Source organism: Ailuropoda melanoleuca, chromosome 10 (genome assembly GCF_002007445.2).
Source record: "Ailuropoda melanoleuca isolate Jingjing chromosome 10, ASM200744v2, whole genome shotgun sequence".
Lineage (NCBI taxonomy): Eukaryota > Metazoa > Chordata > Mammalia > Carnivora > Ursidae > Ailuropoda > Ailuropoda melanoleuca.
The window spans coordinates 60,025,467-60,094,800 of record NC_048227.1 but is presented as its reverse complement, the minus strand read 5'-3'; the positions used below and the strand labels follow the sequence as shown (position 1 = coordinate 60,094,800).

At 43.8% G+C, this 69,334-nt stretch overlaps 2 protein-coding genes across 6 annotated transcripts in view; both read left to right on the top strand.

The window, feature by feature from the left end:
* Nucleotides 1–9,631: 9,631 nt before the first annotated feature.
* On the top strand, nt 9,632–51,548 carry SLC22A16 (solute carrier family 22 member 16). Of its 2 annotated transcripts, XM_034668986.1 has the most exons (9): nt 10,379–10,626; nt 26,259–26,738; nt 33,734–33,851; nt 38,181–38,712; nt 38,801–38,860; nt 41,730–41,857; nt 44,315–44,424; nt 45,466–45,565; nt 51,172–51,548. In XM_034668986.1, exons 2-9 carry the CDS (start codon nt 26,335–26,337, stop codon nt 51,379–51,381), a joined length of 1,662 nt encoding a protein of 553 aa, XP_034524877.1. In that variant the 5' UTR covers nt 10,379–10,626; nt 26,259–26,334; the 3' UTR covers nt 51,382–51,548. The 2 variants fall into 2 exon arrangements, with proteins under 2 accessions (XP_034524876.1, XP_034524877.1); XM_034668985.1 differs by lacking the exons at nt 10,379–10,626; nt 38,801–38,860 and adding an exon at nt 9,632–9,735.
* Nucleotides 51,549–58,629: 7,081 nt separating this feature from the next.
* The window catches only part of DDO (D-aspartate oxidase), a 20,720-nt gene continuing 10,015 nt past the window's right edge, over nt 58,630–69,334 (top strand). Inside the window, exons 1-5 of one of the 4 annotated variants that reach the window (XM_034668976.1) lie at nt 58,655–58,709; nt 59,465–59,592; nt 60,566–60,741; nt 63,638–63,746; nt 67,713–67,889. In XM_034668976.1, the coding sequence (XP_034524867.1) occupies nt 60,570–60,741; nt 63,638–63,746; nt 67,713–67,889 (458 nt within the window). In that variant the 5' untranslated portion in view covers nt 58,655–58,709; nt 59,465–59,592; nt 60,566–60,569. Of the gene's footprint in view, nt 58,710–59,464; nt 59,593–60,565; nt 60,742–63,637; nt 63,747–67,712; nt 67,890–69,334 lie in introns of those variants that run through there. The other 3 variants (XM_034668975.1, XM_034668977.1, XM_034668978.1) reach the window with 3 other exon arrangements.

The following is a 69,334-nucleotide window of genomic DNA, read 5'->3' as shown; positions in this document are numbered from 1 at the left end:
ATACTCAGCGCTGGAGATGTTCATTTGTAGAGATCCAGATGTATCTTCCTGCGTCTCAGGCTGATTCCGTGGATACCTGCTGGTCTGGTACCTATCCAGCTCAACTCAGGGGACCGGCTGAAAAAGGGGTCCCCTACTCCTCCGCCATCCTGAACCTCTGCCTTTTATCATAAGGTCCTACTTCTGGGTTTTTACTCGGGCTATTTTCTACACCTGAGCATGCCTTCTACCTCGCCTCTGCCTGGCAATATTTACTTATCCTTTAAATCTTGAATCAAATATCAAATTCTTCTTCTTCTCAAGGTTACCTCACCCAGGAGCAATTACTTCTTTCTCCGAGTTTTAGGACTTTGACTTGAACACCCGGCCAGATGGGTGTCTTTGAGGGCTAATGGCATACTAACTTGTAGGCTTTCTTGGGGAGGTTGGGGAAACTGGTGGTTTTAAGTCACCAGATTTCCACTCCAACCGTTTTAAGGATAGCTCTGCACAATTCTGCACTTTTTGTAACAAGCAGTGCCAGCGTCATGGTTATGAGCAATAGTTTTGGAGTAAGACAGAGCTGGGTTGGAATCTGGCTAAGCAACTCAAGTGTGGGCAACCTTAAACAGATTGCTTATTTTCTTGGAGTCTCGTTTTTCCTATCTGAAGATGAAAATGAGAATAGCATTGATCTCAGAGAGTTGTGAGAAGTAAGTGAGGTAATGAATGTTAAGGGCTTAGCACAGTGCCTGGCTCATAATTGTGTGTGTGTATAGGTTTTAGGGTAAGGGATCACAACTTAAACTTGTGTTTGCCCCCTCACACAGAGCAGACACAAATAAAACAAATAACAACTAAGCGAAGGACTAAATCTTATAAATATCCACTCCCTTAAACTTTCCCCCATCTGCTGTAGCAACTGACCAGCGGCAGTTGCCCCAGGAAGCTACAGAGAATGGGGAGTAGCAGGTGGGAAGGGAGGCAGAGGGAATATGGGGGTCAGGAAAGAAAAGCCCCTTTTAAGAAAGGTTATCATAAGGGCAGTAGAGATATTCGGCGCTGACAAAAACCAGGGTTATTTTTGTTTCTTAGACGCTGCCACATGTCTCTCCTCCCCCACTTCATCCTTCACTTTGTCTCCTCTCGGTGGATATCAGGTGAGCTGGGCAACGACATAGGCTATGTTGTCTTTTTGGGCTTGTGCAACATTCCCAGTTCAGTCCTCCTGTAAGTGGGCATGACGCAGTTGTGCTGCGGCTGCAGCAGCTTTCTGACCTCTAGGATAAAACTCTAGTGGTGTGACCTTGAGTCCGATACTCAGGTTGTGGCCCCTGACTTCTCCAGCCCTTCCCACAATACTGAAAGCATACTATCCCTTTTATTGTATCCCTTTCTATTTGAAATACCTAGAGAGGTTTCAGTTTCCAGTACTAATCTCTGATTAATACACACAGTACAGTTAAAACAAACATTTAAAAAACTAGTTTAAAAAATGTGAGTCAAGGGGCAGCTGGGTGGCTCAGTTGGTTAGGCATCTGACACTTGGTTTCCACTTGGTTCATGACCTCAGGGTCAGGGAATCAAGCACCACATCAGGCTCTGCGCTCAGCGTGGAGTCTGCTTGTCCCTCTCCCTCTGCTCCTCCCCGCCTCTGCTCATGCTCACATGCTCTCTCTCTCTCAAATAAATAAATAAATAAATAAATAAATAAAATCTTTTTAAAAAATGTGAGTTGATTTGAAGTTCATGTAAAAATGCATTTATAAATTTATATAGATACAGCAGTTTTCATGAAGGTGGTCACCAATGGTTAGATGCTAAAGTTGGGGAAACACTGATCTCATTTAATACTCATGACCAGGTAGGCATTATTATTACCTTCAAGAGAACACTTAAAGTGCTTAAAAGAAAACTTAGATTAAATAACTTGCCCCCGATCACCCAGGGGGTAAGTGGTGGTTCTGACTCCACGTTTTTAAACTGGAGAAAGGAGTTGGAACTCCATTCGGTTGTCAGCAAGGATGAGGCATCAAGAAGGACCTGAGCTGCGTCCTGAAGGATTAGTAGATTTAGCCAGTAGGTGAGGTGGGGAGAGTTTTCCAGTCTAAAGTAGCAGCATGGGAAAAGGTGTGGTGTCTGAGTGAGCACCCTGCGTTGTGGGATACAATGGAGGCCTGCAATTCTGGAGCAAAGGGGTTGAGTAGGACTATGACTGGAAGTGATGCCTGAGAGGTAAGAGTATTCCAGTCCTGGGGGGCCTTGGAGGCCATGCTGAGAATATAAAACTTCATTTGGAAAGCCAGGGAGTCATAAAAGGATTTTACTGATGGTGTGACCTGTTCACCTGGGAATTTTAGAGCTTATTCTGGTAATCTGAGGCATGACCAGATGAAGTTGTCCAGTAGAGAGGTGGGATAAGGTCTACAGCTCATTAAAAGAGGAGTAGGTTGGAGGAGACTGTAGGTGGGTGATGAGAACTGAAACCATCTACCTTTATATGGTTGACTGTCCGCATAATTTTACTAGTTGACTCTCTTCACTAACATGCCTTAACTATTCCAGAAAACTCTTGCCAAGGAAGAGAAAAGTTACAAGTACCTTAGTGTTCATTTCAGGAATTTCCCAAACGCATTTAAACGAATATCAAACTCTTCAACTTTTCAATGCTTTCATTGCCCATATAGGCTGAATAGCCGCCATTATAGTATATAATCCTTAATAATTATAATATATTATATAAAACATTTATAATATATAATATAAAATAGATATATAATATAATATACAATATAATACATACTATATAAATATAAAAAATATAATATATATTAATACAATCATATATCAACATATATTATATTAATAATATATATTAATAAAATAAATACTCATATAAATATATTTATTATATAAATAATACTTATGTAAACCATTAATAATAACCATTAATAATTATATTAATTAAATTATAATATAGACCTTAATAATTCTATATAACAATTATATATAATATTATATATACTATATAATATATATAATACTATATAATGTATATAATACTATATATAATATATAATACTATATACTATAATACTATATATAATTTATATTATATGATATATAATATGTAATATAATATAATTATAATATAAACCTTAATAATTCTTTTTTTTTTTTAAAGATTTTATTTATTTATTCGACAGAGATAGAGACAGCCAGCTATAGAGGGAACACAAGCAGGGAGAGTGGGAGAGGAAGAAGCAGGCTCATAGCAGAGGAGCCTGATGTGGGGCTCGATCCCATAACGCCGGGATNTCACGCCCTGAGCCAAAGGCAGACGCTTAACCGCTGTGCCACCCAGGCGCCCCTAAACCTTAATAATTCTTAACCTAACAATCTACATTGTAATAACCCTCGTAACATTTATACTATTCATACATAACTCATCTACAACAACATTATCACTATCCCACACGTGAAATAAATTACCACTTATTACTTCATTACTCCTAGCACTTATATTATCACTCGGGGGCCTCCCTCCCCTCTCAGGCTTCATCCCCAAATGCATAATTATTCAAGAACTAACAAAAAATGGTATAATTATTATACCAACATTTATAGCTATCACAGCTCTACTAAACCTATACTTCTACATATGCCTAACATATGCCACAGCACTAACAATATTCCCCTCAAGAGGACTGGTTACTTCCCAGAGCTCTTAACACCTTGCCTCAAAATCCTTACCTTTCTGTGTTCTCCAATCCTAAACTCATATTTTTCCAACCCTGGTCAATCCCATGGAAAGACCTGCCTGAAACCAGACTCCAAGACTTCACCTGTTCTTGCCCTTTCCCTTCTGAGCGCTACTGGGACTCTGGCAAGTCAGTGCTCCCTCTTGTTGCGGCTCTGCTTGACTTTATCAAGTAGTTTTGGTGGTATTTTCTGAGTTCCAATACTGATGAATCTGCTCAATCAAGGGAGAATATAGAGCAGGAAGAGAAGTCCAAGGATAAGAAATGCCAGGGACATCATCATTCAAAGGCAGTGGAGGAGCCAAGGTATTTTTTCTGACAGGGACCCAATGTTAGCATAAATTCTATCTAGAGTCATGATTTCTCAAATCCACAAACAGCCATCTGCTACAGCTGTAACCCCTCTGTCCCAACCATGGAAGAGAAAGGAAGGAGCGGAGGCCCGATAAAATAGACAAACTTGACAATGAGCAACTCAATCATCTTTTTCTAAAAATTACTAACTGCTGGTTGCAGCTGAAATGGAAATACATGTTTGCTTTCTGATTTATTTTATTTAATTTATTTTTAAAAAAGATTTTGTTTATTTGAGAGGGAGAACATGAGAGCACAAGCAGAAGGAGGGGTAGAGGGAGAAGCAGAAGTAGACTCCCCAATGAGCAGGGAGCCTGACGCAGGGCTTGATCCCAGAACCCTGTGATCATGACCTGAACCAAAGGCAGACACTTAACCAACTGAGCCACCCAGGTGCCCATGGTTTTTTTTTTTAATATCTATTTAACAAATGCATCTTCGGGAGCTGAGTGAAAGGCGAGATTTCTAAAGGCGAGAGCACTCTTTGGCCAGTGCCTGTAGTCTCCTTCCTGACCATGTTTTAAAGAAAGAGATTTGAGCTGCCGGCCTGCCTCCTGTTCTCATTCTCACCAAGCTGCCCTGATTATGGCCTTCCAGCTACAAGTGCCACGCCGCAGGCCTTCTGTGGGCTGCTGGCCATCAGGACAGAGCCTGCCTCAGTCTGCCACAGATGTGCATGGACTGAGCCTCCCTTGGAGGGGTCACAGCTCTTTGGGACTCAACTTGGGCTTTCAAAGAGCAGAGAAACCCTCTGGCTGCCTGGGGAGCTGCAGTTCTCCTTCCTTCCTGCCCCGTTTCAGCCATCATGGAGCCCTGTCTGATTTGGGGGGTAGATTTCTGTAAAGAATGTGGAAAGTCATTTTTCTATAATCTATGAAGTTGTGAAAAAGCCACTATCATGGTTTTTACATTGAGTATTGGAACATTTCAAAAATAATAAAGGTTATTTTCCTAATTAAAAAAAAAAAAAAAGCCCTGGGCAGTAGGGTTTTGACAGAGGAAGAGGAGGTAGTTTTCGCTGGGAGGCTTCATGTAGGTGGGACACAAAGTGAGGTGGGGGTGGGAGTGGAAGTGGCACTTGGAGACGAGTTCCAGCCTGGAGTTCCTGGGGACAGAGGTGTTGGGGTCCCTGGAGTTGGAGGGAAGTGTGGTCAGGGAAATGAGATGGTGCCAAGACAAGCTTTATTCCACAATTTCCCCTCAGGGGGGCTCTGCTGAGGAAGGACTTCAGTTGGGTAGCATGTGACAGAGCATGGGGAGGACAAGGTGGGACAGAGCCTGTGAGAATTGGCTTGTGAACCTCCTCTGGCAAGAACTGTGTGGGCTGCTACCTGTCCGCCACCACACCAAATCTCCTTCCTGCTGCGTTGGTGATTTCTTAGCCATGGGCAGAAAATCCATTTCCATACATTTGTTACTAGCCTTACAATCTGATGCATACTTAGCATTTTATAATTAGGTTCTTGGTCTTTCTTTCTTTCTTTCTTTCTTTCTTTCTTTCTTTCTTTCTTTCTTCCTTTCGGGAGACAGAGAGCAAGAGAGAAAGAGAGTGTGTGCGCATGCGTGTATGAGTTTGGGGGGTGAGGGGCAGAGGGAGAGGGAGAGAGAGAATCTTAAACAGGCTCCATGCCCAGCGAGGTGCTGACACGGGGCTTGAAATCATGACCTGAGTCAAAATCAAGAGTCAGACACTTAACCAACTGAGCCACCCAGGCGCCACTGTGGGTCACTCTTTGCCCATCAATTAACTTAATCACCATTTGCTCTTTGATTTCCCTCCAATTTGTGGATACCACTTAGGGACCTAGATGTAGCTTTAAGGGAACTTTGAACAGGAAGTCCAGGCTGAGATGAGGGTTGGGACCTGGAAGCCATGAATCCACGGGACATCAGAATATTTACTCCCATGCCAAGGATTCCAAGTCACCCAATTAAGCGAGTAATCCATCTAAATTTAGAAGGATGCACAAACATTGTTTTTTCTTGGGCCCCTGCTTTTCTCCCCTCCCTATTCCTCTGTCCCCTTTCCACTTACTCGAAGAAATACATCTTCCTGGTATTTGTGTTAAAACGATCTCACTGGATTTCTAAGAGGGCAAGTGTATTGTTAGCGGGCTCCTCTTAAGGAAATCTGAAGACTTGCCTAAGCTGTGGGTACAGTTTGAGCTAGGCCCTTAGTCTTCTTCCATTCATGTGTGGAGAAACTGGTGCTCTTAGGAAATCACTTAAATTTTGTTTCATTATTCCTGCGTTTGGATTATGCTCATTCATTCATTCAACACATATTTACTGAGCACCTACTATGTGCCAAAGTCCGGGCCCACATGGAGTTTATATTTTATAGCAGTAATATCAAATTATAAATATACATCTCAGTTGAAGAAAAATACAGCAGGGTAGCATAGTAAGGGGCTAGAGAGTGATGAGGACTGATGTAGGAGGAGCAGAGAAATATTCCAGAAGAAGCAACACTTGAAGAGTGACCTGACTGAAGTAAGGAAATGAGCCCTGTGGCTCCTTGGGGACAAAAGTCTTAAGTGGAGGAAACTGAACTCATAGAAACAGAGAGTAGAGGTTTCCAGGGGTGAGGGTGGGGTTGGGAGAATTGGGTGAAGGTGGTCAAAGGGTATAGACTTCCAGTGATAAGACAAATTGTACACCTTAAACTGACACAATGTTATATGTCAATTATATCTCCCTAAAGTTCTAGAAAAATTTCCAGACTATTGGTGGGGATGATTTGTTTGTTTTTATTGTTATGGCTATTTTATTGGGGGGGCATATTTTTAAGTTGAAAAATAAATAGAAAGTCAAAGTGGAAAAAAAAGTTTCAAGTAGAGGGGATAGCAAGTGTAAAAGTGTGGGGACCGTGGTGTGGTTTAGGATGAGTAGGAGCGGGGTAGTGGTTGAGAAGAAGGTGAGAGATGAGTCAGAGGAGCGGACAGGGCCATGTCAGGATTTGGGGTTTTATTCTAACATGACAGAAAACTGTTAAGGGAGGGAGTGTCTTACTCTGAATTATATTTTAAGGACGTGTGTGGGGCAAGGGAGGAAGCATGGAGACCAGTTAGGAGGATGTGGCACAATCCAGGCTGGAGATGATGGTTTGGACAAGAAGGTTAGCAGTGGGGGTAGAGAGAAGTGTTCAGAATCAGGCTCTATCATTAAGGCAGAGCAACCAGAATTTTCTCATGGAAAAGGGTGTGGCGTGTGAAAACAAGAGAGGGATAAAAGAAGACATCAGGGGTTTTGGCCCAAGCAGCTGGTGCAAGAGGTGCATTTACTAAGATGGGAAATGCTGGAGAGGAGTGAGAATGAAAGTGGTCACGGTAAGTTTGAGGTGCCTTTTAGATCTGTGGACGAGGTGTGGAGAAGGCGGTGGTATTTTCAAGTCTGGAGTCCTGGGCTGAGGTCAGCTTGGACATGTAGATCTGGGAGTCATTAATGTACGTTTTGAAAGCCATAGGAGTAGATCATGGGTTGGCAAGCTTTTTCTGTAAGGGGCCAGATAGTAAATATTTGAGGCTTTGTGGACCACAGAGTCTGCCACAACTACTCAAGTCTGGCATTGCCGTGTGAAGGCAGCCATAGACAATACGTGAAGGAATGAGCATGACTGTGTTCCAATAAAACCTCATTTGCTAGAGCAGGTAGCAGACCAGATTTGGCCTGTGGACTGTATGGCCAACTCTTGGACTACGTTATGCTAAGGAGGGAGAATGTAAAAAGAGAAGAGCTCAGAGCCCTGGGGCACTCAACATTTAGAGAAAATGGGAAAAGGAGGAGGATCTAAGTGACTGAGATAACAGCAAGCAGGAAAGTAAGAGGAAAATCACAAGACTGAAGAAGCACAGGTGCCAAGGAAGATGTTTTAAGAAAGACAAACTGATACTGTGGTAGCAGGAAACATTGTGAAACACTTTGAGATGGGAAAAAAATTTTTTTTTGGAATACTCGTTGGTGTTATCTTCATCTTTCATTATTTTTGAACAATTTTATGATTCTGTAAGTTGTAGAAAACTGATAATAATGCAAATGATTCTTATCCATAGAAATGAATTGTGTTTAGTGGAATGCAATTGATGCATTGGTGGAATCGGTGAAATGCAGTTGCCTGCTGGATAGACCATTTCTGCATCTATTTGTAAATTTGTACTAGCATTCCTTATTGCTTTTATATGTGGGGGTCATTGAATTCTTCTTTGAACAGATTGTAACATCTTTTTTTTTTTTTTAAGATTTTATCTATTTATTTGACAGAGATAGAGACAGCCAGCGAGAGAAGGAACACAAGCAAGGGGAGTGGGAGAGGAAGAAGCAGGCTCATAGCGGAGGAGCCTGATGCAGGGCTCGATCCCATGACTCTGGGATCACGCCCTGAGCTGAAGGCAGACGCCTAACCGCTGTGCCACCCAGGCGCCCCAGATTGTAACATCTTATTGGTTCCCTTATTAATTAATGAGTGAAATAAAGTTACTGACTTGTTCGTTTTATATTTCTATGCGAGTCATGATTATATCTTTTAAAATAATTTTTCTTTAACAGTGGGCATTAAATAAAATAAAGATTGAGAATTGACCATTGGATCTGGCAACAAGGAGATCACAGTGACTTTGATAAGAGCTATTTTGGAGTTGTAGGAAAAGATTGGTTGGAGCAGATTGTATAAAACTATAATAATAAAGACACACGGCCACAGGGAAAAAGAAACAGATCAATGGAACAGATCTAGAGAGCCCAGAACAAACCCACACATTAATAGAAACTATAGATGACAAGGTGGCAATGCCGAGAAAAGGCTAGAGTACAATAAATGGGGATAGGACAATGTTTTATCTGTATGGAAAAAAACCAAAATTGGATCTCCATCTTAAACCAAACAATCTCTTCCAGTGAATTTAAGACCTAAATGGGAAAAGCCAAAAGCTAAAACTTTTAGAAGAAAATGTAAGAGAATATTTTTTTGTGACCTCATGGTAAAGCAGAATTTTTTAAACAAATTACAAAATCACAAATTCTAAAGGAAAATATTTATGAATTTGACTTCATTAAAATAAAAAATACCACTTCTGATCATTGAAAAACACCATAAATGGACTGAAAATACAATTTCTCTTAACCCTTAACTGACAGGGGAGAGGTCTCGAGAATATACCAGTAGGTGAGGGGAGTACTTTGGGAGTGGGCTTTCCTCTGTTTTTCAAATCCTGTTGGAGTACACGTTTCTTGTTGCTACTGTTCTGCTTGAGCCTCTACCCAGGGAGTTCCTTTGTCCTTTGGGAAACGTAGATGCTGGAACACAGTCCTGCACTGTGAGATCCTGTCACTTCTCAGGGTCATCAAAATCTGTTCTTTATGCTCTGCTCTTGGAGAGCCTGTCCTGGCCGTCAAACTGCTGGCCTTCTCCAGGAAAGCGGTATTTGTCCTGGCCAAGAGTGGAGTCCAGAAATGTACGTGGAAAACCAAGTTCTGCGGTACACCCGTCAGCACTCAAGTTTGAGAGCCATGCTTGTAAGGCACGTCCTTTCAAAGTTGCTATGTTCTTGCAGCCTCCAAACCCAACCCGGGCCTCTGCATTCCTGCCTTGGGCTGTCTCGAGGCACTGGGACGACCTCGAGACAGAGGCGACCACGCGGACGCGGTGCGTGTTGAGGGTCGGAAGGGGCGGCGGGGAGGGAGCCGGCTCGACGGCGGGCTCCCGGAACCGCAGCGTACCGGGGACCGGGCCACAGCTGCGGCGGGGAGAAGCAGGAGACTGCGCTGGCGGGGAGGAGAGACAGTGCCTGGGACGGAGGAAGCCAGCCCGGCCCCGTGCGTGGCCCGCGCCCAGTGGCGCGCGGGGGGACAAGGACTGCCGGGCTGGCCCCCCGGGGCGCGGCTGGGGGGCGGGGTGGGGCGGAGCGGGGCGCGGTGCCCGCGGCCCCGGGCGCTCGGGGAGCTCAGGGTGTCCAGCTTGGGAGCGCAGTGCACGGCGGCACCATGCGGTCCCATAATTTGGAGCTGATTTTTGACCACGTGGGGCACTTCGGCAGGTAGGGAGTTGTGGGTGGGGAGGAGGAAGGAGGTCTGGCGGAGGGGAGCGGGAGCCACGTGGAGGACGCGCCGGTGGGGTCTGTTTCTTTCCGTTGCAGTGGGGTTCTCGCGCGGCGCTAGTGATCGGAAAACCTCTGCCTCTACTTTCGTGGGGAAGTCGGAAGACCCTCATCCAGACTCCTGGCTCTGACCTGGCCTCGTCCTTTCGGACTCTGACGCCAGGATTTCCCCTCCAGCGAGCAGAGGTGCCCCGGGGCCGGCCTAGGGAGTGGTGGGTGCGGGCCCCGGCCGGCCTGCCTGCTGCGACAGGTGGGACCCGGGTGCGTCCTCTGCGGGAGCCGGAGTCCCCAGGCACGGCCAGAGACGCTGGGTCACCCTAGTAGAGGAGTGCCTGTCCCTGGCGGCCCGTTTCTCTGGTGCGCCAAACCGGCTCCTCTTTCACTTTCCCGGAGGACTGCTGTCCAGCTCGCCCCGCAGGGTCTCCCTGTGTGCCTGGCAGGTATTGCCCCAGGAACAACCGTTGGTCAGATTTTGTTGCCATTTATAGAAACCTAGTAAGTGCCAGGTACATTGTGTAGGTGGTTACACACAGTGCTTCATTTGATGCCCTTGCAGGGGAAGTGTTTGCATCCTTATTTTAATGATTGGGAAACTGAGGCAGGTGGGGCCACGCGGCACTGACTCTGTGCAGCCCAGGGCTGTGAGCAGCTCGAACGGGGCCAAAACATTCCGACCCTTCAGCCCCTGCCAGCTGCCTTCTGGGGCCTTTGAAGAAGCCACAGCCGCCAGCAAATGGCCACCCCACAGACACCATATACTGGAACCCAGACTGAGCCACTGACACCCTCCTTTCATTTGTTAAATTATTTACGACATTAAAATATTTCATTTATTCATTCATGGAGAAATGCTCCTCTGACCCAGAACGTTTTCAGAGGAGAGGCAGCTGGGTGAAGGGCAATACAGCATGACAATCGGAGGAGAATAGAACCAAGTCTGAATCCTGGCTTGCCTCTTACTTCTAATATGATTCTGGGAATATTGTGCCTCAGTTTCCTATCCACAGAATGGGAATCACAATCATTCCTGCCTTACCTCCCTCCCAGGCTTGTAGTGAAGAGATGATGTGGTGCTGCTCTCCAAGTTGGAAAGTTGCACAAGTGTTGGTTATTATTCCTTGCCCCCCCCCCAAAAAAAGCAGTTGAGCAGTGGGAGGAGGGGCAAGAGGCTCTCTCCTGCTTCCTCCTGAGACCTGTATTATTGAACATGGATCTGTGCCTGGCTGTGTCAGAAGCTCTTTCTACACGTTCACTAGAGCTCCATGAGATCGGTGGTATCACTCATTTTACACATGAGAAAAGCGGGGCTTGTGCCTCCATCACAGATCCAGTAATAGCAGGGCAGGATTGGATTTCTCTGGATGCCCATCGGCTTCCACAGCCCACGTTCTCAACTGTGATGCTCTCCTGAGCACAGTTAGGTACCAACCCCAGGGTTCCACCAGGGTCTTTATATATTATCTCGTTTATCCTTCTTGATGGAGAATAGCACGGGGATTACCAGTCAGCTCTGGGGCTGGATGTCTGAATTCCAGTCCTGGCTCTACCACATATTAACTGTATGGTCTTGAGCATTTTACTTACTACGTCCTCATCTGTAAAATGGGGGTAATAATAGTACTCCAAATATTTATTGTAAGGACTCCACATGCAGCCTCTCCTTACATCCTTATAGTAGCCCTATGAGATAAGAGGCACTAATACCATTCTTCCCCTCTGTATTTTAGGGATTAACTCAGGTCATTATATTAGTTTTTGGCTAAGAAAGAGATCCCTCAGTTGGAAGTTTGTCCCACTCCGGTAACTATTCAGGATAGGTTCTGTCCCATGGGATCATCCAGGGACCCAAGTGGGTGAGGCAGCTCCACCATCCACAGCATGGGGCCCTCTCTCTGTGCTTGAGGCATCTGTTCCCACTGTCCTCACACACATTGGTCAAATGAAGCTCTCCATGGTGGGAGAAGAGGAGAATGGATTGGGGGAGACAACTCTTAGCCGGCCACAATAATGTACACAAAAGTCTTAACATTCAGGAAGTTCTCAACAAAGCATGGCTATTATTGTTACCTGGGTCCTGATCCTGGTGGGAACAGTTGCCTTGTGAAAGCAGCATGTAGCAAGGTAAGGGTAACAAGCTAATGCTTACAGGAGAAGGTGAAAACAGTGTGACCAGAGCACAAGACCCCCAGTTTTCTCTGATTTTTGCTTTAATTGTGCTCTTTATTGTTTATAAGTAAAAAGGGAGGTCATTGTGTTTTGTTACTTAGCCTTCTTTTAAGGAAAACTAGTGAAAGTGTTAAGTAGGGAAACGTAATTATCTTTCATTTCTCATTAGTCATTCCTAGGGTGAGAAAGCACTATCCTAATCACCTTTAAGAGAGGAAAGCAGGACTGAAGAATTAAAAAGCCATTCCAGGTCTTGTTCTGCAGCCATACTAAGTTCCATAAATGTCGGCTTATGGTCCAGGTGACAGGGAATTTAGGAAACACACTCAGGCATCTATGCTGGGATAATCTAAGAACCTGGGTCCCCAAGTTGTCTTAGTTTAAGGAGAGAAATGATTTAAAATATCAGAGTTGGAATGTGGAGTTTGTAGCTGATTCACACCTATGGACGTAGGTAGTTTTGTTTTGCCTGTTTTGTTTTGCTTTGTTTTCAATATATGAAGCTGTTTAGGCTCTTCCTTTTTGACTTCCCCTTAAGAGCATCATAATAACTCGCACTTCTATGCACTTACAGTGTGCCATAGTGTTGTACATGTATTCACTCTTTTCATTCCCAGAACAACCCGCTTTTCAGATAAGGAAACTGAGGCACAGAAAGGTTAAGAAGTAAGTTTAAGGATCTATAAGTAACAGACACAAGATTCAAACCTTGGCAGTCTGGGTCTGGAGTCCATGCTCTTAACCATGGTGGGATGCCACCAGTTGTGCTTCTTTGTACAGAATGATATAAATCGAGGACTGAAAGTAATTTCTTTACCTGTCACCCAAATTACATGGGTCCATTTTCTGGGGGTTCTGGTCATCTTTGTTTTTCTTTGCTTCTGGGTTTTCTGCCTATTGTGTCTGTGTGATTCTTTTTCCATTAGCGTGTCTCTCTAGCTGTGAACACAGTGGTGTGTTGTATCTATAAGTATTATCCTGGAGGGGCCTTATGTTGGGCCTGTGGATAACACCTGATGGACAACAATCTTTGTACGGGACAGAGTGATATGTCACAATGCTAGATGCCTAGGGAAGTAGGGTCTTGTCTTCTCAAGAAGTTATCCTTGCAACAGGGAAAGGGAAGTTTCAATTGAAAGATATTTCAGACCTTTCTGGCACATGGAAAGCATAGTTATGTGAACTAGCATGGATTGTTTGGAGACTGATAGGTGGTTTATTATTTCTGGAGTATGAAGTATGTAGGTGAGAGAAGAACATCCCCAAGAATGTGTTTGTATGGTATGCTAAGGAGTTCAGGTTATTAGGAAGGTCACTTTGCAGAATAGAAAGTATGTTGGAAGGGCAGGAGTTTGGGCAGAGCCCAAAGAAGACCTAGGTAAGAGCCCAGGTGGGAGATAAGGAGGGTCTGGACTGAGGCAAGGGGTGTGTGAGCAGGGAGGGCTGGACAGTTTTAACAGGTGGAATTAATGGGACCTCCTGGTTATGAAGGAGAAGTGGGAAGGACCTGTTGGCCTTCCACCCCATGCCCCGTATTTCTGGTTTATGTAGAGGATGGTGTCCAAAACTCAAAAAAGTTACACTCCAGGTGGGGCAGGCTAGGGGCTTGGATCAATTTGAGAGTGTACTGAGTTCCTCGTGGGAATTCCAGGTTGAGACATTTAATAGACATTTGGATAAATAATGTATTGCTCAGCAAGATGCCTCCTTGTCAATCTGGATTGGGTTGCCATTCGGGGCTGAAATCCAGCTGGTAGGCACCATATGGACAGACTGGGTGTGACTTGGTACCCATTCCAATCATGCCTCAGCAGGGCATTGGTGAATACTTTTCCCGCTCTCTGGGGCTTGCAGATATAAAATGTTTAAATTGATATGTTACATATACACAGAAATTATGTGCTGTAATTTACAAACTGACGAATCATCATAAAGTGAACACAGTCATGTTACCACTGTGGACCACCCATTCTCATGCTGTCTCCTAAGCACTACTCCCTCCCCCTCCCCCACTTACTACTGTCCTCATATCTACCGCCATAGGTGAGTTTTGCCTGATTCTAAAGATTTTATTTATTTACTTGAGAGAGAGAGAGAGGAGAGAGAGAGAGAGAGAGAGAGAGAGAGAACCCACAAGCACAGACAGAGAGGGAGAGGCAGGGACATGATGTGGGGCTCGATCCCAGGACCCTAGGATCATGACTTGAGCCAAAGGCAGACGCTTACCTAACTTAGCCACCCGACTTAGTTTTCCCTGTTTCTAAACTTTATATAAACAGAGTAAAAAATCATATACTTTTGGTCTGGCTTCTTTTGTTCAACATCATATGTGGGGGGTTCACCCATATTGTATGTCACAGTACTTTGTTGATTTTCACAGGCGTACAGTATGTCATGGCACAGATATTCCACAACTTTTCATTTGCTGTTAATAGACATTTAGATTGTCTCCAGGTTGGGCTTATCATGCGGAGTCTTTCTCGTCTACATCTTTTAAGGTGTAGTATGAGAGTGAGAGAAGGAAGGTGAGAGATAAGCTCACAATCATCCCCAAGAATGTTTTTGTATGGCATGCTAAGGAGTTCAGGTGTTAGGAAGGTTACTTTGCAGAATAGAAGGGCAGGAGTTTTGTACCCACATTCTGTTGGGTACACACCAGGGAGAGGAAACACTTTGTTGCTGAGTGTGCCTGTGGTCAGCTGCCAGACAGATTTGCAAAGTGGTTATAACACATTATACCCTCACGAGCTGTTTATTAAAGTTCCAGTTGCTTCACAACAATTGTTAAATATTTTGAATGTCAAATCTTGTATCAACAGATTGTTCAGGGTAGTGTCTCTCAACCATATCAGAATCTCTTAGGAAACATTTTGAGCTTGTATAGAGTTCTGGATCCTACCTCAGATGTCCTGAGCCATATCACTAGGGGTGGGACAGAGAAGACAAATCCTAGCTTCAGAGGCCTGCCAGGGTGGGTGCTCTGTTGTTGTGTGTGTGTGTGCGTGTGTTTGTGTGTGTGTGTGTGTGTGTGTGTGTAGGTAGCTATAGCGTTGACTATGGGGTTCAGGCTGGCTGGGGAAGGAATTGAAGCCAGGAAGGCGGCAATGAACTAGAGAAGCTGGTGGGGTCCAAAGACCGGGCACCTGGTTGGTGCAGGGGATGTGGGGTCAGTGGGAAGGACTGGGGGAGCTGGGAGGATGGGAAGTTATGGTCAGCAGAATGTGAACTTTTCAATGGTGGAGCCATTCCAGGGGATGAATCTATTTAGTTACCAACCCAGACACTAAAGTGCATGATCCAACACACAGTGACCAGGACAACGCCGAATAAGGTGTTATGTACAGCACAAGCAACAGGTGTAAACTCTGTGAGGGAAATGGGGGAACCTCTGCTGTGCAAGAACACGCCCATCTAGAATCCTCCTGACAGCAGCAGAACTGCTCAGATGGGGGGGCTAGTGCCTGCAGGGCTGAGGGTTCCAGCACCGCCCTTCCAAGCTGTGATCTTAGCCTCTCCGGATCTTCTGAGTCACAGTAAATCGGGCTTGTCTTCCCAGCCTGCTGTTCCTGTCCAGCCTCTCTGTGTGGACTAGGCTGAGGCAGATTTCTGATGGGCAGGGGCAACTTTTCTGGAAAAACAGAGTTGGCTCACCTTTAGCCCCAAGGACTCAAGCTTCAGGGCTCTAGGCTCTTCTCTTGGTTGCCCATCCCCCAAAGACCCTGAGAATAGTATTTGTGTGTTCTCCCTCCCTCTCTGTTGCTAGAAAAAAGTCACTTGATTCTTGCTTACCTTAAGCTTTGTGTTTTTCTTTTCTGAACTAGCTGTCGGGGCCAGTGCTAGATACAGAATTGAATTCTGAAACTGTGGCCAGCTCTGGCATGTGGTGTCCTGATAGCCACAACCCATTAAACTGATCCCATCTTACTTCTTTATCTACATGGGGTTCTATGAGAAGTGAGGAATGGGGGCCATGTACCATCTTGGCAGTCATCCCTGAGGACTTGGAGGGCTTGCCAGCTTGGTAACTTCATATCACCACTCCTCCGACTTTGCTTAGCTTTGCCAACTTGTGATAGTTTTCAAAGTGGGGTGTGTTCACCCCTGTGGTGGGCAAAGATGATCTTTTGGAGTACCATAAGAAACACCTATTTTACATATGAATGTATGTTTATAAATAAATATATATGCAAATTTTTATTTCAATCTGCACAAGATGTTAATTAAACATAAATATCGTGGATCCATATATGCTCATTTTATACATCTTGTGCACGCACACACACACATACACACATTCTTTTTTTTTTTTTTTTTTTTTTTTTTTTGCTGTTGGAGAACCCAGTCAAAAAAATACTTTTTCACAATGTTTTACACACTGGCCTCTTGAGCACCTCTCTTTACCAGAAGCACTGAGTATGCATTAACCTCAGCGCTGTTCGTTTTAACCCCGAGGGATTCTGTGACATTCTGTAGAGCCCGCCCTACACTGTGCTGGGTGCCACTGGAGATTCTAAAGTGACTGCATTACAGCTTCTGCCTTCGTGGGACTTTCATTCACCCTTTCACGGGAGTCTTTTTGTTGTGGTTGATGTGGTAGGGAGATAGAAAACATTCACCTGGTGTTCTTTAAAAACTCAAACATAAATAACAGAACGGTACTTTAGCTGTCTATCGCAGCCAGGAAAGAGAAAGAAAGCGGTGGGAGAGAAAATGAGTAAATGAATGACGGCGGAGCAGGGGAAGCAAATAGCAAAGCTGGCCCAGGAGGAGCGGGCAGTGAAGGGGAAAGAGGGGCTGAACGGGGAGGTGTTTCCTGTGGAGGGATGAGAGGCATGGAGAGGAAACACTGAGGCCAGCAGTTCTCACAGTGTGCCCTGAGCCATCTCTGGGTCTGCAAGGCCCAAACCGCTGTCATAGTAACACACAGAGACAATTAGTTGCCATCTTTACTCTCGTTTCTCCTGAAGATACGATAGAGTTTCCCAGAGGCTAGCTGAGAGGTAATAATGTATCAGATCGAATACAGACACTGACTGCAGAAACTAGCTGTCTTCTATTAATCTAAATTGTGTGTGTGTGTTTTAAGATTTTAATTTGAAGCAATCTCCACACCCGATGTGGGGCTCGAACTCACTATCCCAAGGTCCAGAGTCACAGACTCCACCCACTAAGCCAACCAGGCGCCCCTATGAATCTATTTAAATGTGAAACACCACCATTCTTCTTACTAAGTTTGTTTCCTTTTGTTTTGAAAACTATAGCTAGATGTTCTTTAATGTGAACACGCAGTGGGCTTATTAATATGTTTAAGTGGATGAATAGATATTTAAAGTGTTCTTCATTTTAGTTTCTAATACATACTGACAACTCACCTAAAGACAAGGCCCTCGTAAAAATCCTCAAGATTTTTAAGAATGTAAAGGCTCTTAAGAACAAGTGAGCTAGAGGATGGTCAGAAGCGCCTTCCAGTGAGGGGGAGCGCCAGGACCAGGTGGGGGGGCTGCTCCGAGAAGTAGTCAGGGAGATGAAGGTCACATGTGTCAACAGTGCAATTGGTATCAGTGTGCTCGGACAGGACCTGTTTTCTACTTCCTGTTATGACGGTCTTATAGTAACGTTCTTCATTGTCTGCACTGATCGTTTTAAAACTGAATATTGAAACCATCTGCCCAAAGAGGGCTGTTCTCACTCTTTATTCCAGGGGTTTGAAATGAGTGGGGCAGTCCAAATGTTATGTCTTCCACCCTGCCGTCCTGTGGGCACCGTTGTCCTTGTGAGACAATTTTTATTTCAGACAATATGTGTTGGTTTGAGTCTGTAAATTTGGAGACTCTACATTTGTTTTTAAATTTAGAATACAATTATATTTTTTTGGATACTTTTAGATTTACAGAAAAGTTACAAAGATAGTATAGAGCTCCTGTATGTCCTTCAGGCAGTTTTCACCATTGGGAGCACCTTACGTTACCACGGCACATTTGCCAAACGAAGAAGCTGGCATCAGTGTATTACTATGATGTAAGCTCCAGACTCTATACAGGCTTCACCAGGTTTTCCATTAACGCTCTCTTCATGTTGCAGGATCTAACTCAGGGTCCTGCGCTGCATTTAGCTTGTATGTTATCCTACTCCCCTCTAGTCTGTGGTAGTTTCTCAGTCTTTCCTATGTTTTTTGTTTTTTGTTTCTGTTTGTTTGTTTGTTTTTATGTTTTTTTTTTTGTGACCTTGGCCATCCTTAGGCATTTTGGCCTGGCAATCTGTAGAATGTCTTACAATCGGGGATTATCTGTTGTTTTTCTCATGGTTAGATTGGGGTTATGGCTTTTAGAAGGTACCGCAGAGGTGAAGTGCTTGTTTATCACATTGTATGAGGCGGTACATGACATCCACGCCAACATCACTGGGGATGTTAACCTTCAACATTTGGTTAAGATAGCATTTGTCTGATTTCTCCCACTGTAAAGTTACTGTTTTTTCCTTTTTCGTACTGTATTCTTTGGGAAGGAGTCACTGTGTCTTAGCCTGCCCTCCAGAAGTAAAGAGTGGGAATTAAGCTCCATCTCCTGTAGAGGGGGAATGTCTATCGATAGTAATTGGAATTCTACTGGAAAAAAGATTTGTCTCTTCTCCCTTTTTGTTTGTTCAACCAGGTAGTGCATTTGTCAGGATTCTCCAGAGAAACAGAATGGATAGGATATATAAATAGATAGACATAGATGTAGATAAGAGATTTATTACAGGAATTGGTTCACACAATTATAGAAGCAAGAAGTGCCACAATGTGCCCTGTGCAAGCAGGAGACCTGGGAAAGCCAGTGGTGTAATTCAGTCCTAATCCAAAGGCCTGAGAACCACAGGCCTGATGGTTTAAGTCCCAGGCAGAGTCTGAACCAAGAGCACCAATGTCTAAGGGCAGGAGAACATGGATGTTTCAACCCAAGCAAAGAGAGCAATTAGTCCTTCCTTGGCCTTTTTGTTCTATTCAGGCCCTCAACGGATTAGATGATGCCCACCACACTGACAAGGATGATGTTTACTCAGTCTACTGATTTAAATGCCAGTCTCTTCTGGAGATCCCTCACAGACACATCCAGATGCAATGTTTTACCAGCTGTCTGGGCATCCCATGGCCCAGTCAAGTTTATTCATAAAATTAACCATCACAGGTTAATCACCCTTTGTCAACTTGTAACCCATATGGATCTCCTTAAACCAAACTTAATCTCTAAGTAAAGACAATAACAAGGTCTTAATTGACATGATTGAACTATCCTGAATACAACCTGCAATACACTAATCCTGTCCCCAGAATGGGAGGTAAAGGCCTTTGATGATGTTTACTCTTCTGCTATTCTGTAACTGAAATATTATGATGTAAAGCTATTTAAAAACTGATATAAAGTCAATACATCTTATGTTATATGAAAAGAGAATAAGGAAGAAAACAAAGATATTTGTTTAATATATGTCTATACACACACAAACATTCATAACAAAATAAGGAAGACATACTCATGACAATTACAGTCTTTGTTTCTGTAACTAGTCACATGGTTGTAGGTGGTATTTATTATAACTACCTTCTTTCATGACCCATTTTATATTCTCTTTGCCTTAAGCAAACATCTCAGTTGGCTGTGGACATTTACCTGATAGAGTGACCCACCCTTTATTCCTGAAGGGTCTGGACTATTAGTAGCCCTGCCTGGATTGTGTTGTAATTTTCCACTGACCTTCATCACAGGGCATGGTAATACTCAGAGACACCCTAAGGGATCACCTGTATTGCAGACATATTCTTCCTTACCTCCATTGTGGAGCCAATTTCCCCTTGGTTGTCAGGATCGATCACCCCAGCCAACATTGTAACTCTCTTCTTTGCCTTTTAATTCAGAGGCTTGAGGAATCCAGAATGGCCTTATTTCCAGTTCAGTGGAATCATTATTGTGTCTCCTGGTGGAAACATTCTTCCCCCTGGAATTAAGATCTTTAGGCTAGCAGAGTGTAAGGGTGTGGGAACAGGAAGCAAAAATTTTGTTAATGGTTCCCTAGGTGTAACGGTGTGTGGTGCAATTGCCATTTCCACCCCTTAATTCCTGGACTCGTGAGTGCTCACTAGGAGAGAAATAGGACCATAGGACCATGTATTGGACCTTGGTTCAGAGCATACACAGCTTTCTAGAGAATCTCATCCTAGCCCTGCATAATATTGCCACCAAGCTAGCTTTGTAATTGAGTCTTCAAAAGACTCTTCCACCATTTTATCAAACCAACTGCTTCAGGATAGTGGGGAACATGGTAAGATCAGTAAGTTTGATGAGCAGGGGCTCATTGCCACATTTCTTTTGCTGTGAAGTGAGTTTCTTCATCATAAGCAGTGCTACGTGGAATACCCCAAGGGTGGATAAAGCATTCTGTAAGTGTGGTAGTTTTGGCAGAAGCATTGTGCAGAGAAGGTAAATGTATATCCAGAGTATCTATTTTAGTAAGGACAAAATGCTGCCCAAATGGTTCTGTAGAATAAGCAGACACTTGCCCCAGGAGTGGTGCCATATTGGGGCTCAGTGCTGGTCTCAGCTGCTGGCAGATTGGGTACTCAGTGGTGTCTGTAGCTAGATTAGCTCACCGAGATGCTGAACCCATGCATAACCTCTGTCTCTGCCACCATAACCACTTTGTTCATTTGCCCAATGGGCAATGACAAGATGGCTTGGAAAAGAAGCCACCTAGTATCCATAAAATGGATCATCCTATCCACTTGATTATTAAAATCCTCCCTTGCTGAGGTCACCCTTTAGTGAGCACTCACACGAAACACAAATATCTTCAAATTTTTTTCCTATTCCTAGAGGTCTGTCCACATACCTCTTCTTCAAATTTCTTTGACACCAGTTTTCTGATCATGTGCCTTCCAAGTCCTTGACTATCCCGCTAAACCATCGGCTACAGCTTATGTGTTGATATATGATCACATGTCTGGCCATTTCTCCTTCCAAGCGAAGTGTACAACTAGGTGCATTTTTCGAAGTTCTGTTCACTGGGAGGATTTCCCTTCACGACTGTCCTTCAGGCCTGCCCCAGAGAGGGGCTGTAAGGGCTTCAGCTGTCCACTTTCAGGTGGTGCCTGCACATTGTGTGGAACCATCGGTAAAATCAGGCCCAAGTCTTTCACTCTGTCAGCTGACTGTAGGGAAGTCCCATGAGGCCCTTGGTGCAAGGTAGGAGAGAGAAGGCAGTGTTTAAAGACTTAAACATGGGACTGGAAACTGTAAAACTTCTAGTAGAAAACAGGGGAAAGCTTCCTGACACTGATCTTGGCACTGATTTCATAGATACGACATCAAAAGTACAGGCAACAGAAAACAAAAATAAACCAGTGGGGCTACATCAAACCAAAAAGCTTTTTCACAACAAAGAAAACAATCAACAGAGTAAAAAGGCAACCTACAAAATGGGAGAAAATATTTGCCAACCATATATCTGATAGGGAGCTAATTTCCAAAAAAAAAAAAAATAAATAAGGAATGCATACAACTCCAAACCAAAAAATTAATAACCTGATTAAAAAATGGGCCCATGGGGGCGCCTGGGTGGCACAGCGGTTAAGTGTCTGCCTTCGGCTCAGGGCATGATCCCAGTGTTATGGGATCGAGCCCCACATCAGGCTCCTCCGCTATGAGCCTGCTTCTTCCTCTCCCACTCCCCCTGCTTGTGTTCCCTCTCTCGCTGGCTGTCTCTATCTCTGTTGAATAAATAAATAAAATCTTTAAAAAAAAAATGGGCCCATGACTTGAATAGACAGACACGTCCCCAAGGAAAATATACAAATGGCCAATAGGTGTATGACCTATGTAGGCATGTATGTCTTTTGTCATTAATCATCAGGGGAATGCAAATTAAAAGCACAATGAGATATCATCTCACACCTGTCAGGGTGGCTATTATTTAAAAAAACAAAGGACTGCACACGTTGGTGAGGTTGTAGAGAAATTGGAGCACTTGCATGCTGCTGGTGGGAACGCAAATTGGCGTAGCCACTGTGGAAAACAGTATGGAGATTCCACAAAAAATTGAAAAAGAGAACCACCATATGATCCAGCAATCCCACTTCTGGGTATATATTTAAAAGAATTGAAAACAGGATCTCGAAGAGGTATTAGCACTTCCGTGGTTATGGGTATTCCGTGGGCAGCCCTAGTCATAGTAGCTAAGATGCGGAAGCAACCTCAGGGTGTATCCACAAATGAATGGATGTACCTACAATGGAATACTATTTCAGCCTGAGAAAAGAAGGAAATTCTGCAATATGCAGCAATATGGATGAACCTTGAGGACATTTTGCTAAGTAAAATAAGCCAGACACAAAAAGATAAGTATTGCCTGATTCCACTCATAGGAGGTTTCTAAGATAGTAAAATTCATAGAAATTAAAGACTGGAGTGGTGGCTACCAGGGGCTAGAGGGGAGGGCGCAATGGGGAGCTATTAATCAACAGGTGTAAAGTTTCAGTTAAGTAAGATGAATAAACTCTAGAAATCTGCTATATAATACTGTACTTATAGTCAATAGTAATGTACACTTATGATTTGTTAACAGGACAGATATAATATTAAGTATTCTTACCACAATTAAATAAAAAAAAAACCACTTTAATCAGAAAAAAAGAAAAGCAGCAGCAGCCAGTATAGCAGGTGTGGGGACTGTAGGCATTTGGCCCACTTCTTTATGTTACTTGTGCCCTCGGGATCTCCTCACCCAATCATGTATATTCCACCTCTGTTTGATGATGGAGCGTTGACCTGTGCACGCTCGACTTTATGGCTTGGGGCATCAGGTAACACCCAGTTCGTTTTGGGCAGCTCAGGTCATATGGTAACTCAGTGGCCCATGATCAAATGTTCAATTTATACTAAGACCCTGTAGTGGGCCAAGAGCTGTTTCTGGAAAGGAGAGTAGCTATCTGCAGAGGGTGGCAGGGCTTTGTTACGAAATCCTAAGTGCCCATGGTAGGATCTACCCGTAAGAGCCTGGCAGAGGCTCCAGAAGGCATCCCTATGCCACTGGCACTTCAAGCACCATTGCATCTGCCATGTGGCCCAAGTGACAGAGCAGCCTGGACATGTTGCAGGGCCTTTTCTTGTTCTGGGCTTCACTCAAAACCAGCAGCTTATCAATTCACTCAGTAACTGGGCCCGAGTAACACACCCAAGTGAGGAATATGTTGTCTTCCAAACTCAAAGGGGTCAGGTAGGCGTTGTCATTCAGCCACTCGGAGAATGAGGTTCTGTGTTTGATTTTCAACAATTTCAGACCTGTGGCTAAGGGAGATAAGGCTCTCTTTCAGCACACACCTAGTTCTTAGGCTGTTTCGGCAGTGCTGGAGCTGGGAATTCAAACCCTTTGAGCTCATCTCTTTTCTTTCACTTTGTCCAGGGACGTTAGGAGCAACCAGCTAATGCTGTTACATTCTTTAGTTCGCAAAAAATGTTTGAAAGCATCGTATACAGAGTCATTGAGCCCCTTATAAGTGGTTGGTTAGGAGTAGTCAATGCAGATATTTTGCGTATTTCTTTCTTTTTTCTTTCCTTTTCTTTTTCTTTCTTTCTTCTTTCTTCTTTCTTTCTTTCTTTCTTTCTTTCTTTCTTTCTTTCTTTCTTTCTTTCTTTTTTAGAGGGAGAGAGAGGGGAGGAGGGGCAGAGGGAGAAAGAGAATCTTAAGCAGCCTCCATGGCCAGCATGGAGCCCGATCAATACAGGGCTTGATCTCACAACCCTGAGATCATGACCTGAGCTAAAATCAAGAGTCAGACCCTTAACTGACTGAGCTACCCAGACACCCCAATTTTGTGTACTTCTATAAACAGTTCACACTGTGAACTGTCTGTGCCCTCGTTCCTGCTGGAAATAGAGTCATTAGTGCTTTTAAATCTAATCAGATTAGACAACCAATTTCAGAAACCCCAGAACCAATTCAGAAACTCATTCTTAAAGTCCTGTTCCTTTGGAACTACTCCCAAAGTCTGTATTCATCAAGATCCTCTAAAGAAGCAGAACAAATAGGATATATATAGAGATACAGATGAGAGATGTGTTATAGGAATTGGCTCACACAGTTATGGAGGCAGACAAGTCGCACAAGGAGCTGTCTGGGGGCTGGGATCCAGGACAGCCAGGGGTGTACTTGGAGGTCCCAGTCTTAAGGCCTGAAATGTGGGGGGCTGATGATGTAAGTCCTGGTCTAGTTGCTAGCAGGCTGGGTCTGAGGACCCAGAAGGAGTCCCGCAGGACCAGCCAAGAGAGTCCCTGGCTGTGCACAGGATAGAAATCAAAGTTGAGCCAGCAGGAGGGGAAAGCAGAGTTTATGGAAAGTATAGAGAAAATACAGACAGACTCTAAAAAATCATTAACTCTGTGCTCCTTACAAGGAGGACATACTGTTTGCATTCTGAGGCATGTATGAAATGGGGGTGCTGGTCATAGCAAGAACAGAAGCAGGAAAAGGAGCAAAAAGCAGGTTTTTATGGAGTCCTTCAGTTTCCCTATTTCAGTCTGAGTCCAAAAGCCTGAGAACCAGGAATTCCGATGTCCAAGGATAGGAGGAGATGGTTGTCTCAGCCCCAGCAGAGAGAGCAAATTTGCCCTTCCTCCACCTTCTGTTCTAGTCAGGCCCTCGGTGGATTGAGGATGCCCAGCCACTGGTGAGGGCAATCTTCTTTACTCAGTCTACACATTCAAATCTTAGTCTCACAGACACACCCAGAAGTAATGTTTACCAGCTATCTGGGCTTAGCCCAGTCTTGCTGACACATAAAATTAAACAAAACATTATAGACTTGTATATTTATTTTATACTTTGGGATATACCATGCTATTTATTTTGTTGCTCAAATTGTCTCAGCCTTGCCCCTTGGGAGCTTTTTCAGATTGATTTCTGTGTCCCTTTGACCTGCCCCCAACCTTTTGTATTTTGACTGCTTCTTTACTTTCTGATTCCACAAGATGCTTTATGCGTATTTTTAGTTTTCCCTGTCCTGGTCTTAAATCAGCCACTTTTCCTGGTTCCTTTTACTGGAGAAAGGTATTTAGATAACAAGACCTGGGCCCTGGGTGTGCATGTTGCTATTGGGATGGTGATGAAGGTTGGCCAGGTTAAAGGACCCAAAGGGTGTCTCTCAGGACCAGTCAGGAGAGTCCTTGGCTTTGCACAGGATAGAAATCAACATGAGCCCAGAGCAAATGAGAGCAGAGTTTATTGAAGACAGAGAGAGAGCAGATACAGACAGAGCATGTGGGAGAGTCAGAAAGGAAAGGAGAGTGAGTTTCGTCTTTGCTTGGAGTCTGGAGTTTTTATTGGGAATGATGGTCTCATGCAGGGTCTTCTCAGGCATCCGGGAACAAAGATGAGCGTTTAGGTGTCCTCTATAAGTTACTTATGCCCTGGATCCAGGGGTCTTGGAAAACGTTCATGATGACCCTACCTGGTCACTCCTTAGATGCTCTCTACTGTGCTGGAAGTCTCCAAAGAAATCTGAACTCCTTGGCCTTTAAAAGGAGGACATACATTACCTGTTCTATAAGGCATGTGTAAGGTGTGGGTATAGGTCCTAGCAAGAATAGAATCAGGAAAAGGAGCAAAAAAGTAGTTTTTCATGGGGTCCCTTTAGTTCCCCTGTCTCAATGTCGTTGCTTGTGGGCTCTCCTAACAGAGCTATGTATATATACTAACAAATAATATATGTATACACACACACACACACATATATATACACAGAGACATCTGTAATTATTTCTGCACGTATCCATCTGTATATATATTAAGCTAAATGTGATGAACACCCTTCATATTTACTTATAGTCTTTTTTAGCCCACAGGCCAGATACAATAACTTCTTTTCTTCTTTTTGTAGATTTCAGATCTTCCTCTATTTTATATGTGCCTTCCAGAACATCTCTTGTGGGATCCACTACTTGGCCTCTGTGTTTATGACAGTGTCCCCCTACCATACCTGCAGGCCTCCGGGCAACGTGAGTCGAGTTCTTTTCCACAATATCTCTAGCTGGAGGTTGGAGGACATCTGGATCCTGTTTTTCACAGGCCATGACGATCAGATTATAGTGCAGCTACAGAATGGTGAGGTCTGGGAGCTCACAAGTTGTCACCGATTCCGGAGGGATGACAAGTCTGGTTTGAACTCTGATTATAATGGCCGTAAGAGTAGCTTTCCTTGTGTGGATGGCTACATCTATGACAAGAGCAAGTGGGACAGCACCGTGGTGACTGAGTGGAATCTGGTCTGTAACCGAGAATGGTTCGCCAAGATGATCCAGCCCGCATTTATGTTGGGAGTCCTGCTGGGAGCGATGATTTTTGGCTACCTTTCTGACAGGTAAAAGGAAGTATTTAGGGTTGTTGCATCAGTGTAGGGTTCATGTTCTTATCTGGTTTTCTTAGAGGTCAGGAAATTATGTTCAAAACTGTAGTCGTTTCCATACCTCCTATCTAAATACCTACTTCTTTGCTGATCTGTTATTTAGGTAGACACAAAACACATAGTGATTGGAGCATGGGTTCTGAAGACAGCCAGCCTGGGTTCAGATCCTGGTTCTACCACTTACTAGCCATGAGCCCTGGGAAAATGGCATAACCTGTGTTTCAGAAACTGGTTTGTAAGCTGGCGATGAAAATAATAGCACTCACTTCAAAGGGTTATTGCAAAATTAATGCAGAAAAAGTACCTTGGACGTATAACCACTCAATAAATCCTGGTTATTATTTGAATATATATACAAATATATATTTAAATAGACTTGCTTTTTAATAGACGTAGCCTGGTTCTAAGCAGTAGTATCTATGAAACTGTGGATTTGATACACTAGCCATATTTTCTTAAAAAACATACGTTAAAATGGATATATAGCACTTAAATAGCCCAAAGTTCATCTCTGTGTGGACATGGACTGCATTTTAAGTACCTGTGCTAATGCACAGAGATGAATTTATTTGGTCCCCATAGTTGGGGATTTTACAGGCATGTGCTGGGCCCTGGGAACCTGAAGGCAACAGCTTAGGTCAAAATCCCTGCCCTTGGGGTGTGCTAGTCTAATGGGGCCAACAAATGTGTCCAAAATAAAAGTATAGAGCTTTGTTGTAGCGGGGGCCATACTAGAAGTGAAAGCAAACGGAGGCAAAGTCTATGGAAGCCTAAAGGGAGGAGTGCCCAGGTCTCCCCACCTCTAACTCACATCCCATGAGGTGCCGTTTGAATAATGAAATTAGAGAAGTGGAGTCTGGTTGTTGTTTGGTGGCTGAAGTTATGTTTCTATGATTCAGAATCTTCTGTTCCATAACTACCTTCCGGGTAATTGTGTGGAAAGTGTGGAAATTAGGTCAGTCAAAGCCAAAACACATGATTAAAACACACCATGAGTGAGAGTCAGCAGAAGCAGAAGGCAGCAAAAGCAGCCCTTGTGCACAAAGTGCCCATTGACATATGAACGGATAAAGAAGTTGTGACATATAAATAGTATATTAATATAATACATTTTATTTATCATCATTAATATATTACATATTAATATATTATTATATATCAATAACTTGCAATAAAATGTAATATGTTAATAATATATAACATAACAATAATAATTATATAATGACTATATAATATACATATATAGTATAAATAAAAACAAATTAAATAAATTAAATAAATATATAAATATACAATATTATATAATAACTAATACTTGATATAAAATAAAATAACTGATAAATATTAATACAATAATATTAATAAATTATAACAAAATGTAATAATATAATGTATAATATATAATATAGGTATAATACATACTATTATATGCTGAATAATATTCCAGTCGTGTAAAAGAACAAGAACTTGCTATTTGCAACATGGATGGACTTGGAGGGTATTGTGCTAAGTGAAATAAGTGACAGAAAGTCAAATATCATATGATTTCACTTATATGTAGAATCTAAAAAACAAAACAGATGAATTAACAAATAAACAAAAAGCAGAACCAGACCCATAAATACAGAAAACAAACTGATGGTTACCAAAGGGGAGATGGTGGGGGGCTGGGTGAAATGAATGAAGGGGAGTGGGAGATACAGGCCTCCAGTTACAGAATGAATAAGTCATGGGGATTAAAGGTACAGCACAGGGAATATAGTCAATGGTATTGTAATAGCATTGTGTGGGGACAGATGGTAGCTACACTTGTGGTGAGCACAGCATAAGGTATAGAGTTGCTGAATTACTATGTCGTACACTTGAAACTAATGTAACAGATGTCAACTATACTTCCCTTTAAAAAAAAGTTTAAAAAATGCCATTGCAAAAAACTAAAAATATAAAATATGTATGGATAAATCTGTCAAAAAGTGTATAAGCCCTTTATGGAGAAAATGACAAACTTCAAGAATCAAATAATTAAGGTAAGTAGATATATCATTAGACAAGCAGTCGATTGTTCCTTAGGGGACCCTGAAACAGTAGTGCAATTATAGATACAACTATGGAACAAATAAGGCATTGTACATCAGCAGGAAAAGGATTAATAAGTGGTGCTGGGACAACTGTATAGCCATATAGAAGAAAATACAACTGGTGTCCCTTCCTCACACCTTATAGTACAAACATCAGAAGGATTAAAGGTACATACGTGAAAGGAAAAACAATATAACTTTAGAAAGATAATAGGGGTGAATATTTTCAGAACCTAATCGAAGGAAGGGAAGATCTTTTTTTAAGACACAAAAAGCACTAACCATGAAGGAAAAAATGGATAAATTTGACTTCCCTAGAATTTATGTCCATGAAAAGACACCAGTAAGAGAAGAAAGACAAGCCAGAGAGAAAAAGAGAGAGAGAGAATATTTGTTTCACATATAACTAAAAGATTAGAATCCAGAATACTTAAAGGACTTTATTATCAATAGGAAAAAGATAGACAACCCAATAGAAAACTGGGAAAAAGATTTGAAGTCGCTTCATAAAAGAGAAAATCCAAATGGCTAATGGAAAGCTGAAAAAGATGTTAATGATCTATAATCATACCATTTATTTTTGACCAGTTGTCAAAAGTAGAAAGTCTTGTAATGCCAGGTGTTGGTGAGGATATGGGTTAATAGGATCTCTCACCCTGCTGGTGTGAATGCAAATTGAGAATGCAAATCAGGAAAACTTAGAGTGGTTTCTCATTATACAGAAAAGTTGGTGATGTGCACAGATCACACGTCCTAGGGCTTTGACCCTGGAGATGCCCTTGCACATGTCCACATGGGTAAGTGCTTCAAAAAGGCTCCTACAGCATTGTTGCCACCAGCCTGGCCATGCAAGGAAGTCAAACATACTTCAGCCATATTTTAGACACATGTATTGCAGTATTTCTGGCTGTGGGATGTGTGACCATGCAATGAATGAAACATAGCTACACAAACAACAGAGATGAATCTCCAAAAATAGTATTGAGTGAAAGAAGCAAGACATTAAATAATACATACAGTACTATTCAATGATAGAAAGTTCAAAACTAGCAAAAGTAACCTATCTTGTTTAGGGCTGCCTATAAACGTGGTAAAATGGAATGAAAAGCAAGGAATTGATAGTTGCCAAAATTAGGATAATGGTCCCTCCAAAAGGGGGCAAAGAGTTTGGGGTTTGGAATCAAAGGGAGGTGTGAGAAGCTATTGGGAAGGTGGCAATGATCTCTTTCTTACTTTGGGTTGTGATTTCCTAGATGTTTGAGTCTTTATTATTCTCCAAATTGTACATATGTATTTTTATGCATTCTTATGTATGTATGATATATTATAATAAAAAAGCAAAGAAATAAGATCTGATCCCATCTTTATGGAGCTAACAGTGTAGGAGAAAGACTTTTAAACAGATAATTTCAATGAAATGTGATCAATGCTTTTAAAATAATAACTCACATTTATGCACCATTTACTGTACACTAGGTACTATTTTAAAGGTCTTGTGTATTATCTCATTTAATTATTTAAAGAAGTCAGTAGGCACTATTGGCCCTATTTTAAGTACCGGTGTGGAAAAGGAGGCACAGAAAGTTTATTTGGAAAGTAAGCAGTGGAGCTGGGATTTGAACCCAGGCCTGAATGCCTCATTACTACATTGCGTTGTCTCTCCATTTCTGCCACAAGACCACAGAGGACGGACAGAAAAGGCTGCACATTTGCCCTGGGTTTTGAATGCTCACTAGGGAAGGCTTTCTAAGGGGGAGGGAACAATTTCGTGCTCCGAGAGAGCCTAGAGCGTTCAGGGAATTGTGGGGAGCTCCATTTGGCAGAAGCATAGGATGGATGAAGGAAGTGAAGCAAAATCACACCCAGAATTGTTTTTATTTCTGGGAAGTGTGGGAGGGGGGTGACCTGGTACGACATTAGGAGGGCCGGTTGGGGGGCCGCTGGGATGAGAGATGTAGGAAATGGTGAAGGCCCAAATGAAGGCAGGAGAAACAGGGAGGGAAAGATGGACACATATTTTAAAATATTTTATTTCCTTATTTGAAAGAGAGAGAGCAAGCAGGGGGAGCAGCAGGCAGAGGGAGAGGGAGAAGCAGGCTCCCTGCAGAGTGAGGAGCCCAATGTGGGACTCGATCCCAGGACCCTGGGATCACGACCTGAGCCGAAGGCAGACGCTTACCCGACTGAGCCACCCCTGTGCCCCAAGGAGGCATTTTTAAACTGACATAATTTTGTGACCACTATGCAGGAGGAAGAGGATTTGGGGGGAAGAATATCAACCAGCTCAGGAAACATGAGGGAAAGAGCCACCTTAGAAGAACAGGAAACATGTTTGAGTGTATTTTCCAATGAGTATGTCCTATCCCTGGATTAAGAAAAAAGGGGAAAATCAGAATACCACCACCAGCAATAACAAAAGAGGGCAGCGGTGCAGGACGTGCAAATGGAGAAGAACCACTAGGAGCCGAAGACCAGGGGGCCGTTAATAATGTGTATTTAGGAATCCGAGCCAGGAGAGCTGATGACATCACAAGGGCAGAGAGGGTACAGTAGAGGACTTTAGGAAATGCCAGCATTGAGGCAGGTGGGCCCTCAGGACGGTATGGGCCAAACCTGGAGAGGGGTGTTCTGCAAACCTATGGGGAGCGGGCCTTCAGGAGCAGGCATGGTCAGTGGCACTAGAGAAGACAGGCAGGTTGGGACTGAGAGAGGCAGCCTGGAGGTCCCTGGGGACTGGAGAGCCATCTCAGAAAAGTCAGTGGCAACCCGGCGGTCACTGGCTAAGGAACCGCAGGAGCTGAGGAAGTAGGGATTTCTTAAGGATAAGCCATCAGTGCAGGAAAGGCAGGATGTAATGTGGTTGAAGGAGTGATGGGGTCCAGAGAAGGTTCTTGTCCTTGGCTGGAAAAGACTTACACTGAAAGGAAGGAGTCAGAGGAGAGAGAGAAAGAGAGAGGCAAAGGAAGTAATTGTTAGAGTAAGTTCTCAGAGGAGGTGGAAAGAGGCATGATACAACACAAAGATTGCACACTGGTATTTGGAGAGAAAAGGGTGTGTGTCTCTAGAGAGGAGCAAGGAAGAGAGAGCTGAACGCAGATGCAGGTTGTGCTGGCAGGTGGGCAAAACAAGAAGTTGTGGGGCTTTCTCTTTGATGGGCTCTGTTCTCTCAGGAGATGGCTGGTAGAGACATTGTGGGTGGTCGAGGAGGTTGGTTGGAGATGGGTAGAAAGTATGAAATGGCATTCAGGGCTCAGATGAGTTTGGAGAACATGTGTGTATAGGGCCAACCATCCCTACTAGTATGTGTGGGAGCATAGAAGGCTGAGGGTGTGCAAAGGATTTTTTTTTTTTTGCTTGCATATCATCTGCTTTACCAGGCATATGTGTCAGTTGGAATCTCAAGGCTGTATTTTTTTGCCTTAAAATTATCTGTCAGGGACAACTCACAGGGAGAAAATATTTGTGAACCACATATCTAATAAGAGTCCAGTATCCTGAATATATAAAAAATTCCTATAATTCAACAATAAAAAGACAAATAACCCGATTTAAAAATGGGGAAAGGATTTGGATAGATATTTCTTGGAATATATACAAATGACCAATAAGTGCATATGAAAATGCTCACCGTCATTAATCATTAAGGAAATGTAAATCTAAACCGCAATGAGATACCCCTGCACACTCACTAGGTTGGCGATCATCAAAAAGATAGACAGTAACAGACAAGTGTTGCCAAGGATGTGGAGAAATTGGTCCCCTCATACGTTGTGGGTGACATTGTAAAAATGGGGCAGCCACTTTGGGAAACAGTTTGGCAGTTCCTCCAAATGTTAAGCACGGAGTTATCGTTATGACCCAGCAATTCCACTCCTAGGTATATACCCAAGAGAACTGAAAACATAAGTTCACACAAAATTTCGCTCACAAAAAGTTAATGGCAGCATTATTCCCAATAACTCAAAAGCGGAAACAATCCAAATGTCCATCAGCTGATGAATAGGTAAACAAATGTGGCATAGCCACACAATGGCATGTTATTTAGGTCCAAAAAGGAGTGAAGTACGGATATACGCTATGTCACAGATGAGACTTGAAGGGACAATGCTAAGTAAAAGAAGCCAGACACAGGAGGTCCTATGTTGTGTGACTGTTAATATAAAATGTCCAAAATAGGCAACTCCCTATAGAGACAGAAAGTAGGTTAGTGGTTGTCAGGTGCTGGAGGGAGTAGGAAAGGCGGAATGATGGCTCTTGGGTTCCGAGTTTCTTTTTGGAGTGATGAAAATGTCCTGGAATTAGTCATGAGCGTGGCACAACTTTGTAAATATACTACAAGCCACTGAAATGTATCCTTTAAAAAAGGTTGAATTATGTGTTATGTGAATTATATCTCAATTTAAAAAAATCCATCAGGAATATAATTTGTTTGCTTTTTAGACAAAGAAATGCTCCTCCCCATTATGAAAATCTGGGGCAAGTAAGCAGCTTATTCTAGGAGCAGAATGTAGCAAGACCTCTGTTTTTAAGGAGGCTCACCACGAGCTGCTTTACCCTTGTGGGCAGACCCAGCCTCACAGGGAAGATGCTTTAATGTGTCAGAGAGCAGAAGGCCTGGGAGCAGAAGGACAAATCCCCCCTCCTCTCCCTCACCAGTCCTACGTTGGCAAGTCCTCTGGGGATCTCCACTGAAAGACGGGCCTCTTGCCTGTGTTAAACTCATAACTTCCCCAGATACATGAATGAATAGCAGCAATCAATACGTAAGCTATTAAATACATAGGTGATACTCCTCTTCTGTGAGCTGGAGTGAATGCTTGAACTGTTATAACTACACCTTGCTTGTCCCGCTGTGTGATTCTTATTTTTCAGGATAGGAAGACGGCTTGTCTTGTGGTTCACAAGCACTGGCATATTTTTCTTTGGCATAGCAGCGGCGTTCTCGTCTGATTATTACAGCTTCATGATCGCACGCTTTCTTCTCGCTATGGTGAGTTGTGTGTGTGGTTTTAAAAAAAAACCCTCATTAATTCTCCTGCAGTATTTTCGTATGGAGACTAACTGTCTTCGTTTGGGTCATTTAGAATGTGGGGAAAGAGAGCAAGGACTCATCTTTGTTCTTCCACTGAGAGGTCTTTCTGTGGAATAGTAGTGCCCTGTGTTACAATGAAACTCATTAACATGAAAAATGGTTGCTTACTAGGCAGAGACTTTTTGTTTGACTCCACGCCTGGCCCACGATCCACATTCCACAATTACTAAGGCATGATTTCATTTCTGAGCAATTCTATTGGCCGAGTCAGGCCCTGGGTGCGTGAGCCAAACAGATGCTTAAGGTGCATTGTTAAGAAAGGCGTTCGTATAATGTGCGGTAGGAATGAAAACAAGAAGGCATTAGGCTTTTCTGTTAGGAGGAACAGGAAAATATAGGGAAAAGGGCATGAGCTTGAATACCAGCTTTGTCCTATTTTGGCTTTTCACTGTGTGGCCTTGGGCAAACATGGTATCCTCTTTGAGTCTTAGTTTCTAAGCTGTAAACTAGAAAATACTACCTGCTTCATTGGGTCGTTATCAGGAGTCAGTGAGATTAAAGTTAACATGCACAGTGGGCCGTCCTTCAGGTGGGGACTGGTACTGGAAGTGGAACAGCCAGTGATGAAGTGTCCCCACATTTGGTGAGGCTTCCAGACAGGGTCCAAACTGCCGGATGACAGCAGCAGTGAATCCTGTTGGAGGTCACCAGTCAAGGGTAGAGGAGTGAAGTTTCTATCTGTGGAAGGAGCTTGTGACCTTGCTAAACTCAGGGACGGGCAGGCATCCCCTCTCAACAGGACGTAGGAGCCAAGATTCCAGGGAGAGGCCAAGGACTGCGATCTCAGGAGAGGCCCCAGCCCTCACAGAGCTGACTGGTGTGTTCAGTTTTGGAGTCTTCACGGATGGCTGGACAGGGTTCCTAGGAAGCCATGCAGATGGCCAGGGATAGGGACAATGCATAAAAAGAAAAAAAATTAAGAGAATTGGAGGTGTAGCCCCTTTTTTAAAAAAAGTAATTATGTGTATTTAGGAATGTAAAGAATTTTTAATATAAAAGATAACAACCTGCAGTCTGTCTCCACTGAGGAAAGAATGAGAGGAAATGGCTCTGTGACTGCAGAGTGAGATTTATTGAGCCCTTTGGTGGGAATGACGGTTCAACGGAGGCACGGGTATGGAGAGAGTATGAAGGTCCCCTTTGGAAGGCTTAAGAGGATGAACTCTGAAAATATCTGTTTCAGTCTTGCAAATACTGAGAAAATGAGACAGCCACTCATTGAATACATTTGTAAATGTGGCCTTAATTTTCTGTCTTTGATTTTTATGGAAAATGTAGTTGGGGTTAAATTCTGAGTAGAGAACATGCAGGCAGACTCATTTACTCAACACATTTATTAGAATTTGTCCTCAGAGTGTAATGCTAAGTAAACCAGACCAGACTATTTCAATAACCCTACAGCGTAGTGGGAAGGCAAGACACTGATGGGCCATCTTGGAAAATACAATGTTGACAATGGAGGCGTGACAGTGCGGGGGCCTTAAGTTGGGAGGGTGGAGGGTGGAGAGTCAGGGGCTTTTTAGTTCTGAAGAATGGGTAAGAGAAGAACGTTTCAGACGGAGGCAGCAAGTGAGAAGGCCCTAAGGTGAGAAGGAATTGAAGGTCCGGATGTCTGGAGAATAGAGAGGAGATAAAATGCCTTGATGAGGCTGAAGGGGTAGAGGGTGATTAGCCAGGGGTTGGAGGATGATTAAGAGTTTGCTTGATTTCCTAGAGGCAGTGGGAATCTCCTGAAGGGGTTCAGTGGGGCGAAGTGGCTGTTCTGGCTGCTATGTGGGGGTGAGGTCAGGGGAGATGTGAGAACAGAGTGTTATCAGTGGAGGTGACAGGTGTGAATGGATCCAAGGAGTGTTTCAGAATTACATAATTGTGTACGGATTGTCTGAACCCAGTGATAGAAGTAACCAATAGGAAGTGGGAGTGGACTCAGAATTAATATGGGGAAAAAAAAAAAACTCTGCCAGGGACTGATGTTACTGCTTAACTTAATGCGGGAAATTTGTAGTATTTGATGGTTATCACCATCTTTGTTTGTGTACTGCAACAGCAGCAAACATTTACCAAACAACTAGATTCTTGGGTGTGGGAGTCCTCATTATCAGGGTTCGTTATCTGAGTCTTGCAATTACAAGATTGTATGGAGAAATGAAAGCTGTTGCCACAAAAATGTTAAACTGAACATTAATGCATAGGCCGCATCACACACATCCCTGCTTACTACTAGTGTCATCCTCTCTGTCACAGGAAATTGCTTGTAGGTTAGCCTCTTTCTGACTCTCTGATGCAAGGAGAAATTGCAGGTCTTACAAAAGGTGTTTGATTACAAAAAGTCTTTGAGAACAATGGGGAAAACGAAATCATCCTACCCAAATCCCTTGGCCAACTGGGATGTGGCAGAGCTAGAACAGTTAACGTTTGAAGAAATTAACATCCACAAGGATAATGACATGATGAGCCTTCAAAAGAGTATGATTTGAATATCAAAGGATTAAGAGAGGCCTTTGGCTCTCGAATAATTTTGCAAAAATTAACTTTATGATTTGTGTTATAAAAGTCAAGTGTGAAATACTCTTGTAGGAAAAATTCTAATCCTTTCATCATCCCCCCCACAAAAAAATCCATCATTTGATTCATTCTTTGTTTATTCCAAGAATGATCACATATTGCTATTATAGTCTAAATTTTGTTAAAAATAGGCTTATTTTCAAAATAAAGTTATTTTCCCCAATTTTTAAAAATGTGTAAAATACACATAACATAAAATTTACCATCTCAGCCATTTTTAAGTATACATTTCAGTGATACTAAGTATATTCATATTGTTGTGCAACCATGATCACGCTCTATCTCCGGAACTCTTTTCATTTTGCAAAACTGAAACTGTATGCCCATTAAACACTAACTCTCATTTCTTCCTCTCCCTAGCCCCTGGCAACCACATTCTATCTTCTATCTCTATGATTTCAGCTACATAATGTACCTCATATACGTGGAATCATACAATTATTTTATCTTTTTGTGATTGGCTTATTTCACTTAGTATAATGTCCTTAAAGTTCATGCATGTTGTAGCATGTGTCAGAATTTCCTTCCTTTTTAAGGCTGAATAATAGTTCATTATCTGGATAGACCACATTTGGCTAGTCTATCCATCTGTCCGTGGATGCTTGCGTTGCTCCCACATTTTAGCCATTGTGAATAATGCTGTTACAAACATGGGTGCACAAGGATTTCTTTGAGACCTTGCTTTCAGTTATTTTGGGTATATATCTAAAGTGGGACTGCTGGATCATAAGGTAATTCTATTTATAGTTTTTTTTGGGAATCCCTGTGCTGTTTCCCATAGCAGCTGTATCATTTTCTGTTTCCACCAATAGTGCACAAGAGTTCCAGTTTCTCAATATCCTTGTCAACACTTGTTATTGTCTGCCTTTTTTTTTTTTTTAATGTGGTGGTATTGCACTGTGGTTCTGGTCTGCATTTCCCTAGTGGTTAGTGATACTGAGCATCTTTACATGTGCTTGTTGGCCATTCGTTTATCTTTTTGGAAAAATCTAAATTCTTTGCTCATTCTGAATTAGATTGTTTGTTTTGTTGTTGAGTTTTAGGAGTCTTCTATATGTCCTCGATATTAATTTCTTATCAGATGTAGGATTGGTAAATATGTCATTCCGTAAGTTGCCTTTTCATTCTGTTGGTCATCTCCTTTGGTGCACCGAAGTTTCTAATTTTCGTGAAATTTTCTCTTTTGTTGCTCATTAAAATAAAGCTTCTGTCAAATCTTTTTCTTCACATTAGTTACCGTAAGTTTTTGTCCCCATTTAACCATTTAGGATTGAATACTAAGGACCTCTTGTATATAGAGAAATTGGTAAGCACGTTTACGGGTATATGAACTGAGAAATTAAGTGCATGCTACAGAGGAATCCTTACATGAGACCAAAGCAGTGCCTGGCATATATCATACATAGCCTCTCATTTATATCAGACATAACCTCTCGAGTTTGGCCATTGGGGGTGGCGAGGGTGGGGGAAGAATGAAAAGAACCGTTTAAAGAAGAAGGATGGATTGGATTGAACACCATTTGATAAATGTAGTAAGGGTGTCAGAAAACAATTTTTGTCATTTTCTTTCTTGCTTATGTGTGATATGCAGAGAGATCAGACCCCTCAGCAGTTATAAATGTGACCTTAAATCTGGACCACCCTCCCTGCTTTGTTTTTCAGTCTGGAAGTGGCTATCTCGTGGTGGTGTTTGTCTATGTGACGGAGTTTATTGGCGTGAAGTCTCGGACGTGGGCATGCATCCACATGCATTCCTTTTTTTCCATTGGAACAATGGTGGTGGCTTTGACAGGCTACTTTGTCAGGACCTGGTGGATCTATCAGATAGTCCTCTCCACAGTGACTGCCCCCTTTTTCCTGTGCTGTTGGATCCTCCCAGAGACACCATTTTGGCTTCTCTCAGAGGGAAGATATGAAGAAGCACAAAGAGTGGTTGATACCATGGCCAAGTGGAATAGGGCAAGCTCCTGTAAACTGTCAGAACTTTTGTCACTGGACCTAAATGGTCCTGTTGGTAATGAACCCCTTGAAGTTAAGAAGCACAACCTGTTAGATCTATTTTATGACTGGAATGTTGGAACAAGGACACTTACTGTTTGGCTGATTTGGTTCACTGGGTGTTTGGGATTCTACTTCTTCTCCTTGAATTCTGTTCATTTAGGAGGCAGTGAATATTTAAACCTCTTCCTCATGGGTAAGTAGTTAAATTACATTTAAGTGTAGCAATGAAGTGATGTTTCCACCATGTTTTTAGTGTGTTTTTATTGTCTCTTCTCTACCAGGAACAATACCGCCATCTACATTATTATGGTCTCTTTTAGTGTCATTATGCTGGAACACAGGTATATATTTTCTTTTAAAACAGTGCCAACAGAAGAATTTAGTCCCTCCTTCCTTTTCTGCCTCTGCTTCTTGCTTGCTTCCTTCCTGTAAGCCCAACCCCATCTCAGAACTCTCTTTGAGAAGTGATGTCTATAATATCTGGCTTGTACCCTTTTAGATCTCTTTCTGTGCATTTTCATACATTTGTCCAGATAAAGAGATCATTCACTACCTATTGTTCTTTGTATGTGGCTTTCCTTTTAAAATTTAATATGTCTTGGAGATCTTCTGGTATCTTTCTACCTTCAAAAGTCCTTCATGTAGAAATTGCAGTCAGTAAGATCACTTAAATACATGCAATTATAATTTCGTTGTCATGCTTCCTTCATTTTAGTAGCAGGTTAAAATGGCTCCAGATATTGGTGTGACGTCTTGAGGTGTGACTCCGAGGGTCAACCAAATTCACACCAAACATGAGAGAAGTATTAGAAATCAGTATTTGTCCATCTAGTCTTAACTTCTGGTCATTTTCACAAAGGCTGCCTGCATTTCCTATTATCCTCAGAAAAATCTTGCTTTTACATTTTTACATATAGATAGCGTCCCTTCTCATTAAAGTGCTCTGATGACACGTGTTTTTGTTTATTATAGCTCAGCAGGAATTACCAGAGAAGTCATTTTAAGCAGACCCCCCCCCCCCACAAAACCTGCTATTTTCTTTTTGGGCAAACCAACAAGTTTGCAGAGTCCATCTTGGCTTCAAACACATTCTATAAGTCAGTTTGAGAGATGACGCAGTATTCCTAGAACAGAGCAGCAAGTGGCAGGAGGACCAAGTGGGGTGGGGTGTGACGTGGGGAAGCTTAGGGAAGCTAGAATTCTTAGATCGTTATGATACAGTTGCTTTGTTTTAATGGAGATATAAATTCTCAAGGAACTGGGACATCTCATAAATGTAAAAATATATCTAAGATAAATATACTTGCTTTTCTCTTCTCTACTGTCTTGGAGATTTCATGTTATTACCCTTCCCAGAAGTCCTCTTGCTGGCAGGCACTTCCAGTCAATGTTTCTAGGCTGTGACATTTTGGAACGAATTTTTATCTCCCGAGATGGGTTGGGGCTGGTGGGGATTTCAGCCCAGGTTTTGTGCCACTTGCAGGTGATAAATACTTCAGCGGCTTCAAGACATACCCTTTGGGGTTATGTGGGAATAGGAGCGGAACTGGGTCTGTATTAAAGAGTGAAGAAAGTAATGGCAGATTGTCCAAATCCCAGGAGGCTTGGACCTCGTTGCTTGCACCATTTGTATCCCAGACACAGTCACACCAAAAATCAGACGTGGTATCAATACCCTGAAGCAACAACTCAAGAAAAACCAGTGGAGGGTACTTTCAGTGTCTCTTCAGCCATTTCACAGCTGATGCCCTGCTTTGGTAGACCCCAGGAAGTTGGTTGGTGGCCCAACACCCAGTCCTGAGGCACAGAGGGAGGCTGGGGGAGGGAGGCTGCAGGAAAGGAGTCTCGGCTCCCAAAGATCTTGCTTCTGGTCCCTGAGCTGTCCCTTACTCATTTGGCTCAAAGTATTTACTCTCCATTTTAAAGTGGGGACACTAAGGCAGGCTTACTTCCATGCAGCTCTTTTGAGGGTCATTATCTTATTTGACCTTGAAAAGTGCTTGATAAACTCTTAAAAATAAAAAAAAGGTAGAGTAAGAGACGTACACCCTGATCTGGCTTGAAAGCATGGACCTTACCTCTGCAGGGTCCATGGAAGGGAGCATTTTCTTCAGAGCTATTTTCCATGTCGATGTAAGGGAGCGAGACCAGCTCTCAAAGGCGGCTCGGAATGTTATTTTTTGCCATTGCCTGGCCAGTGTTGTTTTGAGCAGCACAGCTGTGTACATTTCTGATGTATTACTGAGAAAGTTCGCCCGGAGTATACGTATCTACCCCTATGATGTGTTCAGAAGCTGTGGGAGACAGCGGGGCGGACCTGCCTCTCCAGGTGCTTGCAACGTTCTGCAGTTGCGCAGACAAGGGCAGGTCACTCCTGATCGGCAGGGCAGGCGCATCCTGAGATTAGGCAAGCTGCAGAGGGAGGGGAGAACTCAACCCTGAATTACATGGAAGATCTGGGCCGGTAAACAATGGCAGTTTCCTAGAGGAGATCGTTGGGTTTGCTCAGTTTGGCCAAAAGATCTTGCTTGCTTCCTGTTTTGTTCTGGCTGGTAGACATAATGCTTTTTGGCCCTGGATCTCATTCAAAGAGAAGAGCTTTTAAATCAGTTATGGACTTAGAGATCCAGCTCTTTACTTTGGTGGTGGGGCAGTAAAAAGAGGCCCAAGGCCGTTTTTGTTTTATAGGGGATTCATGTTAGATTTTTAGATGTTTATTGTTAGATTTAAAAATCCATCACGCATTATTAGTTTGTGTACCTAGTTGACACCGAATTTTCTACTTCAGTTTCTAACTTTGAAGTTACTTATCTAGAATTTTCCTTCATTCTGCCAAGCATGAGAAACCAAAGATCAGAAATTATCAGTGTCATCTATGAATTTACTTACGTATTCATCCAACAGGCCTGTCCTCTGGGCCCCATGCTGTGTACTGGGGAGCTTCCAGCCTGTTAGGGGCAAGATCCCCAGGACAGGTGATAAGTGCCAGGTGGATTGTGGGAGCATTAGTGCACTTCACAGGACACATCCTCTTCACTCCAGGGAACTTAAAAGGTGTAGGGCTTGCAGGGCAGGCGTTGGGTGGTTCTTAGGGGCCTCTGGAAGCGGGAAGAGGGCTGATCACTCCTTTTGGGTGGTGGGTTAGAAGGTGCGGTCCCCTTGTGTGGTTGGTTGTCATGGCCTATAGAGAGCCCTTTCACTCAATGACAGGTGCAGTGGAAATTCCTGCCTACATCTTCATATGCTGGGGGATGGACCGTATAGGGAGAAGAAACATTCTGGCCTTCTCCCTTATCTCAGGAGCACTGCTCTGTGGTGTGGTTATGGTGATCCCCAAGGTGAGTTATTTTTATGTGTTACTGAAAGCATGGTTAGTTATACTATGACAGTAAGTATGAAGATGAATTCAGACATATGGACCGAGTATATACATAAANCTGAAAGCATGGTTAGTTATACTATGACAGTAAGTATGAAGATGAATTCAGACATATGGACGGAGTATATACATAATATTTTAAAATTTAAAAAAAAACCGTTCTTTCTCTGTGATGTAAGTAATACATGTTCATTGTAAAAAAAAAATAAGGAAAAAATGTTAAAAATAAAAATAAAAAGCCCATAATCCCACTTCCCAGAGATGACCAGTGTGGTATTTTGTAAACACAACGGTCCTGAATGAGGAAGGTTGATCACATCTTCCAGTGATTATTATTATCTTAAACATTCATTCATTCAACAAATATGTATTCTGCATCTATTATGTGCCAGGTATTGTTCTAGGTGCTGAAGACACACGGTGAATCAAGTTTCTGTCAGTATGAAGAAAACCAAAACAGGATGACGGATGGGGGTAGAGAGAGAGAGAGAGAGAGAGAGAGAGTGTGTGTGTGTGTGTGTGTGTGTGACATGTTTATTTTATCCAGGGTGATCGAGGAGGGTGTGCCTCTCAGAGAAGGTGACAGTTGATTAGAAACCTGAAGGAGGGAGGAAGCCATAGAGACATCTGAAGGATGTAATGAGTTTTATATTCAGGACGGTTTCAATTTAAATAGTTGTTTTTCATTGCAGTAGATTAATAGTTTCCAATTTCGAGTACACCTAAATCCCTCAAGAAGCTTGTTCTTAAAAAAGCAGTTTCCTATTGAGAAACACTGCCATGAGCTACTGAAACCACTTTCCCATTTCTATATTTGGGCAAACACCATCCCCTAGAATAACTCTTGGTCCAGAAGCGCTCCTCGTCTTCCCTCCCGCAAATGTTATCAGAACCTGTGTTTTCATTCCTGATTTGGAAAATATGGTCACTCTAACAATACTTTAAAATACTTTCTATAATTTTCTTTAGGATTATATAATTATTCCGCAATAGTATCTCACCATTTAGAGCAAGGCATTTTAAGTTTTGCATATTGTTTGAAATTTACTTTAAGTTAACCGGTGACTTCTTTTTATTGTAATACTTCACTTAATTCTCAAGGTTGGCGAATCAAATGTTTTATGTAACTGAAATTTCCAGCTGATTGATACCCAACTCATGTGGAGGCAGTAAAACTACTGAGGACCAGGGGGTTGCTGCCAATTTGAGGGAACTTCATCCATACCTTTTTTTGTTCGTTTTTTTAAAGTGGTTTACAGGTATACTAGTTGAGTTGATGACAGCTGCCTTTGAGCTAGCTGGTGAAGGTTTAGGAGAACCCCAGACCCTTTGATTCTATGATGGTTAAGCCCCTGTGATAATGGGGAAAGCAGAGTAGCTGATGGGATTTCTAGAAACAGGGCACTAACACTTGACCACAAATTTCTTCCTTTTAATAAAGTTTCTCCCCAAATGGCAGTGTCAGCATACTTCAGTGTTTTTCAAGTCACATTAATTCATTCAACGAACACTGTCTACAACAGATACTGTCAACAGATTCATCCCACAAACACTCAGTAATCAGGATGACAGGGTGACATTAGTTGCTGTATTAGAGGCATTGTCAAATCCCAGTGACTTCACATAATAGACATTTATTTCTTGCTCATGGACAGCTTGATGTGGGCGTACCTGGTTGGTGGTGGTGGGAGTGGTGGGGGGGTGTTTGGCTCCACGGAGTCATTCAGAGATTCAGATCGACAGAGGCACTGCCACGCTCAACTCACGAACTCCAGGGTCCCCTGGGTCTCCACATGCAGCTGGCAGACAGGAGAGGAGAGAAAAGATGGAACGTGGGAGGTCTTTGTGAGCCACGGCTGGACGGGGAGCACAGCAGGGGCAGCAGAAACTGCGTTGGAGGCGCTGAGAGGTGTCACTGTTGAGAAACACATCGACCAAAAGAAAAAAAAAGAAACTGTTTCAATAGCTCAGTTATCACTTTCAAATTATTTTCTGAAGAGAATTTATAAGCTAGAGGATTACTGTCACAAAGGGCACATGGTGCTCTTAAGGTTCTTTGATTCATCCTGCTTGGATCAATTCCAGAAGGAGTGGGTCACTTACTGTTGGAACTGGTACCATCTGGGCGTGTCTCATTCCATAGCAGTCTTCGCAAATGGCTTTTCTAATTTGGTAATTTGACATCTCCAAGACTAGGGGGAGGCACAATTATACTTTTCTCTAAATTTCAGAAAGATGAAAAGCTTTTACAGACCATGAGTAGGATTACAAAATAAATTCAAACAAAGAAATGAAACTTTGTGTTGAAAAATACTGGATAACTAGAAAGTTTTAAATAATAATTTTCAAGATTTTCTATTTTTCTTCTAAGAATATTACTCATAATGGTCTATTTTACTAATACATGTTTTTTCAGGATCACTTTACTTGGACGGTGGTGGTGACCATGGCTGGAAAATTTGCTATAGGGGCATCGTTCGGCCTCATTTACCTTTATACGGCGGAGCTGTACCCGACCATGGTAAGGTAAGAGTTACTTCTTTCTCTTTTGTTTTTTTGGTATCTTTTGCTTACATGTCGTTTCATTATATTTGACCTTTGAGTAGAAATGCTTTCTTTCTGTCGCAGTCACTGGAGCTCTAAGACACGGGAAAGTCACATGATGATGCTGATTCTGAATCTGAGGCTTTGTCTACACCTCATTAGCAAAGATATTAAAGAAATTGTTGTGACATTACACTCTATTATTCTAAAATCATTTTAAATCTCAAATACAGTTGACTTACACGACTCTCCGTATGACTCAAGGCTAATTTTCTCAGGATGTGTCTCTTGATGTTCTGATGTCCATTGTCTTAATTTTTAGGGTTTCCATGACAAAACACCAGGGTTGGGTGGCTGCAACAGCAGGAATCTATTTTCTCACATGTCTGGAGGCTAGAGGTCCAAGATCGAGGTGTTTGGCAGATCTGGTTTCTCCAGTGTGGGGCCTCTCTCTCCTTGGCTTTACAAGAGATACTTATTCACGTTAAATCACATTCTTTCCTTCTTACTAGACATTCTATAAGGCTACCTTAAATAGCTTTTAAAGAAAAGCACATTAATATACTGCTTGACTTTAACAAATTGAAATAGAATGTTCCATAGATATATATCTTCCGTTCTCCCCCATGCCCGTCTGTTCCCTACCCCAAACAAGTTCCTGCTCTGGAAGACCAGTGTGACTCTCAGTGTTAGACTGAATGAATATACCGAAGGGCCTCATCTGCATAGCAAAGGAAGAATGGTTTATCTCTCTCTCTTTTTTTTTTTTGTGGTCTTCAAGTGTCTCGACATCTGTATGCTTGTATGTAGCACTGTTTCACAGAATGTGGATATAAATCACAAGGGATTCTTGAAACTTTAGTGTAAAATGATTTTCCAGTATATTAGGCCGAGCTTAAGTTCTGTTATATTTACTCTGCTGGGAGTGGGGACGGGGGCTGCAGGCGGTCCGTCCCTCTGGGCGCCTGTGCTCTCTGCTCATCCCAGTTCTGGCTGCTGTCTTAATGCTCCTCGTGTTCGCAGGTCGGTGGCCGTGGGAAGCGGCAGCATGGTGAGCCGCGTGGGAAGCATCATGGCCCCGTTCTGGGTTTCTCTCTCCAGCGCTTGGACCTTCCTGCCACAGGTGGGAATCATTTCGAGAACCTCACTGGGGCAACAGGCAGAGCAGCTCACTGCCTTCTGTATTTTTATTTCTTGGAAGGCAGTTTATAATTCAATTACGGAAGTTTTTAGAAACCTTAATAAACAGCTAACCAGTCGGTAAGTAGAGCTGTGGTTGCTGTTTTGTGTTCGGTGATTGCCTTTCGCCTCCGGTGAGCCCTTAACTGCAGTCGTGCCTGCTATGAAAGGACCTCTCCCCACCCATCTCCTGAAGCTGCGCAGGGAGAGCTCTGGTCTCCATCGTCCTAGGGCCTCTGCCCCTGTCACCGGGCCCACGCCGCCCTCGCCTCTGGGTTCCCACCGCGTGCCTGCAGGTCAAGGTGAATTCTGGAGGCTGCCTGCTGTTTGGAGGGTTCTATGGTGCCTGATGGAGAGGTTTAGGGGTTTGGGTTTCAACTTACCTGAAACTTGATGGGTTTTTCATGGGGGAGGCTTCTGGTCAGGAGTAAGATGGGGGAGGGTTGGGGGTGGGGGGTTGGGGGTGGCCTGCGGCACTGTGAGACTTAGGGGAGAGCCCTGGGTCTCTGGCCCTCTCCCCCTTCCTCCAGGTGCCCTCTCCTGAACTTCTTTGCCACAGTTCTCTCTAGGCTGTCCCTCGTCTTCAGTGCTCCTCATTCTTTTTCTGGTTTCCCCTTAAATAGATTCATTCTCCAAGAGCCCATTCCAGGTATCCTTCCCAGTCCCTGCATGGATAACCTCTTCTCCGTTCTGACTTCCCTACCATGCTGCAAACCCATGCTTCCCCTAGTCTCATGGATATTCTCCCGGGGTGTCTCACAACAGAGTCAGCTGTTGCCAGACAGGACTGGTCTGTGCCTTAACGCCTTTCTCCTCTGCCCGCCCCCCACTTTAGGGTAGAGGTCAGCGGCCTCCAGCATGACATCCGTGTTTTATTTGCCCTGTTCTTCTGTCCCCTTCTCCTCCCCATCCATGACATCAAACCTTCACCTTCCTTCTCAAAACCGCCTCAGCTTACCTTTCATCCGTTCAATGGCCCCCACCTTCTGCCTCCCAGATCCTCTCCCTGTGCTTCCACCCACCCCATCAGAAGAGTTTGCCACATCACAGCTCCGGCCTGACTACCACGTCACCTTCAGGATAGAAGAAAATCCGAGCTCTGCTGGTTATTGAAGTCCTTTCCAGACAGACCCCCTGCAGATCGCCCCTGTTTTATTTCATTTCCTCACGCATTTCCTTCTCCACTGCATGCCCCCCTCCTCCTGTGTCTCAGCCCTTCGGCAGAGAAGCCTTCTCCCATCTCTCCTTGCTAAACTTGCACGTGTATCCTTGAAGACGCAGAGCAAACCCCACTTCTCGGAGAAAGACACCGGATCCCACCATCCCACATCTCCCTTCACCCCAGTCTGTGTAGCATTTCACCTGTGCTGCTTTCCCAGCCCACGTGGAGCCACAGTCTGGCTTTATGGTCTGCACATGTGTCTTTGCCCCCCTGGTTAAACTGTTGGACTCTAGCAGGACAGGAAACTTTGGATCCCTATGACTGTATCCAGCAAAGCATTTCCCTCTCTCTATGTGCCACTCATGTTATCACTTAATTGGTATTTTAAATCGGATAGACTGGCTTTTTAAAATTAGCTTCGTCTTCAGCAGTATCATCAGCGAAATCGTGGGTGTTATGTTAGTTGTATGTTTTTCTAAAATAAAGCAATGAGATCTCACCATAGAACAGAGCATGTGGTGCTCCCTAAAATCACCTTGCACACACGGGTGGTGTGCTGTGTGCCTGCTCTTTGGGAATCATTGGCCTAGCCTGCATCTCTCTCATGTCCCAGTAACAGGCACTTGGTCAGGTTTGCTTAACTGCAGTGTTGGGAGGCAAGCATCTTTCCTGAGCTGACTCTGAAGTTGAGAAATGATACGTGCCGTCTGGCCTGCACGGAGAAGTATTTTTGGAGAGTCCACCATCCTATTTAGGGCATAGACTTTTCTAAAAGCATCTCCTTGTGCTAGCACTTTGTGCTCCTCATTATATAGATAGGAGATAGAAGTGGAGAAGGCATTTTTGAAACCAATAAGCTGAAACACACAGAAGATAGATAAATCTATAAAAGCAAACTGCTATAAGAATACTAAAACCAAATAAGGATAAAAAAAAAAAAGACATCCATAATAGTCAGTTAGGGGCTATGGAGTCAAAAGGGAATTTAAATTTTATTTGACAGATACTTAAATAGCACTTGTTATGCTAAACTACAAAAACTGGTCTTCATAGAATGCAGATACTATTTGTTTTACAGACCAGGAGATTGATGTGCAGAAAGTAATTGGTAATCCAAGGTCACAGAGGTGACAGAGCTTGGATTCCAACCCAAAAACCATGCCTTTCACACAGGTTAAAGAAACAGTAGAAAAAGGAATGCAGAGAAACAAGTCCTCCGCCCTGACCCTGAGTGCCCCTGTCCCCGTCCCCAAGACCACCTCTGTCAGCAGGGTCTTGTGTATGTTTGCAGAGAGATTCTGGGAAACGCTTCCTTGGGATGCAACAGATGATGCTTGTTGTTTTTAATGAGTAAAAATATAAATTACAGAATTTCTCGTTAAGTTTATTTGTGGGTGCCAAACTGCCTAGGGAGCCAGTATTTCACTTGGAGGACTGGAAATGTGGATCTAGAAGATAAGTTCGTATTTTTTCTTTTAAAAAGGTGCACGTGAAAATCACTCATTCTGATGCTTTTATTATCAACCATGTTTTCTAGTAATCTAAAAAACAAGTGGACACTAATTCATATCAGTTTTATATTCTTCAATTAGTCTGGCAAAGATTTATTGAGTGTTGTTCTTGAACTAACCTCCTCGTTAGAGGCTGTGGAGCAGGGATGAAACAAGTGTCCTGAGAAGCGTCCGTCCAGTGTGGTGGAGAAGGCAGGAGAGCAAGCCAGCCCGAGCCCCAGAGATGAGGGCTGTAGATGGGGAATGCCAGGGTTATGGGTTATAGGAGAAGTCTAGTAACCCAGGCTAGGGCCAGAGGGGAGGCTTCCTGGAGGAGGGGGCCTTCAATCTATGGCTAGAAGGGCCAGTAAGAGTTAGCCAGAGGAGAAAGAGAGAAGGGAATTCTAGGCAGGGGGCACAGGAAGGCAGAGGCTTACAGGGAAAAAGGAACATGGCCAGTTTGGGTTTGGGGTCAAGCTTATTGCTAACACCAGGGTGGGTTATAGAAGTCAGGAGATAATCTAGAAAAACAGGCAGGGATGTCAAAGGAGGTCAGAAGGGACGTGCATTCGTGCTAAGGGTGACTGAGAGACAACCGGATAGAAAAGTCACATCCACGGGACCTGGTGACCAGTTGGGTGTGCTGGAGGTCGGGATGGGAGGAATGCCAGAGCCATTCTTTGCAGCTGGAGGGAACCCAGGAGGAGGGACAGGTTGAAACAGGGAAGGACAGTGCACTGGAATTGTGTGTGATGCGTGGGAGGCACCTGCAGGTCGGCCAGCAGAGGCGTCTGGGAGGCAGTTGGCTTTCCAGGTCTAGAGCTCAGAGCACAGGAGGAATGGGTGTGGGAGCCAGTTTATGAAGAGGTGAGGGAGGAGAGCAGATGGAAGGGCAGAGGCACAGTGGCATTTAAGGTGTGATGGAAGGAGCACTAGGTGCAGCAGCCAAGGACGTGGGGAGGGGGCCAGGACCCCAAAGGATGAGAGGAGGCGAGGAAGGCAGGAGAGGACAGCAGCTAAGAAGGAGCAGGACAGGAAAGGTCTGTTGAGTTTGGCAGCTAGGAGTCTGTGGCCTGGGAGGAGCAGCTTCTGTGGATGGTGGGAGAGGGCCTGCGGACGGGCTAGCAGCTCGGGGGGCGTGGGCCGAGGCTGGGGGCCTCTTTGGTTTCTTTGAATGATGTGATCGCATTTATTGACTGCTTACCGTGGACAGGGGCTGTTTTAAGTACCTTAGATGGGTCATTTAATTTAATGCGTTCAACCATCCCTTGAAGCAAGTACTACTCTTATTTCTGTTTGACAGATGAGGAAACGGAGGAGCAGGAAGTTTAAGTAACCAAGTTCACACGGATAGGAGGAACAAGTTCCCAGGCGGAGTGGACACAGAGATTCTAGGAGGCTTGAGAACTGATATTTTTACTGAAGGAAAATAACTGGTAGAAAGGAAAAGGTCAAAAACATGTCAGGAGGGAAGTCTGTTGATAGAGGAAACCCCCCAGTCCCCCCAGGGTCCCCCTCACCCCACTCTTGGAGGCGAGAAGCAGTGGGGTCTGGAGAGGGTGGAGGGGGAGAGTGAGAGGTGGGGAACAGTGGCGGGGGGGTAGGGGCTTGTGAGGATGCTCAAGGGGGTAGAGGGAGCTGGCGGGGTGGCAGGAGACCAGGTCTTATGCTGAGAGAGAGGAGGGAGATGGAGGGTGATGGGTTTATGTCCTGACTATCCTTCTCACAGCCAAGGCAAAGAGAAAAATCCAGACCTCGTTTGGGTCTTCCAGTGATTCTAGCCCTTGTTTAGACTTACTCAGTGGGTACACCTGCTGTGTCTGCAGGCACTGGAAGTCTCCTTTAAACGTCCTTTGGAATGTCACTTTAAATTCTGTGACTGCTTCCAGGCTTGCTCAAGTATTTCTAAGAATTAGGTTATCAGCGTTCAGGAAAACAAACTAATAACCCGTCGTCCCGGGTCTGCGTGTTATTGATGGGGCTTTGCACCACGCCACGGAGGCACTGTGTGCGCTCCAAGTGTGTAGATCTGTCAGAAAAACCAGGCCTTATTTTATTTTTATGGACTCTTCCCAGGCAGTAATTTTGGCTGTGGGCGTTTAAATTATGTAAGGATGGAACCATTTTTACAGACTGTGTAGAGATTTAGTTCTAGAATCCACCCAGGATCTTCATAGGGATCCACTGAGGATAGATATGCAGACTTGGATTCTTAATGCGACTTGCTGTTTTTTGAATTGGGGTAAAGTTGGTATAATGTGATTTGCATTTTTAAAGGCAAACACCTTGGTGCTAATCTAAAACGTTGCCTTTTTTGTGTGAAAATTTGACAAGTAAAGAAATACTAAATTATTTAGGAAATCACATGGACCCTTACCCCCCAAAGTAACAGTTTCCATTGGCCTTTATTTGGTTCCCCCTAAATTCTGTAGGTTTTGGTTCATTGAAACATTCATTCATTCATTCATTCATTCATTCATTCATTCTGTGTCATCTATTGAATATTGATCATGTGCCGATTTGGGGGGCAGGGACAGGTTTGACTAAGACAGTCTCTGACCGTCAAGTTCCAACCCAAGGTTCAATTGCTGGGTTTCTCTGGGGTCTGGGAAGATTGGACATCTCCATGCAGCTCCTAGGACAGTGCCTGCAAGAGTACTAATCAGGCACTAACTGGGATTTACTGAGTAGGTCTCCATGGTGGTCAGTGAATGAATTAATGAGTGACAATTCTGCTGGACCACATAAGTAACCAAAGTTTCCCGGGGGAGTAAAAATTACAAGTGTTGCATCCAATTTAATGCTACTGTCCTCTGAAAAAGTTTCAGAAATTATTCTCTGAAGGATACATTTCTTTCTTGATATGTCACTCACTGTTGTTCTTTTAATTCCTTCTAGCTGCTTGTTGGGATTTTGGCCTTCATAAGTGGACTGCTAACCCTAATGCTTCCGGAAACCATGGGGAGGCCTCTGGCGACGACTTGGGAGGAGGCCACCAAACAGGATACAGAAAAAGAGAGTTCAGGCAAATTATTTCCCACAACCAATAATACTGCGTTGGAAAAAGTAGAAGTCATTGACTCGGGGGTTTCTGGTTTTGGTGAATAAATGTGCCGCGTGTGCCGTCTAGCGCCTGAACTATTGTTTATTTTCATGACTTTGTATTAGAGGAATATTATTCTCATCTCCTGAATGTCATTTGTATGTCTTTCAAAATTTTTTTGTAAGAAAATCCTAAAACAATTGTTTTGTAAAAGTAAAAGAAATAAAACCAAGATGAGAATTCTCATTTTTTTTACACTGCTTTATTACCGTCATAAAATATTTCCCCCTATTTGTTCTTACATATTATTGATTCTCAAATGTCCCCCTGACTCCAGCCATGCAGGCCTGAGGGAATATCACATCCTCCCATCAGGACCAGGGATCCCCTGCCCCCTGGGGACTGGAACAAAAGGGCATGGGAACCTTTGACCAAGCCCCTTGAAGATTCTGTTTCTGATATTCCTTCTCCTCTTTGAGAATCACAGCTCTAAATTCAAATTTTATTCAAAAATGCCCTGTTGGGCACCAGGGAGGTGCAGTCGGTGAAGCGTGGACTCTTGGCTTCAGCTCAGGTCATGATCTCAGGGCCGTGTGTTCAAGCCACACATCAGGCTCCGTGCTCAGCAGGGAGTCTGCTTGAGATTCATTCTCTCTCAAATAAGTAAATTTTTTTTTAAGATTTTATTTATTTATTCGACAGAGATAGAGACAANACAGAGATAGAGACAGCCAGCGAGAGAGGGAACACAAGCAGGGGGAGTGGGAGAGGAAGAAGCAGGCTCATAGCGGAGGAGCCTGATGTGGGGCTCGATCCCATAACGCCGGGATCACGCCCTGAGGCGAAGGCAGACGCTTAACCACTGTGCCACCCAGGCGCCCCTCAAATAAGTAAATCTTAAAAAAAGAAAAGAAATGCCCTGTCAAAAAATGTTTGTCTTCCTAATTTAACCGTAAAAACAATAGCTACAGAAAAAGATATCTTGCTTTCCAGCACCCTGAGGCAAGAGCGCTTGAATGAGCAGACAAGTGTGCTTTGTGTCAGGTCTAGTTAAAGGGCACCTGCCTGCTCAGGGCCAGGCATGAGTTTTCTAGTCTGATATTCTTATCTTTCCTGAATTTGCCATATTCTCTCCCTAAGTCCCCTTCACAGTACAGAGAAGCTATGGCATTTTCGTGCATTGCAGAATTTTTGTTTGCAGATCATCCAAGAAATTGACTTTAAGTACCATTTGGATCTGTTACCAATGTAAAAAAAAAAAGTATTTTTGCCTTGAAAAATCTTTTTTACAGGAAGATTTCACCCTTTTTTTTTAACTACTAAATTTTGTTTCCCCAACTTCACCTAAAACCGTATTTTGCACATACATTCAGTTTAATATCCTGAATATTTATTTCAACAGCAAAATTACGGCATAATCTTACCTGTTAGAGGAACACATTTCAGACAAGTCTGCCATAGGTTTGGGATTTTTCTTTCCTATGGTTTCATTATTTTTTTCTTTGCTCTTGCAATTTAGCTGTTGGATATGCCTATGTCTCATGTATTAGAATTGGTGAAGTATTAGTGTCAGCAGCAGAGGCAAGGAAAAGGAGGATTAAGGCAACTATATAGATGCTATTGTTTAAAGAGCATTCCTGCGCACCTGGGTGGCTCAGTCAGTGAAGCTTCTGCCTTCAGCTCAGGTCATGATCTCAAGGTCCTGGCATTGAACCCTGATTAGGGCTCCCTGCTCAGTGGGGAGTCTGCTTCTCCCACTCCCTCTGCCCCTCCCCATCATTTGTACTCTCTCTCTGCTCTGCCTCACTCTCTCAAATAAATAAATAAAATCCTTAAAAAAATAAAACAAAAAATAAAAAGAATTACTAAGAGGGAAAAAGGGATTTGACCTGAATTATTTAGGCTTTATTTTATATTAATTCAGTTGCCTGGATAATTCCTCAGTTCTTCACTTGGCCTTTCCACTTGACAAAGAAAAAATAACCCCCCAAAACTCTCTCCCTTTGTGAAAGAAAACAAGTCAACAGGAGGATATGAGAAGGAGGTATTTCTTTTCTTTTTTTTTTTTTTAAAGATTTTTTTTTTTTAATGTATTTATTCAACAGAGATAGAGACAGCCAGCGAGAGAGGGAACACAAGCAGGGGGAGTGGGAGAGGAAGAAGCAGGCTCATAGCAGAGGAGCCTGATGTGGGGCTCGATCCCATACCGCCGGGATCACGCCCTGAGCCGAAGGCAGATGCTTAACCACTGTGCCACCCAGGCGCCCCAAGAGGGAGGTATTTCTTAATCCTTCCTTTCACCTCTTACTGTGTCTCTTTTTCTTTTTTTCTTCCTCCTCAGACTGTTTTTCTACTGGTGTTTAGGATTTTCCTCATAGTTAATCTTGGATCTTTCCTTGACTTTTTGTTTTACTATCCGTATTAGTTTGCTCCGGCGGCCATCACAAGATACCCCAGCCTGGAGGGTTTCCACCACAGAAATTTACTTCTCACAGATCTGGAAGCCGGAAGTCCAGGATCAGGATGACTGCAAGGTGGATTTTATCCTGAGGCCTCTTCTCTTGGCTTGTGGGCAGCCAGGATCTCCCTGTGTGCTCACGTGACGTCTTCCCTGTGCCTATGCAGGGAGAGACAGAGTGAGCTCTCTGGGGTCTCCGAACAGCACTAATCCCACCATGAGAGCCCTGCTCTTTCCGCCTGGTCGGACCCTACCAACATCAGTCTGTAGCACCGATGTACATGTTTCTGTATTAGTAAGAGTCCAGTCAGCAAAACAGAAACCCTCGGAGCTATTTTGGGCATAGAAGAATTTAATACAGGGAATTAGTTACAAAAGTGTGGGGAGGACTGGTGGAACAAAATGAAGAAGGAGAAGTTAGCTGGAGGCCAGGAAGCCACTGCCCTCACTGGGCTGGGAGCCCCCAAGCCTATACTCTCTGCTTCCACTGCTCATGCAGAAATCACATTGCTGCTGCTGACCAGAAACCCAGGAGCTCACACTCCCACTGAGACTGCCTGGCATGGTTTCAACTTGAATCAAGTTGAATTTTTAGATTAATTTAGGGAAAATTTACCTTATTCCTGGTATTGACTCTTCCATCCATTATCGTGAGTTATGTCTTCATTTACTTGGGTTATCCTTAATGTCTTTCAGTGAAGTATCATTTTCTCCACAAATCATGCACAGTTTTTGTTATACTTATTCTTGGGTATATATATTTATTACTAGCAGTGCTGAGTCTCTAATATATTTTCTACTGGTTATTGCGGGCATTAAGGAAGGTGATTGGTTTTTATATGTTGTTGTTACATCCAGCAACCTTGATAAGAAGTGTTTTTTGTTTTTGTTTTTTTTTTAAAGATTTTATTTATTTATTTATTTGACAGAGATAGAGACAGCCAGTGAGAGAGGGAACACAAGCAGGGGGAGCGGGAGAGGAAGAAGCAGGCTCATAGCAGAGGAGCCTGACGTGGGGCTCGATCCCATAACGCCAGGATCACGCCCTGAGCCGAAGGCAGACGCTTAACCGCTGTGCCACCCAGGCGCCCCAAGAAGTGTTTTTAAATCAGTAGGGGAAAAAAAGCATTATTGGGAGAAAAAAATGGGCTTTTCATCAGAATAATTATAAATATTAGTCATACAGGAAGCCAAACATACTTTGTTCCTTCAGCATTTCTCAATATGCACAGCCTTCTGATTTTATACCTGAAAAATAGTGATGTTAGATATCTTTAATAGTTGGAACCGAGTCCTGGCACATCAGATCCGTCTCTAGTTGTAAATATTTCAAGGAGTACTTTACCGCAGCACTGGAAGCTCAGAGAACAAGCCACACACAAGTAGGTGAACTTGAGGCAGGTGACCTTGTTGCCAGATCCGTTCAACGGAGGTCTGTGCATCCACTCGACTTCAACAGGCAGTTATGGTGAGAGGGGGTGGAGGCTAGTGGGGCGGGGGAAACGCCCTCCCACTTGGGCAAATCAACCTCTCTTTATCTCAGCCTTCTCGTGTAAAAATTCAGGATCATAATAAGACGTCCCTCGTGGGGCTGTGCAGTGAGATACTGCATCTACATCATGGATCCACCCTGAGCCCACTCTTAGGATGTGCAATGCTCTTTCCCTCTGCTCCGTCGACGATTCCTCCAGTCAGTCAGGGAGAGTGTGGCAGGTGTCCTGCACCATCTTGGTCTTGGCCCGTGGGCATTGGAGGCCCATTCCGTCAATACTGCAGCACACCATCACTGTCCCGGGTGGATTGTGCCTTCCAGCATGTGTTGTTTCTCTCTTGAGGACTCTGCAATTCAGATAGTTCTGGCAACTGATTTTGGCCCAGGCCCATGATAGCTGTAGGGAACGCCTCCTGTGAAGCCAACAGAGCACGAATTTCCAGTCTGCTTCCCTCCCTCGCACAGGCTCTTGTGAGAGACCTCAATCATGGGTTCATTTGGTCAGACGTTTTTGTAAAATTTTGTAAATTTTGCAAAAGTAAGATAAATTCGCTGCAATCAGTGAAGACCACTGTCTCTTTCCACGCTATTTCCCTTCTGTCACATTTCCCCTCTGTCAGATGATATCAAAGTGACCGCAGGCATTTTTTTCTTTCATGATTTTATGAAATTTTTTCTTGTAGAGGGCTCTGAAAACTGTATAAACTTCAGACCCCACAAAAGCTGAGTCTGTCCCTCCTCCCATCGCTGTGCTGTTAGGGAAGTTCATATTGAAAATATACTCTGAATGTATTCTGTTGCCTTTTTCTCACGCCTATCAAATACTTACTGAAAGCATGCTAAACACAAAGGGTTCATTCTATAAAATGACATATCCAAAGGGGGTACTTCATAAGTTCTTGTAGACGGTGAAGAGGAATATTTTCTTATTCAAGATTGTTTAAGCTGACTATGGAAGCCAGAGTTCATGGTAACTTCCCCCAACAGAGAAGGATTATCTGAATTTGCCAGGAGTCAGTAACAGCTGCTTGTTTTATCTCTAAAGCCCACATTGCACCAGTATTTACTGACAACTGCTACTTGCCCAAGTAAATTCATCTTCCTCACCCATTCCCTGCCTCTCCCTAGGCTCACCTGCTCATCAGGAGATTTTCATGGAAGTTCCAGAAAGTGAATCTTGGAAGTAAATTATTTTACAAAGAAGAAAAGGTTCAATTATAGATTCTGCCCTACTCCTGTGTCTCGAGTCAGGGCTAGCCAATATATCAGAGAGTCAAGTCATCCTGAGCTCACTCCTTCCCTCTTTCCCTGCCCTAAACTGTAGCCTACATAGCCGAATCCCTGGCCCCACGAGCCTTGCTTCCTTAATAGTCTTCTAAAAAATTCAAATTCTGTTGGGTTAAGGCTCTTTATTTACTGGCGGACTAATACACCGGCAAGGCCAACACATCACAAGCCATTGACACCCACGGAGAGCAGAGCAGGGGGGGGCTCCAATACACAGCTCAAGGGAGGCTCTGTGGACCTCCAGAGCCTACAGTGCAAAGTCTCTGAAAAATTGTTGGGGGGGGATTGTGACGCTGAGCTCACCTGCAATCTCGCGGGGGGGGGGGTCCCTTCAGCTTTCTGGACCTCGGCCACTTGCCTATAAAATGATAACACAAGACCCCACGAGATGGCCCTGATGCTGCTTTTAACTCCCACCCTCAATGACACGTAAATCAGTTTTCCTCTCAGTTTTCCAAATGACCCTTCTTTCAAGCGACATGGTTACGGTTATATGGAACAAAAAATAAAAGACCTGTTAGCTGTTTACACACACAGCTTGTGTTCTTGGTTTCATTTCAAAATGTTTCCTCTTCTTGCTTTCAGAGGAAAGTAGAGTCCTGCCCCTGGCAGGGAGAAGGAAAGCCCCCAGGTACCTTCCATGGCTCCCATTACTTTTCAAATGTTGTCCTCCTTCCTGGCCAGATGTTGTGCTCTGCTCTCATCCACACCTCCCCATGGAGACACACGCTGTTTCCTCAGCTCCCTTGAAACTTCCTGCTTCTGTGACTTTGCTCACTCTCTCCTCTCTCCTGATAATTCTCTCCCTCCTCTTCTTTGTCCATCCACATCCCACTGATTCTTTGAAACCTTCCCCATTTCCCATCCTCTCTCCTGGCCTGGCCACGTGGGTCCACCATGCTCCCCTCTCTCTGGACCCCCACAGCACCTACAGTGACCGCTACATATTAGAGGACTGTCTTACTCTGCCTTGTTTCCCTTCTTGAGGGGAGAAAACATCAGCTTAGAAATCCTTGAATCTCCTGTGGTCCCTGCATCATGCTTTAGACAGAGCGAGTGCTCCCTAAATGGTGGTTGATTTTATAGCAGGTGCTCGATAAAATATATATGCCACACACACAAAGAATTTTACATATTTTAATGCAGATACTTACAACAACTTATAAGAGAAATTAGCTCACTCCCGATTTTCAAAAGGGGAGATCGAAACTCAGAAGTGAGGTGACTTGCTCAGGTAAAACAGACAGGTCATGATGCCAAAGTGTGCACTTGGTTAAGACCTTGAGCCTTGGGGTCTGACACTCAGCATGGTCTTTGCTACTTAGGAGATCTTGGGCTCATTCTTATTCTCTTGGAACCTCAGCTTACCCATCTATAGAATGGGATAATAATAGTATCTCACTACCTCAGAGGCTGGTTGTGTTATATGGTGTCATACGTGCACGTAGCCCAAGATTAATGCTAAATACGTATTAATTACAATATTATTATTTTGATTCATCGGGCTGCTTCCCCATCAACAACTTCTTGATTGTCAAATGTCTACCACAGGGTAGACACTCAGCAAATATTTGAATCTGTGGGCTAGAGAATCGTTTGGTTTTTATCCTCGATTATCTCCTGAGTAATTTTTTCCAACTGCAATCAGGTCAATTCTTAGTGATCCACAACATTATTCTGCCCTCACCTACCCCCACTCCTGCCCCAACCCGCTGACCCAGAAGAGACAAGTGAGGAAACCAGTGTTGCTTCTGGCCAGAACTTGCTGGAAGTTGGACAGGTTCACCTGTTATTTATCATGCCTACAAATCAGCTGGAGAAGTCCCAGACTGGCGGCAAGATAGTGGGTTTATAAACTAGAAAGAGAAGAGCTGCTGAGCATGGACCAGCTCCCAGGGGCTCGGCAGAGCCACAGTCCCACAGAGCTTACAAAATGAAGTTAAATCCTCCTTTCTCCAGGGTAATAAGTTACAGAGGCACGGGGGTATGGGCCAATGGAGAGGAAGATTAGAGGGAATGTCCCTAATAAATTCCCCAATAGGAAGCAGTTTTACTTTCCCTCTGTCTCTCAGGGCACTAGACCAACCACTCACTGGGAAAACAAGTGTTGGTGCCAGAGGCTTCTGTGGGTTCCAAGACTGCTTTTGCAGAGACAGGTACTTGAATCCTTCTGTTTGCAGCTAGGGGTCATTCTGTATGTACTCTGGGGGTTTGGGGCTTAACGGGATCAGGTGACAGTGATTCACAGGTCATTGGGCCAGGATGTACCCACCTTGCTGGCTCACTTTTCTCCTCGCTGGCAGCTGGCTGTTCTCAGCCATGGATTACTTTCCCTCTCAATTTAATTTATTAGAGCTATTTTGAGAAAGTTGCTGGGCAGGGGAGCCTGTGAAATAGGAAAACCAGTAGGGGGTTTTGTGGNCCCCCCCCCCCCCCGCCGCTGGTCTCCCCCTTGCCCCAGACCCTTCCCTCTGTCCTAGCAATCCTGTTACTTTTCAACTAGCCAGCCCATTGGGGAGGAAGCGGATTAAATAATGGCTGAGGTAATGGATATACTGCTTGAGAAATAGCAATAACACATATTAAGCCTCACTGGAGGACTTTAAATTATCATGGAGTCAGAGACCTTCAGGGCTGGAAGAAACCACTGACAGCTGAGCCCCACCATGTTTGCCCCGCTCACAGCGGAACTGCCCAACGCCCTCCAGGGGAAAGGTGAATTTTATGGGCAGGTAGCCATGATTTGAACCATGGGACCTGATGCCCTGCCTATTGGGTGACTGGACAGGAAAGGGCAACTGTGCCGAGAGGCACATTTATAGGCTGGCTTAGCCCAGTGGGCTCACCTGGTACTAGAACTTTGATAAAGATGACAATGACCAACTGGAATAATTGCATTTTCTCTCTCTAGAGTTTCAGGCTGGGACATACAGAGAAAGTTAGAGAGTGGGAACAGAAGCGGAAAGACAAGCAGGAAAGCAACAGTGGTTGGGGAAGCTGACAGCCGAGCAAGGCTCAGAGAGCTCCTGCTGCTCAGTGGTGAGGAAGAGGGAGGGTGTTGGGCCCTCATCAACACTCTAGTTACCACGTTGGGTGCCAGTCTCAGGCTTCTGGATGTCCGCCTCCTGCATTTCTATACTGACTCTCAGAAGGAGCTGCCTTTGTGAGAGAACCCTTGTGGGTCTTTCTTATTTCCAACACAAAGGAGCTAATGAAGAATTCACATGGTCTGATTTGCAGATGAGGGAGTTGAGGCTAGGAGGCCATGGGTTGCCCCCACCTCAACAGGTTACCGAATCAGCACCTGAGTCACAGGAAGGAATCCAGATTATTTATCTGGAAAGTCTGCTCTCTGAGGGTGGAGTTCCAGGCACAGGGGTTGCGGGGGTGGAGGGATGAGGGGCCTGGGGTGGGAAAGCAGTGACAGAGGCAGGGAAGGGGAGAGGAAAGTAGGTTTCCAGTTAGAGGGGAAAGAGAAGGGAATGCGGGGTTCAGTTGTTCAAACTTTTTGTCTTGTCATTTTAACTAAAAACCAATTTGTAAAGAGCTGAGTCCTAAATTTGCCCCATGGCTCATGTGCCCTCAGTGGCCGCTCCTAGGAGGTTTCTGGGTGTAGAGATGGCGTCTCCACTGCTCTTGTCTACCTTGAGAAATTCACCAACCTCCCCTAGGCTGTGCCCACAGGGAAAGTGGTTTAGGAAGGGGGAGAATGAGTAGAAATCTCCCCCCAAATGCAAACGCATTTACCTGTAGTGTGCTCTAAGTGCAACTTCAGGCTGGTTTTGTGCTAATGTCTGAAACTCCATCGAGACCTTGTTGCCTAATACCCCAACATTTAGCAGAAAGAGAGCTTATTGGGGGGAGGCTCTCTTTATCCCATGAGAAGTGCTCACGGGAAAGACCTTCTTTTGAGAAGCTGTGGACCTAAGGAAAGAATCCTTAGGTCCAGGCTTCGTACTGGATGAAAGAACCCTTAAACAAGGTTTATAGCTCACACTCTCTCTCCTCACAGGCCCATGGATCCAGTAAGGATTGCAGTTGTGGGGGCAGGTGTGGCGGGGCTCTCTACTGCTGTGTGCATTTCCAAACTGGTCCCGGGATGCTCCATTACGGTTGTCTCTGACAAGTTCACTCCTGACACCACAAGCGATGTGGCCGCCGGCATGCTTATTCCTCATGTCTATCCAGGTGAGAGAGGGATTTGAGGTCCCCTGTCAGATACGATAGATGTTGGGATGATGTGAGTGGAATTCTGTGGACAAAGACAGCTGGATATGCATGCACCTGTAATGTTCACTTTAAACATCTCACTGGGTCATCTGTTAGGATAGGCTCAGTTATGCTGCAGGACAAACACAACCTCCAGATCGTAGCAGCTTAAAAAACAAAGGTTCGTCTCTGGCTCGAACCACATGTCTGTTGATTGAGCGTCAGCAAGGACTCTCAGTTCATCGCCTGGGGACCTAAGTGGCTGGGGTAGCTGCTGACTTGGATGTCGTCAGTACCTGTTTGGGGGGGGGTGTCACCCTAGCAATTAAAGGCTCTGGCCAGGAAGCAACTTTCATCACTTCTGATGACAGGTGGTTGGACAGAACTAGTCCCGTGCTCCCACCCCTCTGAAGGTGGCCAGGATGTCCAAGTGTCTAAGGCTCCCAGAAGGCAGCCAGCCAGCCAGAAGTTTGTGGTGAAGGGCATCCATGACTACCATGACTGGCAACTCTAAGGCTTTCCACCCACACCAGTCATGACCACCAGGTCAGAAATTAACTTGTAATGGGACTAAAACTATCCTCGCTTCTAAGCCAATATACAGTCAGTCAGTCATATGTATTCGGGCCTACAGATCATTGATTTTTTAAAACATGTTCACAGATCCTTTCCATTCTGTATTCTTCACATGAAATAGAAGGAGGTGGGAAACGGCATTAAATAAAAACCAAAATCATTTTGCAGCCAATGAGGTTTATACTCACTGTCTCCACTTCCTTCCTCCTCTACTATTTTTTTCTCCATTAATTTTAGCTTTTATTTAACTTTATTTTATTTTATTAAATCAGAGTTACACGTGCACAGGAAATAAGCTGAGGAAACTGGTGCATTTGCAGAATGCGTGTTCACACTTTCTGGGCACCTTTCTTGTGACCAGAGCTCTTGTGTCCATTGTCCGGGAGCCCCTTGGCTTGCAGCGGGCCTGGGTGAGTGGTCAGAAGGCTGTGTGATAGTCGTGGAGTCATCTGCCAAGGAGGCTCATCTGAGTCCAGGCAGGCCACCGAGGCTCGAGCTTGCCCTTTGGCTAGGTGGTGGGGGCCCCTGGGCCAGACAGTGCGTGTCTGGTGCTTCCGGATAAGGACTTGAGTCTACTCTTTGGGCTTCTTTCAGACCGGCCCCAGTGATAGCCCTGATATCTTCTGTGCTCATACATGTCAGTACCATATGGGGACCACACCTGTCCTACAGGGTTGCCGTGAGGATTAATAAGTTAATACCCGTAAGGCAGTTAGGACAGTGCCTGGTGAGTGCTGCAGCAACCATGCGATTAGTACCACTACTCCAGCTACGGAGCTCTCTCACCAGCACTTGAACGTGAAGCGGATCACCGGGCCGACTTGCGCCCCTGTGCTGAACTGGAATTGTCCATTCTTTTGGGGTGGCTCCTAAAGCATGTGAGGGGCAGCCACTATTTTGTTGTTAAGGTTTGAAATGCGAACAAGGGGATGCGTTTCAGTACAGCCCCAGATGCTGGCTTAGATTGTTGGGGTATAATCCATGTGAGGCCTAATTTAGCTCTTTTTGCAGCTTATTCCGTCCTTATTTCTAAACCAGTGGCCCAGTCTGCAGTTTTGGAAGACAGTGTGGAGTTCACATGGGCATGTGTTTAAAGACAATAGCACAGATCCACTATTAGAGAAATATTTATTGGCACTCTAACAAGCAAATTGTTATAAAACCCTGCTACCTGAAGTGCCCTCATTGACCTCGGGACTCTGGGGAGCAGGATGTCTCCAGAGGCCTTTCCATCTCTGCTGCGAACTCTAGGGACATCTCTCCAGGCAGAGCTTACCTGGCATCCTCTCTGCCCCAGTTCCCTCACCTCCTCTGTGGCTCTCCCCATAGCTGCCCCTCAGGATTATTGTTCCCCAGTCCCTAGCCTGACCCTGGATTCTCCCTCATGACCCTTCCCTAGGGATCAGATGGCCAAATTCTTCACCCCATTTGGATCTGTCGGCGCCTCCAGATTGCGCTCACTCTCTGCGCCTACAGTGGACATTGTTATTTTGGGGTTTGAACTATGACCCTTATTTCCCCTCTGATAGGCCTGCACCCTTCAAAGCTGGATCTGGGCCCAGCCTCTTACATTCTGGTGGGGATGCCTGGCTGACAGGGAGCACTGATCCACAGGACTCTGCCAGAGACGTGGTGCCCAGTGTGGTCCCTGCCTGCTCCAGTGCCCCAGGGAATGCTACCCTAAGCTATTGCATGATTCCATGGAGTGGAGGGGGATGGAGGCAATGGCAGCCTTGGATGGGGCTGCAGCAAGTCCTTCCTGAGGAGCTCGGCTCCACAATGCAGACCTTGTCTCCTTGAATCAGAGGGTAAGGGACCTGGGCTTCCTATTCATGTATAGTCTGTTCTCTGTTCTGGTTGACCTGGGCCCCACAGACCTTCCCTTATTACCCACCATGTGTTCAGCCCCAGGAAAGAGGTTCTAGGTTCTTTTTTCTATCGTCTCAACTGTGGCCAGCTGGATACCTCACTCGGCCTGAACTAACTTCTGTTCAGATTGGTATGGACCTGTCAAGGTCTGGAATGTATCTAGTGCCAAAGACCACCGTCCAGATGGCTCATATGTCAGATTTTGTCCTGATCGGCCAATTTACCCTGTGATGATTAATCTTTACATGAACAGAAGTCAACAGATGTGTCAAGATTCAAAACTCTGGTTGCTGATGGATTCCCCACCACAACGTGGTGCCTTATCTAAATATTCCTCCCTGCCCCCAGTTTCTAGAAAGGGGCTTGTCTGAAGCATAGTTATCATTGCCACTTCCTTTCTGTTCTGCTTTGCTTTCCCCCATGGTTACAGACACACCTATTCCCCAGCAGAAGCAGTGGTTTAGAGAGACCTTTGACCACCTATTTGCAATTGCCAATTCCGCAGAAGCTGAAGATGCTGGTGTTCATCTAGTGTCTGGGTAAGAGAGGAAATCTGAAGTCATTTTAGAATTTAGAATGATCTTAACGGACTTTAGAATTCAACATGAAATATTGTTGGAGCATCTGCTGTGAGCGGATTGCTGAACTAGATGTGGGAGGATTTTGGAGAACATGTTAGGCTTTACTCTGAAGAACTCAAGAAAGACAAGTTATTAGTATATTATTTATATATTACATATTAGTGTATATAGTATTAGACTTCTAAAAAAAGATTTTATTTATTTATTTTTAGAGAGAGAGAGAGTGAGTGAGTGAGCAGGGGGAGGGACAGAGGCAGAGGGAGAGAGAGAATCTCAAGTAGACTCCATGCTGAGCACAGAGCTGAATGCCAGCCCCGATCCCAGGACCCTGAGATCACGACCTGAGCTGAAATCAAGAGTCAGTCGCCTAACCGACTGAGCCACCCAGGTGCCCCTATAATATTAGACTTTTAAACAACCATTACAGTTTCTCATCGCAAATACTATTTTAAATTTCCTCAGGGATTATGCAGTGATTTGTAAATATGGCTAAAAAAAAGTTATAGGGGCGCCTGGGTGGCACAGCGGTTAAGCGTCTGCCTTTGGCTCCAGGTGTGATCCTGGTGTTGTGGGATCGAGCCCCACATCAGGCTCCTCCGCTATGAGCCTGCTTCTTCCTCTCCCATTCCCCCTGCTTGTGTTCCCTCTCTTGCTGGCTGTCTCTCTCTCTGTCGAATAAATAAATAAAATCTTTAAAAAAAAAAAAGTTATAGCAGGTAAACACCGAACTTGGGCTATGTGGGGATCATATGGCTGATGGAAAGCCAACAGGAATGATGCTGGAGAATGATATGTCCCAAAAAAGGAAATGTTGTAGGTAACTAAAGTCACCTTTTGACGTGCCATTTAGGAACCATATTTTTGAAATGGTTAGGACATTTCTATTTGATTTTTTTTTTTTTTTGGAGAGAGAGAGTGCGCGAGGAGAGTGGGGGTGGTTGGGGAGGGGCAGAGAGAGAGGGAGAGAGAGAGAATCTTAAGCAGCCCCCACACCCAGCACAGAGCCAGACACAGGACTTGATCTCATGACCCTAAGATCATGACCTGAGCTGAAACTGAAAGTTGGACACTTAACTGACTGAGCCATCCAGGCACTCATTTACTTGATTCTTAATATCTGATTTCAGGAGACTTACATAATTAAATGAAAGAGTTAGAAATCCTATTTGGCATTTCTAGCATAGATTGGCACTTAGAGTATGACAATATTTTTCTATATCTTCTTAAAAAGAGATCACTGACCATTCTATCACTTTATAATTTATGTCTTTAATTTATGACATAACACATATGTTATCTGTGATATCCTATGTGATAACACAGTAATGCCCCATAGCTTTCTGAAGAACAGAGGGATGCTTGCTTTTTACTAAGTTCTCAAAGCCACTGCATTTTAGTACTGTTTAGAAAAACCTGTCCTCTCTCCTCCTTGGCAGTTAGGCTGTCCGCTGACATCTTTTGCTAGTGAACACACCTGCATCAGGCAGATTTCTGCCCTTTTCTTCTTCCTGCCCTCCCTCGCCATCACTAATGGTGTTGACGTCAGTAATTTCCCACAGTCTACACAAGTAGCAACTTTTGCTTCTTCCTACCTTCTCTACCATTAATTGGTACTCTAATTCCAAATCCAGCTGATGAGTCACATAGAAAAATTGTTCTTGATTTATGGCCACAATTTGTTTTTGTCCAAAACCAATGCGACCCTATCTAACTCACAAACTTTGTCTCTAAGTAATTTTTGAAAACAGTTGTGTCTAAAATTCAAATGTCCTTTCAAGACTAAATTTTGCCACCATCGAGGATATTAAAAAGAATGTACTTCAGGCTAGTCTAAAATAGTTATTTATTTCTCTCACATGAGTGATTCTTGTCCCACTTGCACAGACACACACACACACACACACACACACACAGGATTTGAATCAGTCAATTGAAGACAAGGGCATGAATGTCCTGAGAATCTCTGGTGTAAGCGTGTAGGCTTATTCATCTGTTCATCGATGCATTTCTTCAAAACAATTTATTCAGCATTCGTCAGTATCAGGTACTCTCTTAGGTATTAGTGATATAGTAAGGAGCCATTTAGTACACGCTGTTTAACAGGTAGCAAAGGCTCAATAAATATATGTTGAGTGAATTTTTGAGAGAAAAAAAAGACACAGTCCTGCCTTCACATAGCTTATGGTCTGTAGAGAATGTCCTAAATCTAACTTGTTGCAAATAAGACCTGAGTTACCAAGGGGAGAGTACAGGGTCCTATGGAAGTCTATCACTGGGGAATAAACTTGCTCTGGGAAGTTTGAGAAACTACCTGGAGCAAACGGATGTTTCAGCAGGGAGTACCCGGATGGATGTAGATTGGTCGGCGGCATTGTAGAAGTGAAGGGAGCAGAGACAGGGTCAGGGACACAAGGGGTGGCATTCCGGGTAGAGGGAACCTCATGTGCATAGACCTGAGTCTGGGACGACTGTGGTGTGTTGCGGGGACTGAAAAACATCCAGGATAATGGGAAGCCATTGAGATTTTACACACTGAAGGAACTGATCATGTTTACATGTCAAAAATTTCCTGCCTGTAGTTTGGAGAACAGATGTGTGGAGAAAGAGAGATGGTGGTACAACCCATTAGGTGTTGACCATGGGGACAGAGAGTAGATGGATTTGAGAAATGCCTGACAAGAGAGTTGATGGGACTGGAGACTTGACAGTTGATGGCATGTGGGATGGGGGGAGAGAGAAAGTCAACATAGGTCTTGGTCTGGTTTTGGAGCTCAGTAGAGAGAAGGGGGCTGGAGACATAGCCCCTGAGTGTTCAGCCTGTAGGTGATGGTGAAGATATGGAAGGGGCAATTTAGCCCAGGGAGAGTGTGCAGGGTGAGACAGCAAGAAGGCCCAGCACGGAGCCCTGCAGCAAACAACGTTCATACCTTCCCTGGGGACCCCTCTGAATGAATTACTTAGAGATATATAAATTCTGGTGTGTGAATGACCAGATCATAAGCAACTGTGTACAGCCCTCGAGTGATTTCCCTTGCTATTTTAGAGCAGCCATGATTTACAACACATATTCCTATTGTTGAAAACAACCCAAGACCTGCAAATTCCAATACGTGCCTAGCAGCTATTAGTTGCGCTATTACCGGCTTGTTAACAACCAGGACCTTTCCGGCCTCATCCACCCCGGCGGCCATGCTGGTGGCTCCACAGTAACTGGGCCCCTCCTGACAACTCAGCTTCTCTTACCGACAGCACGAGGGGATGACCCACAATTTAACTCATAATTCGCACTCTGCCTCCTGTACACCCACCACGGATCACTCCAATTTAGATATTTTGTTCGGAATTGAGGGCAAGCTTTAAGCTTCTGATGGATGCTTACAACTCATGTAAAATGTTCTACAAGACACCAAAACCTTTCCTCAAAAATGCATAGTCATAAGTCAATAAAGAGAGTCCAAGCAACGGCTTTTTAGAAAAAAAGAGCTAAATCTGGTTTTTAAAACATAACTTTTTAAACGTCTTATTCCTCCCAGTCATGAACATTTCAAACCTGGCTGCTGAATTATCTGAACCCAAGAGAATGAAAGAGTAGATCTTTTTCTTTTTGTGTGTACAGGAAGTGTGTTTTTATTTTTGTTTATTTTTAAAGATTTTATTTATTTATTTATTTATTTGAGAGAGAGCACAAGCGAGGGAGAGGGACAGAGGGAGAAGCAGACTCCCCCCTGGGCAAGGAGCCCAATGTGGGGCTCACTTCCAGGACCCTGGGATCATGACCTGAGCCCAAGGCAGACGCTTCACAGACTGAGCCACCCAGGCGCCCCAGGAAGTGTGTTTTAAAAACGCTTTAGAGAATGTCATGTGGAGTTCACGGGAAATGTATTTCACAAAATTTGAGGAAATTTTTCCACTTATGTATTTGAGTTGGCAGATATTTCAGAGCGTTCCTATGGAAGAAGTGCCATTCTGGGCTGACGTGGTTCTGGGGTTTCGAAAGATGACCGAGGCTGAACTGAAGAAATTCCCCCAGCATGTGTTCGGTCACACTTTCACGACTCTGAAATGTGAAAGCCCTACTTACCTCCCATGGTTGGAGAAGAGGTCAGTTGAAATGGCTCCTTGCTGCTTCCTTTATCTGTCATAGCCATAAATAATTTCATAGTTACTCATGAAATAGATATGGAACATTCCCTGTGGTCCCTCAGAGTTCTTCTGCAGTGTGTCCTGTTGCTCACAATGGCTAGGGCTGCATCAAACCACCTGAAGACAGTGTTTGTGTCACAAGCAGTAAGTGACCCCGCAGTGACAGAAACACATCCTTCTTCTTCTAGTGCATGATGCATGATTCTTCTTCATGATGCATGATTTGGTCCCCCGCCCACCGGTAAGGAAAACCCACTCATTGGCACAGCATCTTAGATATCCTCATTTGTAAAATGGACACGTTTGGAGAGCATGCTTCCAGCTATGCAATTATATGATTTGTCCCTGTTCTTTAGATGGAGAATCTTAAGCTTATTATAAATTGTTTTTGAAATTTTTTTCTCATTAGTGAGAAAGAAAATAGCTTCCTTATTTTCTTTGTTATAATTAAGACCTGTAAACCTGAGAGGTCTTATCTTTTCTAGATTAGGTCATTGCTTCCTCACCAAGTTCGTTCCAAAATACCTTGAGCTTGCATTTTGGCCGGATTTTTAGGACCTCTTGATTCCACTTAGTTAGGAAACACATCAAGAGCGTCTTTATTTGAGACACATCAACAACTCTCTTTAGTTTAGACTGGAAATGCTAAGGGTATTGAGAGTTGTGAAACATTGGCCCTCTCAGTCCCCAAATCTGTATATTTGGTAGATAAATAAGGACAAGGTGAATTATTGTGTAAACGTTGGAAAAGTGACTCAAGATAAGCAGTGGCAACGATGATCCGGTTCCAGGTGTGGGCTATAGGATAATTGACTCCTACAATTCATTAATCCCACAGTTCTGTGTTCAACATCTATGTGTGAACCTGGCACTGTGTTAGAAGGTGGTCAAAAGAAAAAAATAAAATATGGTCCCTTTTCTTAAGGAATTCAGAGTCTAACGGGGGTGATGGTGTGCGTGTGTGTGTATGTGCATGCATGTGTGTGTTTATGCATGTGAATTACAATTACAGTAACTCGCATGGTAAGGGGAACAGATTTTGAGGGTGGATCGGGAGCACGGAGGAGGGAGCCTAAGTCTGTTAGGCTCATGTCAGGAGTATTATGATACATCTTCCTAGCTTTATAAGTGCCTTCTCACTTTTACATATTAGCAATTTATACAGGACATTTTCTTTTTGTATGTTCCAGTTTTCATTAAACCCATCCTTTCAAGCCTTGTTCACTGGGCCTTAAACCATGTTTGCATGCTATCAGCCATAAATAAACATTTTGAGCCATCACTCGATGAAGTTGCCCATTGGCCAAAAGTCAAGTTTCAGCAGCATCACGACCTTTTCTTCTGTGGCATTGTTGGTCAGATTTCATTTTTATCTTTATATCATAAAAATGACTGGAAATAGA

Bases quoted from the DNA above. Each gene is read 5' to 3' on its own strand.
- SLC22A16 (XM_034668985.1), top strand. From the start codon at position 9,632: ATGTTCTTGCAGCCTCCAAACCCAACCCGGGCCTCTGCATTCCTGCCT. The intron at 26,739-33,733 runs GTAAAAGGAAGT...CTTATTTTTCAG, and splicing joins TTTGGCTACCTTTCTGACAG to GATAGGAAGACGGCTTGTCT. The intron at 41,858-44,314 runs GTGAGTTATTTT...ATGTTTTTTCAG, and splicing joins TGGTTATGGTGATCCCCAAG to GATCACTTTACTTGGACGGT.